This window comes from Syzygium oleosum, unplaced genomic scaffold, assembly GCF_021117445.2.
Source record: "Syzygium oleosum isolate NSW1041296 unplaced genomic scaffold, Sole_v2.1 Sole_v2.46, whole genome shotgun sequence".
In the NCBI taxonomy this organism is placed as follows: Eukaryota; Viridiplantae; Streptophyta; class Magnoliopsida; order Myrtales; family Myrtaceae; genus Syzygium; species Syzygium oleosum.
The window spans coordinates 2,071,516-2,143,604 of NW_026607530.1; the positions used below are offsets into that span (position 1 = coordinate 2,071,516).

The 72,089-nt window shown below is 40.3% G+C and overlaps 2 long non-coding RNA genes and 3 pseudogenes across 2 annotated transcripts; 4 read left to right on the forward strand and 1 right to left on the reverse strand.

Annotated features, from left to right (window-relative positions):
• The first annotated feature begins 280 nt into the window (after positions 1-280).
• Positions 281-22,184, forward strand: LOC130136579 (geranylgeranyl transferase type-2 subunit beta 1-like; annotated as a pseudogene).
• A 3,103-nt stretch (positions 22,185-25,287) lies between these two features.
• LOC115693953 (disease resistance protein L6-like) lies at positions 25,288-28,328 on the reverse strand (annotated as a pseudogene).
• Positions 28,329-30,110: 1,782 nt separating this feature from the next.
• LOC115689356 (uncharacterized) lies at positions 30,111-41,301 on the forward strand (annotated as a pseudogene).
• A 16,278-nt stretch (positions 41,302-57,579) lies between these two features.
• On the forward strand, positions 57,580-58,136 carry LOC115693955 (uncharacterized). The gene is made up of 3 exons (XR_004007324.2): positions 57,580-57,666; positions 57,794-57,871; positions 58,034-58,136. It is a non-coding gene; the product is annotated as an uncharacterized LOC115693955 (long non-coding RNA).
• Positions 58,137-70,643: 12,507 nt separating this feature from the next.
• Positions 70,644-71,139, forward strand: LOC130136589 (uncharacterized). The gene is made up of 2 exons (XR_008815414.1): positions 70,644-70,708; positions 70,829-71,139. It is a non-coding gene; the product is annotated as an uncharacterized LOC130136589 (long non-coding RNA).
• Positions 71,140-72,089: the final 950 nt, after the last annotated feature.

The window sequence follows — 72,089 nt, forward strand, 5'->3', positions numbered from 1 at the left end:
CAAGCACTATTGAGCATGAGCATGCGTGTGGCGTACGTATGACCAGTGTGTCGCGTATGTGCCGTGAATATTATTATAAAATGCCTAACCTATAGGGTCAATTGTATGCTCGATCTGGGCTCGAGGGCCTAGGTCAATTGGTTGACAAATATTGTTGTTGTGTGTTTGGTTGCCTGTCAGGAGGTGCATGTTAGCCTAATTTAGGTTTAGGGGTTTTTACTCGCTGAGATTCGTCTCATTGTTGTATAAACCCAAACGTTTCAGACCCCCGGACCTGAGGATGCCGGATGCTCCAGTGCGTTTTGGGATTCCGCGCCAGCTAAGGCGGACATCGACCCAGTACCCCTTATGGAATGGGGATGTGTATATTAGGTATCGTTCTGTATTATTGGTTGATGTGGGAGAAGGGTACCCCCAGAGCCACGAATATGTAGCCTGGTGTTTCAAGGACCAATTCGGGGAGCACGGACCCCTTCGTACTTTTGATGTCCCGGTTAATGGGCAAGGTGAGGTAGACCCACAGTGTCCCGATGGAGACGTAGTTAGCCCTGAAGCCTCATCTGATGGGAGTTCGAGTGCTGGAGCCGAACCTATAGTTTGGGAGGTAGATGATCTGGAGCCGATGGAAGCAGAGGAAGAACCAGAACCCATGGAGCAGGATATGGAGCTGGAAGACGTAGTAGCGCCAATGGACGCGGATGAGGACGCCGCGGAGGCTGAGTCCGAGTTGGACTCATTAGATTCCGAGGAGGAGCTGCCTGATAGCTCTTCATCCTCTGAGTCTTCTGGTTCTGACCCGGACTGGGTCCCCTAGGTCAGTCCCAGCTTTAGATAGATCGGGCTGTACCTTTTTTATTAGAGCCCCATCTCAGCCATAGTTAGTCGTCTAACCCCGAGCCACTGTTCCTTTTTTATTATAGTGGCCGTTGACTTGTTTTTGGTTTCTTGTTTGTATTCCTTGTAAAGGAATATTGTATATATTTTATGGTAACGCAAAAGTATGTTTTTAATCTTGTTGGTTTTCGCTGTTGTGCTATCCATGGTTGTCTTGTCTATTGTTCGGGTGTATATATCTATTTATATAGGTCGCTTCCGCTTGTGAACTGATTTCCTGAGTGCTTGGGCGTTGGGTCGGCGACGCGTCCTAGGACGTCGCAATAAATTCGACCTTTGCGTGGGATGCTCGCGCTTCGTGGGGTTCGGGGCGTGACAAATCAATCCATGGTATATCATTACCATTACTTAGCCAAGCTCAATGCCATCCCTTTTAGGGTCGGAAATTTGGGATGTTACAATTTAAGCCACTTTTCTTGCTGAGATAGGGTCTGAATCGAGGATGTTACAAAAGCAGTGAAGATAGTGTTGAATATTAAAGCAAGACAAAACCAACACCCATAAATTTCATGGGAAAAATTCAATATAGGAAAAAATCACAGGGCCACTCAAAAACTTCTATTAATCACCAAGAATAATAGGAGACACGATAGTTCATCTCTAATAACATGGCAAGAGGCTCTTCACATTAGCAAAATATCATCCTAGCAAAGGTGAATTAACACAAACAAGCAAGAAAGATTTAACCGCTGCCAGAGAAAATTATGAGACAAATTGGAGAAGATTTTAATAAACAAAACCGATCAACTTGTAGTTCATGGACTCATGAACAACATACTAAAATTTTGGCCAATTATGACAGAGTTTCACTATAGAATCTGGACTGCCTCTTCTCTTCTTCAAAGCAAAGCTCTCCGCCTCTTTTTCTCTGTAATAACGAATTGCTCTTCTCTCTTCTAAATCAAGAACATTCGGCCCTATCTTTTTCTTCCTTTTTTTTTTTTAAATTTAAGCTGACAAGATGGGCCTCACAAGAGGTGGACCTAGCTCAACAAATCTACCCATCCGCCTCACAAGGGAAGTTCCATCGTACCCGCTTTATCTATACAAGAATCAAGTTTTACCATTGGCAATGTTTTAGTCATCATGTCAGGTGCATTATCATCGATGTGGACTTTCTCAAGTAAGAAAACTTTCTTTTCTAATTTATCTCGGATCCAATGACAAGGATAAAGTATCGGTCTGGATAAAGCAACCAAATGCATTTCTAGTGAACATCACTATCTTCAGCAATATGACAAGGATAAAGCGTCCCGCACAAAGCTGTCTTGTATTTGCACCAATAGATCTGATCTCGTTGGAGGCAAGACCAACTCATCTCTAACTAGCAACTGCAGCTACCAAATAGTTGATATATCTAGAGAAGTGAACACCCTCTAGAAATGCCATGAGGGTGCCTGCAAACCATAAATGGTGGAAGTTCAGATCGATGGAGTGACCTGACATGCCTAAGTTTCAAGCCACTAAAACTAGTGCCTTAACAGTATTGTCTCTTTTATCATCTAATCTTTTGTTTTGATAGGGCATTTTTTTCGAAACATACTAAAACTGACATCAAAGGCACTTCTATAGCAATAATATTAGGTTATATTATTGTTATCTTTGTCCTAGACAATATTGGTACATAGCTTAGAGGAAATTTAACGAAATATCGACCGACTAAATTGAATTTCAACGCAACCAAATGCTAGGTTCTTAAGAAATACTGCTCGGTAGAGAGACTTGTCGATTAAGAAATTTAGCCGAAGCTCTTTTCGTTTTTCTTTTACACACTGACGGTGAGCCTAATAATAATATAAAGTTTCATTTAATCATATTATGTTAGATATTACATCCTGCCGACCAAATGCAACTGGTCAAATTTAGGCGAAGCATTCAACAATAATTATACTCCGTTTGTTTCATAAAAACTAATGATGTGAACAATATTTTACAAAAAATGATACTTCGTATCCCTTAAAATAATTAATCAATAAATAACATTTTTATTGTCGATAACAGTTTATGTTTAAACATTTTCGTGAACAATAAAAACATTTCTCGATCATTCATTTTTATAAAACATACAAGTAATAGTTTTTGAATTCCATCTCATTCATCTTTTGCAAAACAAATTAAGCATAATAAAAAAATATTCAGCCAAAGAAAACGGACAATTGGGCCCAATTTTTGTTGAACCTTGGTTCCTCAGAGTAACGAAAGAAAGTCTCATCTTTCAGTCAACTGAACAGCATTTTTGGTTCTGAATCGAGCTCAAAACTTCTTTTCGCTCTAATTCATCTTTGATTGATCGACTAGTAAGGTCTTCGAATAACTTGATATCTATTTTGCTTTTTTAAGCTAGTTTTCATTGATGTCATGACTCTCTCTTGCTGATTAGATCGTCTTTAACCTTGGGCTGGATGGTTACTAGCTCGTGTAGCAAGAAAATAATGGAGATCTCTTGTGGTGATCGAGAGCAATAGTAGTGTAAGAAGGTGAAATGAAGATTTAAGAAATGTTATGCCGTAGTTGTGTTCAAGCCATAATTGCTTATGGGTGTCCGTGGAATTACTTCTGTTGGACGTGCTTGTTTGTCTAAATGGGGGTGCTTTCTTTGGACTGGAGATTATTTTGTTCTTGAGTCATAAATTGGGAATGCGAGCAATTTGAGCATGGACCCATCTTCTCCGATTGGGAAGAAAGATGTGCTTCGTTCGCTCTTTTCCATGTTAATATGCATGTGATTTTTAAATTTATAGGATCGTTACTATCCTTGATGACCTCACGAAATTTCATAATTGTATACTTTTTGCGCTTGAACTGCTGAGTTCTTATAGGGCATGTTTAAGATTTGATTCTATGTTCATCAATATGTAGCGTCTTACTGGCAATTGAGTGAGCTCGCTAGCAATAAACATGTCAAGTACATATTGTCCATTTGAAAGGTAGGTATGAAATTTTAACAATTCTCTTATTGTTCTCTTGTCCACTTCCTACCAGTTACTGAAAATACCTTGGTTTTTCTAGATCTGCAATTCAGCATGTTGGCGTTCACTGATTTGAGTTTTTGGGTTGATCCTGCACTCAGAAAAAGGATAGTTTTGAGTTGGTAGCTATGAAGCACTTGAGATTGAATGGTGCATATTGGGAGTCGACCACTGTAGATCTTCTTAAAAAACTTGGCACTGTGGATTCAAATGAGGTTCTTTCTTGGATCCTATAATGCCAACATGAGTCTGGTTCGTATTTATTTGTCTCTTGGCTTCTTTTTCGCAATTACCCAGAAAAAACATGCGACTAACAGAACCTCCACTGCAGAAGTCCCATTTTTTCATCCTCCCAAAGGTCTGCAACCTATTCAAGATTGCTAATCAAGCTTCGAAACAGAACATTGGAGTGTTTGGATTAACCCAAATCACTTAAAGACATACAACCTTCGGCCTTCATTCTCTAACCAGGTCCCAAGCATCAACCTGGGTAAAACAACTAGATGCATTTCCAGTGAACATCACTATTATCTTCAGCAATATGACAACGATAAAGCATCCCACACGAACTAATCTGGCGTCGTGTTTGCACTATGCTATATTGGTCCATCACCAGGAGCAATGGCACCCCCGTGTGCAATCTGTGGGTAGGGTTCGATTTTGAACTCTGGAGTGAGAATAGAGGTTAGAATTGTCGCGAACTAACCTCTCACAGGAGAGAGAATAGGTTTAGGGGTATTGTCAATTTTGGGCCGATGGCCATCTATTGACTTGGACTCTCCCAATCCCATACCTCACGAGACATCCGGAGTTCAAAATTTTAATCGATTAAGCCTATGCAAATTTTAACAAAGGAGGCGCCACTAACCTTTTTGAAGTCGGCTAGAAAACCCAATAGGATACGAGAGGATATCTTACTATTCACGCAACTAGAGATTCTAAACTTGGGGACTTGATTATGTTAGCCCTAAAACTAACGTCCTTTCGGTACGTAACTTGACCACGTACTAACTAACACCATGGCAACCTTTGGAAGAATTCTAGGCTGCGTCCTAACTGTTATAAAATGAAAATAACATCCAAGGTGTTTAAAAGCGCAACCAAGTATAATCACAAAGAAAACACACACATATCCTAAAATGGTCTATTAAAAAAAAAAGACAATTCAAAATAAAAAACCCTAATGTAAAGCCCTAAAAGCTTGTCCAAATTTGGGTTTTAATTTTTTAGAAATTTTCCAATTTTTCTGAATTTTTTTGAATATTTTATGATTTTTCTGAATTTCTCAATATAATTTTTTAATTCAATTTTTAATATTTTTTAATTTTCTGGATTTTCTAATTTTTTAATGATTTTCGAAATTTCCAAATTTTTATGACTTTTCTCATAATTTTCTAATTTTTTACTGATTTTCTAAGATTTTGGAATCTTTTATTACTTTCTATTTTTTAATTTTTTTTATAAATTTTCAAAGTTTTCTCATATTTTTAATGAATTTTCTGACTTTCCAAATTTTTGCACGAATTTTCGAAATTTTTTAATATTTTTGAATTTTCTGGAATTCTTAATTTTTTCATGATCTTTATATTTTTAATAATTTATTATTATTATTATATTCGGGAACGGGCTCAGACCGGGTTTACCCGATCCGAATGACTCGACCCGTCTACCAGATCCGACTTGCGTCAAATTAAAATGATTTTTTTAACATTTTTATATATTATTCGATTTTCCTTTTTTTGTTTTTTGTTTTTACTTTTTTGTCTTTTTCCTATTTTTGTCTTTTCCCCCTTCTTCATCTTCTTCCCGAAGCCGTCTCCCTCACTGAAGCAACAACCTCCATTGAAGAAAATGTTGGGATTTGTTTCCAAAAACAACAATACGTGCATAGGTAAGATAGAATCAAAATCTAATTCGCAGTGGAAGTAAAACGCCTAAACACATATTTCCTTAACATTGATCGTGCATTTTAATAAAAGCACATAGAATTGATAAGAAGGCTAATCACATTACCCTCATACCGTGCTCAGAAATTTGGTTCAGACGTTTCTTAGATTATGACCACGAACATCTGATGACCACAAACGTCTAATGTCCTCGCAATGTTGGTTTGACGTTCTTCAAATTCTGACTATGAACATTTATCTCCTAGTAACACTGGTTAAGATGTTCTTGGAATTATGATCACGAACGTCTGATGTCTTCTGGTAATACTAGTTCTGACGTTCGTCAGATTCACGAACGTCTGATCTCTTCGTAACACAGCTTCTGATATTCTTCAGATCGAGCCCTACAAGTATCGAGCCTCTAGTTCAGACACACCACCAATCTTGCATTGAACGGAGAGAGAAATTGAGAGATCTCACACCTCAATTGTGCTAGCAATTGTTCTTGTGTGTGAATGACTTGGTCGATCACTATCAACACTCTCAAATGTGAATTCTCGATCACTCTCTGATCTGCTCTCTCAATCCCCTTTTTATAACCAACTCATATCACATTTAATTTGGCTCATTAACTCTAAAACTGTTTCAAAGAATTAATTCGGCTGTAACGTCTGAGCTCGTATTAGACGTTGAATCTGGACGTAAGTTCTGAAACCATTTCAGACACTAATTCGGACATTAATTCTGTAATCATTACAGAGCATTATTCCAGGCATTAATTTGTAACCGTTACAAGACTTTATTCTGGGCATTAACTTTGTAACCGTTACAAATATTCAATTTGACCGTTATGTTTGAAACCGTTTCAGAACATTAATTTGGGGCAAAAGAACACTACAAGTGCCATAACTTGTGTACGGCGCTCACTTTAGTGCCATAACTTTTTTTTGGATCACTTTAGTGCTAAAATTTTTGAAAAATGATCACTTAAGTGCCAACTCCGGTGCCGTACACAATTTTTCGCCGGAAATCTGACGTGGCATTTTTTTTATTAATTTCTGAAGCTGACGTGGCTCACCGGAGTCTTGCAGGAGATTGGCATTTAAGTGATTGTTTTTCAAAAATTTTAGCACTTAAATGTTCGTTTTTCAAAAATTTTAGCACTTAAGTGATCGTTTTTCAAAAATTTTAGCACTAAAGTGATCAAAAAAAAAGTTATGACACTTAAGTGATCGTTTTTCCTCCGACTTGGCACCAAAGTGATCCGAAAAAAAGTTATGGCACCAAAGTGAGCGCCGTACACAAGTTATGGCACTTATAATGTCCTTTTGCCATTAATTTGGTCATTTGAATCTGAAACCGTTTCAGATCATTAAACTGCCCATTAATTCTGAAACCGTTTCAAATCATAAATGCGACCATTAAGTCTGAAACCGTTTCAGATCTTTAATTTAGCTATTAATTCCAAACTCACTTCGGATCATTAATATGCGACCATTGATTCTGAACTCACTTCAGATATTTAATTCAGCTATTGAATCTGAGCCCGCTTCAAATCTTTGAGTCGGCCATTCAATCTGAACTCGCTTCAGACCTTCAATTCGGCTGTAAAGTTTGAAACTCCTTTTTCAGATCTTTGATATGGTCGTAAAGTCTGAAATCCCTTTTTCGGAACTTATATTTTAGCTTGACTTAATCTAATTGCCTCATGTGCAAACACATTTGCAGTATAGTCTCTCTTGTTCAAACATCATTTTGAATTGGTTATAGTATGTGACATCCCTAGGTTCATCATTGAGCTGGCAGCAGAATTTGTACTAACACATTAGCACAACCAAGAGAATTGATTATCCTGATCAATCTCCAGTTCCTACAAACCATGAGTGACATTTAGCAATATATCATGGCTATCTAGACAGTGTGAATGTTTCAAGAACATAATAAACCTATCAGCTTTGGCGACCGTGTAATCTGATCCTTCTGTCTCACTATATCCCGATTGAACAAAGGCCATGGAAATATTGGTCAAGCCACCAATTCGATCATATGCCAAAATCTAATTGACATGTATTCTTTGAAATATGAACCATTCATTCTTGGTTATAACCCCGGCTGAGGATTTTAATACATTGTCACAATCAGATTGCATAGGACATCATATATATATATATATATATATATATATATAACAAGAAGACAGATTCCATGTTGCGCTGCATGTGACTTCGTATGTGAACAAACTATGACCATCAAGTATAGAGATGGTTCGGTGAAGCGTCAATATGCGCACTTGTGAACCACAACTATCTAACATACAAGTCAGTATCGTGCCTCAGGGGTAAGGATCTTACACAAGACCAAAACATGAACGATTAGTCATTGACCCCGCTAAAAGCTTCCATGTCGCAAATCATTCTATGCATGTCATGTTGAGTGAACTTGTACAAGACAAGCATATGTGTTCTAACTCAGGTATCACAATACCCCATGACTTGTGACTCATCATCCCATGAGTATCCGATACTCAATTATGAAGCTTGAGAACATACCGATCTCAACAGGATCATCATGTTGGAGTTGGCGAACACTTCGAAGACCCTTGTTTCTCATACCGGGTATGCCCACATGAGCTTAGGGAAACCGAAGTATGAACCGACGACATGTGACCCCTGCGCAAGGAATGTCGGGGATCCTGTTGCCCAGACAGCGGGCGGGGGTTCCGCTTCCCGGTGAGCGGACGGCGGCCCCACTCACCGGGGGCAACGCCCCCGAAATAACATTGGGTCTTTTCTTTTAGGCTTGTGTTTTTAAGCTGACCCGTTTGTTGTGGGATCAAAGGGATTCGGATAGGCTTGGGCTTGGGCTTGGGCTTTGGGCCCATTTTAAGTCCTATATATTGTATTCGTATGAGAGATCATTGTAACGAGTGGTTGTGGTTGTAAACCTAAATATCATAGTGGAATCCCTTTGCAGGACGTAGCCCTATACTGGGGTGAACTTGGCTAAACTCGTGTGTCAATTTTTCTATTATCTGTGTGATTGTTCTGATTCAGTTTAGGATATAACCCATCACATCAATATCCTCTCAATGATTCATCGACCGGGAACCGTTTAAAGATTCAGCATAACTGTAAACCTGTCACACATATTCTTAACACCTTAAGAATAGGTCCAGTCGTAACTGATCTTATAGACTCATTCATAGGACGATGAATGAATATTTCTTTGCCATTAAATCCCTAACATATAACTATTATATGGTTGCTTTAGGGTATACAGCTAACAAAAAATACCATTTTCAGCCAAAGCTCAAAACCCTCCTGAGCTATCCTCATCCGATCATCTAAATGCCACCATCAACCACTAATCTGGCTATCGCCAGACCATCTCCGGCGACCACTTCCTACACTTTCTTCATTGAAGCTCCCTCCTCTGAAGCCCACTCATCCGAATAAGTTCCAAAAATGTTTGACTCTACACATATACATTGGGGAGGAATAGAAGCAGGAGCTAACCTGATGGGACTCTAACCCAAGGCCATCACCGGGTCAAGGAAATTCATTAAATTGCTCCGATTCATATATTCATGGACGTCCGGCGCCATAGTGCGCGAAAATGACATAAAATGAGCAGAAACTCGGCAGTAGCTTTGATTCAGTCAATCAACGAAGAGAGCATAAACCAAAAGCAGATCAAAACCATATCGCACAACCGATTGCACTAAGTTTCGGTATATCACTCAAACATTCTATCAAACATGTGATGTGCATTTCCAAAAGCAAGTTTCAGGTTTGTACCCATTGTGATTTGAGTCTTAATCTTGACATATCAAGGCCTGAACCAACACTATTAATCACAGATCGATCATATTTCTGTACAAGGTGCCTACAGTCTCACAAACAACAAATTCCAGATGATTGGCTCATGGAAACAGAGCTAAAACAGGGCGTTAGAGACGAACTATTACCTGGTTCGGGAATAGAGTCGTCGTTGCCGCGCGTTCGCCGACGAGGCTTTAGAAGATAGACCGGTATTCTTCTTTTTCGTCTGAGAAGCGAGTTTATTGGACGAAGACCTTCGCTCAGCTGTAGACAGAGGTGATGGCCGATGTTCGCAGAACAAGAATCACTTGTTAATCCAGGAACCACCACCACAATGGGAGTTGTACCATATTTTGAAATGGAACTTTCCCTTCTGTAGCTGAAAGATGGAGGCCTCCCAAAGAAATTAAGAAACACTGTCTGAAGCTGAAGACTCGCAAGCCATGGAGTGGGGTAAGTACACTGCAAGTGTCATAACTTTTGTACGGAGGACACTTAACTACCATAACTTTTTTTTGGCTCACTTGAGTGCCACATCGGAGTAAAAATAGAACACTTGAGTGCCACTTCCGGCCAAATGTGCTACGTGGATTTCTGACTTAATTTTTTTTCATACGTGGAAATTAGAAAAATAAACGGACGTCCAACGTGGAAAAAGGATATTCCATGTGGAGAGAAATGACGTCGTTCGTCGGATCTCTTCGAGTGAAAGAAACGTCGTCGTTTCTTTCGTTTCTTTCCTCTCCAACGCATGAGCTGCTTGTATACAACGATCGATTAGGGCAAAATTAAGGCATCTCTCTATCTCTCTCTCAAATCGATCAATCTCTGTCCCTCATTGATCGTCCTATGTAGTCGCGAATTAGGGCTTTGATCTTCGTAAACACTTCGACGAAGGAGCAAATCGAACTATCCCTCGCTCATATCTTGTTCGTCTGTCAATTTCGAAAGGAAATTGGGTCTGTCGCACGCCGAGTGTTGGTCGACAGTGAGTAAAGGTTAGCGAGTGATTTTTTTGTGTCCACTGGCCGACCAAATGAGCTTCGCTTTATCCTTTGTCGTCTTTGAATTCTGGGTGTTGTTGACAGATTGTAAAAGCACGTTGAACGGCCATTGACCGACACCCCATATTAGCATTTGTGCGAAAGTGTAAAGGTAGGTGCTTTATTTTGTTCGTCGTTATATTTTGTCGTCTTGTATCCATTAAACAATGGCCAGAATTATCGTTTATTTAGCGTGGGGACCGATCGCAAACTTGTCTTATCTCTGTCTATTGTTTACTTAAAATTGGGTTGAAAGTGGGGACCGGATCGATTGCTCAACTTGTCCTCTTGTGTCTATATATTGTTTATTGAAAGTGGGGACAAATCGTACAACTTGTCATCTGTATGAGTTGTGGTCCCGGACAATAGAATAATTTTTTTTTTGTCTTGACTGCAGTGTTAAAATGGATGATAGCACTGCGCCCATTACTGTGTGCTATGGTGGGAAGCTTGTTACTGGAGAAGTGTGCAAATATGTTGGAGGAAGTGTTGCTGTTGTTAGGGTCAGCATCAGTAATCTATCATATGAAGACCTTGAGAAAGATATATCGAAACAGTTGCGGTGCAAAGTAGGAAAATTGCACTATCAAATACCTGGTAAGAGTCTGAAAGATGGATTGAGATATCTGTATGATGATGGTGGTGTGAGAGATCTAGTTTACCATTTTCTTCATCGTCATGAGGTTTATGTGTATGTTGAACCTGTTGGTGCTGAGTATGAGGAAATAGTGTTGGAAGCTGGTATTGAATCTGAGGTTGGTGATAGATCTGTTTTAGAACAAGATCGGATATCTGAGGACACCGAGGCTTCCCTCACAGCTCGTGTGCTAGAGATATGTGAGCAACTTGAGAAAAGTGGTGGCTTAGGTGATGATGAAGAGGAGGCACTGCCTGAATCATTGAGTAGAATCAATTTGGGTTCTTGGGATGTTGCACTATCCAATGATGAAGATGAGAAAACATTACTGCATACAATTTATGCGAGTGATGTTGATGATGAAGACATTGCAGTTGCAAGGGAAGAAGTGAGGGCATATCAGCAAGGAAGGAAAGCATCAATTGGGGCAGTGGATGAGGGCACTTCAGTAAACCAAGATGGTAGAGCTCCAACGGCAGATCGTGATGATACGGAATATGAGCAAAGTAGTGACAACGGCAGTAACTCAGAGGATCGTGATAACGAAGATGTTGTAGCTCATCGTACAATGAGAAGAAGGTATCCTTCTTATAATTCAACCGATACAAGTCCTATGCTTTGCTTATCGATGAGTTTTGATGATGCCAAACAATTTAGAGATGCTATTGTGAGGGACTCAATCACTCATCAAAGGAATATCAAATTCACTAGAAATACCAAGGATTATGTTAGAGCAATATGTGCACAAGCTAATTGTCCATGGAAGGTATATGGTGCATTGAGTAAGAAGACTGGGTCATTCCAAATTCGGTCACTTCAGGAGGAGCATAACGGTGGCATTGTATTTGATAACAAAAGAGTGACTAGTGCGTGGTTGGCTAAGCAGTTCTTTAACACCGTTAAGACCATGCCAAAAATCAGGACTTCTCAATTGAAACAGCTAGTGAAAGAGCAAGTAAGTGTGAATGTGTCAAAGAATCAATGCAAGAGGGCTAAGTCTAATGTCATGAGAACATTGATGGGTACATACAAAGAAGAATACGCTCAGATTTGGGAGTATGGTAGGGAATGTAGGCTTCAGAATCCACTCAGTAGAATTCATGTAAAGATTGTGGAGAAGCCATTGCCTGATCATGGGACACAATTTGGTAGAATGTACATATGCTTTGATGCATGTAAAACAGGGTTTTTAGCTGGCTGCAGAAGAGTGATAGGGTTAGATGGTTGTTTTTTGAAGGGGTTATGCAAGGGAGAGCTATTGGCTGCCATTGGGAGAGATGGAAACAACCAAATGTTTCCATTAGCATGGGCTGTTGTGAAGATAGAAAACAAGGACACTTGGTCCTGGTTTTTGAAGAATCTAATGGCTGACCTTGGCATAAATGATGGAAGAGGTTGGGCATTCATAAGTGACCAACAGAAGGTAATGTCACTAAACTATTGTATTTTTAAGGGAAAAACCCACCAAAAACCCTAAACTTTGCCCTCTGTGACACATTTACCCCGAACTTTTTTTTGTGACACCAAAAATTCCAAACTTTGTTATTTGTGACACATTTACCCCAATATATTGTAGCCTAGGGTATTTTAGTCTTTTTTCCCTTTTTCTATTTTTTTCTGTTTTTTTTTCTTTTTTCCGGCGAGGTCTCCGGCGACCTCGCCGGCGTCGGCGAGGGTCGCCCTCGCCCGGGCGAGCGAGGCAACCCTCGCCGACGCCGGCCGTGGGGCGAGCCGGCGAGGGCTCGCTCGATCCGGCGAGGGTCGACCCTCGCGCCGTCCGGCGGGCGGCCCTCGCCCGATCCGGCGAGGGCCGCCCTCGCTGGGCGGGCGAGCGAGGGTCGCCTCGCCGATCCGGCGAGGGCCGCCCTCGCCGGGCGGGCGGTGGAAGCCCTCGCCCGCGGCGGGCGGCGACTGCACGGCGGCGAGGTCTCGCCCGGACGCCGGCGAGGCGAGGCCGCTCGCCCAACGCCGGCGAGGGCAGCTCGCGGGCGAGGCGGGGCGAGGGTCCCTTGCCCTCGCCAGGAAAAAAGAAAAAAAGAAAAAAATAGAAAAAGGGAAAAAAAGACTAAAATACCCTAGGCTACAGTATATTGGGGTAAATGTGTCACAAATAGCAAAGTTTGGGGTTTTTGGTGTCACAAAAAAAAGTTCGGGGTAAATGTGTCACGGGGGGCAAAGTTTGGGGTTTTTGGTGGTTTTTTCCCTATTTTTAATATCATTTACATATTGTTGCTTACATATGTTTGTTGGTTTTGTAGGGACTTGCCCCGGCAATTGCTGAGTTGATGCAATATGCTGAGCACAGAATGTGTGCTCAGCATATATATGCAAATTGGGCAAAGAAGTACAAAGGTGATCAACTGCAAAGGCAATTCTGATTGATTGCAAAGAGCACAAATATGACAGAATTCAGAATTCACAAAGAAGCTTTACATGCCTTATCAGCTGAAGCTTTTGATGCATTGTTCTAAACTGAAGCAAAACATTGGTGCAAAGCCTTTTTTAGTGAAGAATTCAAGTGTGATGCCGTGAACAACAATCTTTGCGAGGCATTCAATGGCAGGATCATAGGAGCTAGGTGTAAATCCATCATAAGTATGCTCGAGGACATTAGGATTTTGGTAATGACGAGACTGCAAAAACAAAGAGATGAATGTGCTAATTGGCCTACACAGTGTGGGCCTAGGATTGTGAAAATATTGGATGACAACATTGCTGCTAGTAGGTTTTGTCATCCAATTTGGAATGGAGACAATGGATACGAGATTATGCATAATGGTGACAAGTATGTTGTTCACTTGGAGAGGAAAAATTGTTCCTGTCGAGCATGGCAGTTGACTGGGATACCTTGTTATCATGCTATTTGTGCCATCCTGCTCAAGCAAGCCAATCCAAAGGATTATGTAGATGGCTGTTACAAGAAACCTAAGTATCTTGCTACATATCAATTCATGATGTAGCCTTTGAGAAGTAGCAAGTTATGGGATAAAACAAATCATCCAACCCCATAACCTCTACCACTGAAGAAGCTGCTTGGCAAGCCCAAGAAGAAAAGGAGGTTGCGGGAAATAAAGATTAGTAGTAACAGAATGAGTAGGGCTGGTGGAATCATACGGTACTCACTATGCCATCGGAAAGGGCACAATAAGGTTGGTTGTCCAAATAAGAAGTAGCAACAGCGACAAGAGCAGACAACACAGGCCAATGATACAGGGGTACCTCAGGGAGCCACACAAAGTAATGATGGGGAACCAAGTGGGCCAACTTGGTCCAACATTGTACAGCCGAGGAGCAAAATTCAAGTAAGCTCTTTGTTAAGGATATTCCATGTGCATGTAGTTGTTTGTGAATTAACCTCATTCTGTTATGTCATTTTGCGGGTTAGAAAAAGAACAAGTGGAGGTGTTTCCACGACAGTTCGCACCACAACATACACGTGGTGCACTTGGGAAAAGGCTTAGGGAATATGGCTATGGGTTGTTTACAGACATGAATACCGGCATGACCATTTTGAATGTAAGTTTTTTAGTTGTTATGCATTTAACATATGTCATATGATTGACATGATAACTAATGGTTATATGATTGCAGCCTGGGAGACCTTCAGAGGTGCTGATATCTCAAGGAAGACCAAGTCAAGAATCGGCTGCACCACCAAGAACAACAAGAAGTCAAGGGCAAGCACTGCTAAACCAATCAATGGTAACTCAAGCACAATCCAAGAGGAAGCAACCAATGGCACTACCAAATCAGAAGGTGCAAAGGCCAGTTCGAAAGCAGGCACCCAAAAATGCCACAACAGTGCTTGCGTCCAAATCAAATGATCCTAGAAATGTCACTACACATCAGTCTGAACAACCTGCTACCACAGTGGCACCAATCACAAGAAGTTCAGCAGGAGACAACACCAACAAACATCAAGGACCAAGCAAAAGAATGTCTCCTCCAAAAGCTAAGCCAGTTGAAAAAGAAACACAATCGAAGTATGTGCCTAGAGTTCCGGTTCGAAAGAGTGCGAGGATCATGAACAATATGAAGAGTTGTCTATCGAACAAAGGAAGTGACCAAGTTGTTGATATTGACTAATGGGATGATGGGAAAGGTTGTCTATTTATGTGTGTTTAGGGGGATTTTGTTAGGTGTTTAATGTCATTGTTGTATTTTGGCTGGTGATGTGTTTGGTAGCAATGTTGTGAGGTGTTTATGTTGCTGCATTTTGGCTGGTGATAACTTCATTTTAGCAGCAATGTTATTCGGATTTATGTTTTGATGTTGACGTAAGATAACACCATTTTGAGGTGTAAGGATTATGTTATCATGTTTGATGAATGAAATTGCCATTTGGTGTCAAACCAGGCTAGGTTGATGGCAACTTGTTACTTATAGTGCATGTTACAGGATAACGATGTCTAAGAATCTTTGCTTTAAGCTAACTCAAGATGTGTTTAAGAAAGTGAAACCAACAGCTTACAATTTTTTTTTGTTTATGAGCCTAAGTGCTCACTTTTAAAAAGTTGAGGAACCTAGGTTATAACTTTTTAAAAATTAGTGAACTTAAGTGTTCACTTTAAATAATTTGTGGCACTCAAATGATCATTCGTAAAATTATTTGGAACTTCTACTGTCCTTAACACCATACGCAAGATAGCCAACACCAACCACAAAATCCAGGTTCATTACAGCTTGCTACAAAAACCGCAGCAGAAATTGCAAATCATCTTACTCTTTATAAACCCACAATGATGGACAAATTGCATCCTAAAACACCATTTATCAAATCGACCAAATATGGTCATTCGACGCAATCAACAATAATGCACAAATTGCATCATAAAACACCATTTCCACCAAATCAACCATATGTAGCTATTCAGCCCAGTCAAGCAATCACAAATAGATCATTAACTCAGATACACAAAAATTACCATAACTATTCAAGCATAAACACATTCCAAAGCCTAATATTAATTGCTCCAATTATCACAATACAATTCTTCAACTATGGTAGACTCATAAGCTTCTTCTCATTACCAACGTTACATATGACCAAAAACCAAACCAAACCCGACAAGAACAACACAAGCAAAACTCGATAAATATCTCTTTGAATTTTCATCCTTGATACTTCCTTCTTTAAATGCTTCACCAAAGATTCCAGACCCTTGATTTCTGCTTGCATTGAGTCAGCATCGTCCAACTCGTCCATCAATATAGGCCGAGCTTCATGTCTTCCTTGAAGTAGTTCCAAGATCACCGACGTTGCTTGATTCGAAAATTTGACGTCAACCCACTTGAAATATCCACAATTTAAGTCTTCTCTATACTTAGCGCATCCATGGAACCTTCTCCCCGGATTCTCTCTTGTCCAAGCCGTTCTTGTTGGACTTCGCAGCCCACAATAGCAAAAATATCGACTTTCATCTTTGCTTTGTTTATCAACTCGTGAGTCGCTTCTCCTGCTTTTGCTCCCCATTGCGAATTTCATGAGATGATTTGCCTCAACTTGGACGATTGGAAATTGGGGATTCAGTTAAGGTTAAGGTTGAAGAAGACAATTGCTCATTTTGCCCCAATTTATTGAAGAAGCCGAGGGTTTTTCAATTTGTGATGGTGTACGACGTCGTTTTGAACTTTAAATGCTGACTTCAACTTTCCGACAAGCCACGTAAGATGAGTTAATATTTTTTTAAGCCACGTTGGACGTTCCGGTGACAATGGCACTTATATGAGCGTTTTTTTTTGAAAATGTGGCACTTAAGTGAGCCAAAAAAAAGTTATGGCACTTAAGTGTTCTCCGTACAAAAGTTATGACATTTGTACTGTACTTACCCCCCATGGAGTCGCCAAGTATGTTCTCTGAAGAATGCGGCACTTGGAGATGACGGTGACGTAAATGTCGGAGGAGGAGTTGAACGTGAACTTAGGAGGGACGATCGAAAGCGAGAGACGAGGTCCTCGAAGAGATGGCCCTCGAGGAAGTTGAAGAGGAAGACAACGAACCCGAGGCAAGCGCCCAGAACGTTGTGCAAGATCGCAATAAGGGAGAGCACGCTGAGCAGGAGACTGTAAGCGCATGCGCCGTCGCAGCTCTCCGCCGAGCTTGCGCAATCTATCCTTGAAGAATGAAGAACAAGAACAAGAAGAAGGTCAGTATCCGTCTCGCCCTCTCCCTCTGTTTACTCTCAGCTAGAACCCCTTTTTTTCTCCATAGGCCAGCTAGCAGTTCTAGAGGGCAGCGTGTGCGTGAAAAAAAGAAGAGGAAGGGCCGGGCTTTTCATTTTCATTTTAGTTCTGATGGGCCCAAAGAAAGGGAAGAAAAGTGGGCCCAAAGAAAGAATGGAAATGAGAAGTTGGGTCTATCATTTAAAAGGGCCGAAAATTGTTAAGCGGGCTAGACGCGCCGGCCCACACGATTTCATTCATTTTCAGTTTTTTATATTTTTACAAAATAAACGGATATTTAAAGGTCGATAAAAATTCGGGTGTTAACAAGAATCTCTTCCAATACAAGCTGGCCCAATCGGCTTCAACTTTCAAAGGGGTGGCGGCAACAGCATTGAGAAAATCGAAAGCCTTCGTTGCACCGAAGATCGAAGCCTATAACAAAAGGAAGCCGGTGGTTTGGGGGAGTAGGAAGAATATCATCTTCAGTGAAGCCGAAAAGCATTTTTGTTTTGAATTTCTGCACATTTTTTCACTTTTAATTATCACGCCGCGTCCTGTTCTTCAATTTGATTTTCTTATTTTCTGTGTAAGCTAATCTGCATTGAATTTCCTTGATGTTGTGACTGTTTTTCGCTGATTAGATCGTCTTTAACTAGAGTTGTATGGTTCCAAGCTCAGATTGTGAGAAAATGACGGAGATCTCTTGTGGTAATCAAGATAGATAGTAGTATAAAAAGGTGAAATTGAGTATCAGAAGTGTATGTGGTAGTTGTTTTTGAATCGTAATTGCCAATGGGTGTTCGTCATATTACTTGTAATGGAACTTGCTTGCTTGTCTGAATGACATGTTTTCTTTGAATATACGCTAGGATGTTGTTTTAGGCTTGGTTCGGTTTTTGGGAATATAAGCAATTTGAGCACAGGCACATCTTCTCCAATTAGAAATAGAGACGAGCTTCATTCCCTTTGTTCAATACGTATACGATTAGACGAAACAAAATCGAATCTAAGGCTCCGTTCATTTCACGGAAATTATCACGTTTCCAGAAAATATTTTTGAGGAAACCATTTTCCAGGAAAACGACGATATTTTCCGGTGTTCGGCTGAAATCTGAAAATAAAGTAAAAATATTTTCCATCATTCGGTATCTGATTTGATTTTCTAGAAAAAATTACCAAACAAATTTAATTTTAATTTTTATAAAATTGAATATTTAATTATTTTTTTATTTTAAAAAATCGAATTTTTGTTTTTTCCTTTTCTTTTCCTTCCTCCTTCCTTCTTCGTCCTGCAACTTCCTTCGCCAGCTTCCTTCTTCCTTTTTCTTCTTACTCCTTCCTCCTCCGTTGCCGATCTGGCGATGCTTGAGCCTCGCGGCCTCTGGCGATGCTCGGGCGTCGCCGATCTACGAGGCACGGGCCTCATCGCCTCTGGTGACCTCAATCTAGCGAGGCCTGAGCTCGCTCAAGGCTAGTCGAGCGAGCTTGGGCCTCCCCAAATCCGGCGACCTAAGCAGGGCTCGAGCCTCGCCCGAGGTCGCTGAGGTTCGTCGACCTCTGGCGACCTCGAGTGAGGCTCAAGGCCCGGCACAAGTTGCCAGATATGGCAAGGCTCGAGCTCGCCGGCTTCAAGCCAGCTCGGCCTCACCGGCCTGTAGCGAAGCTCTAGCTCACCAACGGCCAGTCGTCAGCTATGACACCCTGGATTTAACTCACTCGAGGTATTGTCTGATTTGGCCCATCCCATATCGAAACTCACGATTTTGTCCTTTGGCATACAGGCAGGCACTTTCCCAGGAGGTCACCCATCCTGGTAGTGCTCTAGCCTGGGCTCGCTTAACTTTGGAGTTCCAAAGCAAAGCTTGCCATTTCGTCAAAAGGCGCCTCCGTGAGTTAATTCCAGTTTTTTTTTCACACACACACACACACACACACACATATATATATATATATATATATATATATATATATATATATATATCTCAGGATCGCTCTCTCCCTGTTCGGTGCACAGTTCGGTTCATTCCCGCCTCCTTCGCCATCCTAAAAGCCTGCCAGGAGCCGCTCCTTGTCTAGGCCCTCTGGCCCCGGCGACCACTCCCCGCCCTCATCGGACCAGGTCATTACAGGCCCACCAACTTCCGCATGGTTCGTCCCCGAACCATACACCTACTAGAGGTGGTCCCGCTTTGATACCATATTGTGACACCCTGGATTTAACTCACTCGAGGTATTGTCCACTTTGGCCCGTCCCATACAGAGCCTCACGGTTTTTTCCTTTACGTACAGGCAGACACTTTCCCAAGAGGTCACCCATCCTGGTAGTGCTCTAATCTGAGCTCGCTTAACTTTAGAGTTCCAACGCAAAGCTTGCCGTTTCGTCAAAAGGGGCCTTCGTGAGTTAATTCCAGTTTTTTTTCACATATATATATCTCAGGATCGCTCTCCCCCTATTCGGTGCACAGTTCGTTTCATTCCTGCCCCTTTCGCCATCCTAGAAGCCTGCCAGAAGTCGCTCCTTGTCCAAGCCCTCTGGCCCCCCAGCAACCACTCCCCGCCCTCGTCGGACCGGGTCGTTACACCGGCTGCCGCTGTGGCTGGCGACCGGCCAAATGAAGAAGAAGATGAAAAAGAAAAAAAAAGGAAAAAAAATAAAAAGAAATATACATAATTAAAAAATTGATTTTTTAAAAAAAGAAAAAGACTAAAAGGAAAAAATGTTCGGTAAAAGAAAGTGAGGTGAAAGATGATATAGAAAATATTTTCCTCTTTCTCAAAAGTAGAAAACATTTTCCCCTATTTTAGAAGGTTTTTTTCCTTTGATGGAAAATATTTTCCCCAACCAATTCATTTTCTGGAAACAAACATCGAAAAATTTGGAAAAAGTTTTCTTGGAAGTTATTTTCCGTGAAACGGATGGATCCTAATATTTTGTTAAATTTACAGGATTGTTACGATCCTTGATGACCTCATCAAACTTTGTAACGATATGCTTTTTGCACTTGAGTTGCTGAGTTCTTAGGTGGCATGCTTAAGATTTAATTCCATGTTTATAAATATGTAGCGTCTTACGGTAGATGGTCGAGCTCATTGGCGAAAAAGATGTCAAGTAAATACTGTATGTTGAAAAGGTACGTATGAAATTTTTACAATTCTCTTGTTGTTTTCTTGTCCACTTTTTGCCAGTTACTGAAAATGACTTGGTTTATCTGGCTCTGCTACTATTCAGCATTTCGGAGTTGATTTGAGTTTCTGGGTTGATCTTGCACTAAGAAGAAGGATAGTTTTGAGCCGGTGGTTATAGAGCACTTGAGATTGAATGGAGCATATTAGGGATTGACCACTCTAGATCTTCTTGGAAAACTCGACACTGTGGATTCAAATGAAGTTGCTTCGTAAATCCTGCAATGCCAGCACAAGTCTGGTTTGTAGTTGTTTGTCTCTTGGCTTCTTTTTTTGCTAACTGAACCTCCACTGCACATTCAATCAAATATTTCTCATCTATTGCAATGATGAGCACCACGTCTTAGGAGTGATTAGTGTTGCTTTAATGTATTTATGATCTAAAACTTGACTCTATAGAACAAAATGCGAATGACACTTAGGGCTGCTTGTGCAGGCGGCTTTGGTGCAAATATTGGACATGATCCGCATCTGCTATATACACTCAGTGCCGTGCAAATTTTGACAAGTAAGAGGGGTAAGAACACTAGCAGTGCCAAAACTTTCATACGGCGCTCACTTTGGTGCCAAAACTTTTTTTCGTTCTCTTGAGAGCCACGAATTTGAAAAATCGATCACTTGAGTGCCACAACTTTGAAAAAACGTTCACTTGAGTGTCATTTCTAACGTGGCTGCCGGAAAAAGCTGACGTGGCTGCCAGTTGTCTGACGTGGCCATTGGTGCATGTCAGCTTTTCCGGCGGCCACGTCAGCTTTTCCTGCAGCCACGTCAAAAGTGGCACCCAAGTGAACGTTTTTTTCAAAGTTGTGATACTCAAGTGAACGAAAAAATGTTTTGACACTAATGTGAACGCCGTACGAAAGTTTAGATACCAACAGTATACTTACCCCCAAGTTAGATGTTCTCGACATCAATAAGGTGACAAATTGTATCCTTTGGAAAAAAGCGTCCTAGATTTGCAAATTCTTACCATTGATGCAATTTCGTTGGTGTTGTTTTATGCTATTAAGTTCTCAACATCGTGAGAGCGATAAACTTAAGTTAGGCTCTTTTGTGCGTGTAAGAGGTCAGATTATGTCATGTTATGGAATTTTGATTACAGTTACTGTATAGTGTGTATATTGCTAGCCAAACATTGATGAGGAGGGCTCTTTCTATGGAGATTGAAGTTGCTATTGTTGGATAATCTCTGGTATCAAATGTTCTACATTGTTGTGCCTGAACTGTGATCCTGACATAAGAGCAGTGCAAAACGAAGACGGAACTTCTCTGGGGATATATGGGGAGAAGTCGATACTCAGTGTCTTGTCCTCATCTTTGATAAATTATAATTTTTGTGCTTCTTGAGGATGTTTCTTAAATAATTGACATTCCTTTCACCCCTTTTTTCCCTTCGAAGGTTCTCTTCTTGTGCTATATGCTGTCTTGCGATGCTAAAACGGTTGGATTCCATAGATGTGGAGAAGGCTGTCGGATATATAGTGTGTTGCAAGACTGTCGGATATATAGTGTGTTGCAAGACTTTGGATGGCGTGTTTGGTTGCATTCCTAGTGCAGAGTCTCATGCAGGGCAAAATATGTCATAACCTAATGCCGGAGCTCTTTCGCTGGTTTCTAATTTCTGATTGGTGCTTAGTAAGTCATGTATATGCTTAAATGCATGGTGATCTTCTAATTATGTTCTTATGAACACATCCAAAGGATAAAACCGAGTCGCCACGGTTTTAAGACATTCCTTAGGACTCATCCTAGACATGAGAAAGTCGGAAGGAATTGCTGATTCCGGAGGAGAATTAGGCATAAAACAATGAAGCACTAAGCAAGTAAAATAATATGCACAAGATAAATGCAAAACGGAGAACAGGAACCTGGGAGCAATCATGGAGCGACAAGATTTGGTGTTTCCGCTTCAGTAGATAACAAAGCCGATTGTCCAGTCAGTCACGTAGTAAATTTGACCTATGGAATCCCCAACCATATGCGCAGAAGATCTCAAATTACCAATGGAAACCACAATTGCCCAAAATATGGAAGAAAAAAAAAACCTGGATATCCCATTTTAATTCTGCATGATGAACCAAGAAGAGAAGCATGGTTTGCTTCATTTTCAATCATCAAGAGCTCCTCACAGGTAATAAAGAGACCGTGGATACTCATTAAAGCGACCATTATCTAGACTTTAGAATATATTTACAGATAAACTCTTCACGAGTTCTAGCAAAAAATAAACTCTTCACGAGAAGATGCACACGATTACACTCAATCGAGCAGTCCACAAAAGCATAGCAACATAACTAGACTGGGCACTCAAAAGTCAAACACTATTAAGAAACCAGACCCTTACACAACTATTACCATATGAAGCTAGAGCTCGAGCTCATGCTTAATTACGCAAAGATAAAGCACACCATTACATTCAACTAAACACCAACTGCCACACCACTCTTACCTGTTCTTCAGCGATTAGCTAGTGATCCAGAGCTTGAGTTCGGGCCCATGACTCCCGCCACTGATGAAGTTAATGAATGCACTAAATTCCTCCAGCTGAGCGGCACTGAAGAAGGAAATGTGCACTAGAGTGAAAAGTGGCATGGAGAAGGACTCGAAGCTCATGGACATGGAACTTGAAGCTCGCGAAGGAGGACTTGAAGCTTTGCGGATAACGAACTTGAAGCTTGCGGACAAAGGAACCTGGGAAAGAAGAGATGATGGCGACCGACACAGCAAACGACGGACTGAAGCTTGCGAGAAGCGAGTGAGTAGCAAAGCGGATCAGGCGACAGCGATTTGCTTGAGCAGTGGGAGAGAGGAAGAAGAAAACGTGGGAAAGAACCCTAATCCCAATTCAATCCATCGTTCACGAATAAAAATCGAGCCTTTCCTGCAGAAGGAAACGATAAGGTGAGTTGAGGTGAGGTCTCTTGACCCTAAAAATTTCTCTTAAGAAAGGCCCTTTTGTTATAGATGGTCAGGGATGTAAATCCCTAACCTCGCCACCGAAGTGGACACTCACGGCATATGGAGATTCCCAGTAAGATGGGGAATTTTAATAAGATTGTCCTTGGTTGCACGTTTTAGAATCAGTTCACTGTCTCTTTTCACTAGAATAAAGCCAAAATAGAAAGCAAGTAACGCAGAAGAAACAGCAATGATCTATGAATAGAAAAGAAGGCGCACCTTTTCCTCTGTTTCTATTTCAGAGTCCGTTCTTTCATATGTAGATCTCAACTGCCACATTGAAACAATAGAAGTAATGCGCAGTGGAGCATCCCCTGTTTCTGTATCCATTGTTTCTGTTTCAGAGTCCGTTGTTTCAATTTCAGTTTCATTCAGAATCTTCTCTTTGTAACACCCCCAAGAGTTGTGAGTTCGACCAGAGTCAGGTAACTTCCCACTACGTGCTATGTGTATTGAGCACTCATTTGGTATTTTTGAACTCAATGGATCAAGAATCCTCTCCACTGATTCGCACCGCTCAATTGTCAACTGATGCAAAAACTTTAATTCGTCAATGCCCTCGACAACGTGTAGGCTCCAGCACCGGTTAAGAGTCAACTCCATCAAGTTCTTCAAGTTTGATAAACCACCTAACTTTTTCAATGAAGTGCACCCTCCTACAGAAAATACTAACAATGATTCCAGCGTAGAAACAAATTGAATATCCTTAACACCTGGGCACCCCCACAGAACGAATTTGCGAAGCATATTTAGGGAGCTTGCGAAATGGAAGACTCCCCTCCAATGATCAATCAAGTCGGGAGCTTGTAGTTCAATGCACCCCGGCTCCTCCCGCAGATGAATCCAACTCTCCGACCATCTATGGGCTTCGATATATTCCATTTCATTTTGCCATGACACCTTGTTTTCTCTAGGTCCTCTCGAACTTGATGCAACGATTGCAGTCTCCTTTTTCGATGGAGGAAACCGTATTTGTTTCCCTCGAGTGTCGTAGAGCTCTAGAACCATCAACTCTAATGGAAGTTGTTTGAAAGCTGGCAAGTCTAGTCCATGTAGAGTAAGTTCTTTCAGCAGAGAAAGGGAACCCAACTCCATAGTTGAAACGCAGACATTTGAAAAGCAAAATCGCAGCTTGCTTAGTTTGGATAAACTCCCAATCCATTGCAAGTCGCAAGTTTGAATTATATCTGATTTGGCCTTAGATTCAGAGCCATCGGATAGGGCCAGTTCAACTATATCAGTAAGGTATGAGAGGTTAGGGACAGTCACCAGCGAAGTAGATGTCACCTGTAGAGTGGTCAAACTTCTAGGGAGCTCCGGCAGCTCTTGTATCTGATGACAATTATTCAAATGCAGTGTTCGGAGGCAAAGAAGCTTGCTCATTGTACTGGGCAGTTTTTCAATCGATGTGAATGATGCATTGATAGATGACAGGCTTGATAGTCTATCAATGGAATCCGGTAACCTTGTAATTCTCGTGCCCCATACATCCAGCTTTGTTAACGACGTTAATTTCAAAATTGAGTCAGGGAGTTCCCTCAAGCTATCGCAACTCCTAAGAGAGAGGTGCTGCAGTTTCCGTAATTCTCCAATTTGTTCAGGCAATTTTTCAAGTTCGACACATAACTCAAAACTCAAGTCAGTTAGCTTCGCCAGTTTCCCAATAGAGCAATCAATTTCCTTCAAGGAAAAAAATTTAGAAATAGACAACTTCTTTAAACGTGGTTTCCGAGGAAAAGTTTTTTTTTTGGTAAGGAGGTTCCAAGGAAAAGTTAATGTCCCATGTATCAACGTATTACAACAAAGAGTGAGAACCTTCAATTTCTTTGCCCCCTACAAAAGCCAATGAAACATTAGGACAGACAAGAAATAAATATGGATTTAGGCTACCAATGAGAAAACTAGATCATAAATCCATTAGATTTTTACCTTCATTGAATGAGAAAATTAGACTAAGATGGAAACTAGCATACCTTGATTAGGCTCTGGAACACATCTTCTGTGATGTCAACCCTAGAAAGATTCACCACAACTTGGTTTTCTAGATGCCACGAACTAGTTGCCTCAAACCGTTGACGATGGGCAGCGGCAGGTCCAGGAGGAATAGCATAATCGTGATCCAAACTTATCCATTTCAACTCGGAAAGACAGCCTGTAAAGTCACCTTGGCAGCTTACCTCACACAACGAAAGAAACCGTATATGCGGGAACCGCTTAATTTGCTCCGAAGTGACAATTATAGGATCTGCCAACGAACCCCTCGATTTCAAACGGAGTGCTTGAACCCTGTCCTTGCTCTGCCAATGACATTGAGGAGCAGAAGTAGGAATTTGTCAATATCCCACTATTTTATTTCATAGAAGAAAAGAAAAAAGTGTAGCAGAAGAGTAGCTCCCAATTCAAAAATGTGAATCATCAATTAAGAAGAGGTTATAAGCAATTTTCTATTCAAATTTGGCCATACTTTACCTTTGGTGATCTTAAGTTGTGAATGATGTCATCTATATCCCACAATCTGGTTCCCTCTTGTTTAGCAATTGCCCTTCCAAGGTCCCTAAACTGATTGTGCATCCAGAAGCTATTATCATCTAACTCCTTTATCATGCATCTGTTAATAAGGACCTCGATGGCATCTACTGGGTAAAACTTACAAGCTTTCCACATGTACATTGGATTAGTCTTATTCTCACCAACGAAAAAGCACGCAATATCAAGGAATATCTCTTGTTCATTCTGCTCTAAGGCATCATAGCTAATCCTTAGCTTTTCCAAGACATTCGGATGAGGTTTTTCGTTTAGTTTCTCTAGCCATTCTTCCCATATTTCTGTCTTTTTCCCAGAAAGCGATGAACCTATTGCTTGAAGAGCTAGTGGTAGTCCATCTGCAGTAGAGACAATCCTTCTTGAAAGAGTGTAGTAAAGAGTGTAGTAATTGTCTGGAGGAGAGTCGTCATTGAAGGCATGCCTACTAAAGAGTTTAATTGCGTCTTTGTCGCTCAACTGCACCATTTCATATTCCTCAAATTTATACTTAGATCCCCTGATATTTAGAACACTCTTGTCCCTAGTAGTTACAAGTATTCTAGTACCAGGACCCAAAGATTTTTCTCCAATTAGTTTTTGGACCTGGTAGGCCTCATCAACATCATCCAATACAATTAACGTCTTCTTGCAAATTGTTTTTTCAATCATATTGATCCCATGATCAATGTCAAGAATCCCACAAGTTACTCCAGAATAAGAGATATCACACAATAATTTTTTTTGCAACTTCTTTAAACCCTTGCTTTGTGCCGTTTCACTCACGTCTTTTGCCGTTTTCCTCAGGTCTTTTGCCGTTTCCCTCACGTCTTCAAGAAAGCTGCAGTTTGTCCCAAATCGAGGACATAGTTGGTTGAAGATAATCTTGGCAAGTGTTGTTTTACCGATGCCGCCCATCCCATAGATTCCAATTAGCCGCACACTATTAGAGTCGATGTCTAATAAATTGTTTATGGCTGCTATTTGATCCTCCATTCCAACTAAATCTTTGGTTACTTGTCTTTCTCTTGTCTTGAGCCTGACCACAACCTCTTTAACAACTTTCCTGATAAGTTTTGTATCGCTGCCACAAAGTTGAAAGTTTCAATTGAGAAAAGATGATAAATTTGCATGTTGACCAGCCATCTACTAAGCAACCAGGTGGGAACGTGATCGAGTTTAGGATATATCAAAATTCAACGTTACCCCCAAAGCTTTGGGAACATGATGAATTACAAAATTGAACATCCATTACAAGTTTAAGGAATACAGGAAGTGAAATGTCTGATCTTTATGTCAAGTGGAAGAATCAGATTTTCTGACAGAAAAGGCAGAAGAGTCAATATATGAACATCTAATAAATTACTTTAATAAAAGATTTACTTATGTCTTTTGACGTGGAAAAAAACTTTGCAAAGGCAACAGTTCCTTAATCTCTAGCATCCAATAGGAATCTTAATACATACATGGATTAGAGCCAAATTTTTCATACGATGGAAAATTGGTGAAAAATGAAATTATAATAACCCTATTATTAGGTCAGAAAAATTTTGGAAATCTCATGTTTTAAAAAAATAAAAGAAGAATTTGAAACTTTCTGTTTAAATTTAGGGAAATTAGGGTTGGAATATAATTAATGAATTTTTATAAGAACTATAGCCCGATTGTACAAAATAATTTTCACAATCATGGTTAGATTGTTACCCTGAATCTTCCTCTAGCTCCCATCCCCTGGTGCCACCAACATTTTGGAGAGCCTCCTGCCACTTCTTTATATCCTTGGAGCTGAACTTATTCCTCTGATCCTCCTTCTTTTGCTCCAAATTCGATATGTCGTTCTTGTATAATGCGGTATCCAACTTCACATCAGCGGGTTTCACGTGGTAGAAGATGGGCAATATGACCTTCTCATCTTCTTCAAATTTAGTGTTATCCACCATCTTCGCAAGCTCGCGGAGGCACCAGTGACTTGAAGCGTAGGTTTTGGAGAAGATGGGTATGTAAAGCTTGGAATCATCGATCGCTCGCTCAAGGTTGCCACTAATTTTTTCACCCGGTCGAAGTTCTTCGTCATCGATGAAAACACGAATCCCGGCACATATCATGGCTTGGTGGAGGTTATAAGTGAATCCACGACGTGTATCGGGTCCTCTAAAATTCAGGAAGACCTGGTACTCACCTCCTAGTGTATTACTGGTGCTCGTTCCTGGCTCTGAGTTCACCATAGGATCACTTCACACTTAGCAGGGTCACCCCCCCCCCCCCCCCCTTCTCTCTCTCTCTCTCTCTCTCTCTCTCTCTCTCTGTGTCTCTCTCTCTCTCTCTCTCAAAATAGACACCATTGAAATACTTCTTCAGGGCATATTCACACAAAACCTTGCGGTTCTCGAATGTGAAAAGCTTTTTCCACTAGACCATCCTCCCTTAGAAATTTACAAAAGGAGAACCAATGCGTTACATTAGAAAAGGAGAAAAGGATGTTTACTATAAGGATTTGCATTGTGTGACTCACGGGGTTTAATTGAAAGTTAAATGTGGACAGGCAACTTCGGTGGAGCTTCCAATTTATAGTCAATAAAGTTGGTGGCTTTACAATTAATAAGGTGGAGGACCATTATGAAGGTGTGCCTTTTTCCACATGCCCATTTTCTTTCGATTTTCTACTTCATCCTTTTAAATTTTGGATTTAAAAATATTTGGTTCTCAAATATTTAAATCACTTCTATAGTCAGACATATTTAAAATCCCAATACAGTATTGTAAAGTCACAATTTATCTATATAAAGCAACAAAGTATTCTTAAGGAATCACCTCATTATAACATGTGCTATAGAGATTGGATTTGCTGCATTCTCCGCAACGAATGCTACACCTGAACACTACCTAAGCACGTACTTACTACTCACTAAAAATTATTTGATTTGATCTCTTTGCCCTAAAAACTTACCTTTAATTATAATTACGTACCTTTAACCACTCAAATATTCTCATAAATGTGCCTTCGTATTAAAAAGCAAATGATTGCGCCAATCTTTTATAATACTTATTTCCTTAACAATTATTAGAATGTGCGTATGGTGTAGTTGGTGCAGTTTGGACATCAAACCTAACCAACCTATATTAATATTAGAATCGGATGAGAATTGTGGATTATCGATCACTGTTCTAGAGTGGTGAGAGGAAATGCAATGAAGGCCTGTCAATGGCCTTGATGCCACTCCATCATGGTGTTGCTTAGAGCACGGAAAGAAAGAGAAACCGTGATGCTCTTGACCATAAGAGACGACTTTGCTTAGCTGAAGAAAGGAAAAAAGAGATTAATGATGGCCATTGCTGATATGGGCCAAAGGAGAAAGACGAAGAAAGTTGCAGGGAAGACGGCTTTTCATGTCGGCCACTCATTGTTTCCTTTCCGAAAGACGGAGAAAGTTGCAAGGGGGTGCCTTTTCATGTCCGCCACTCATTGTTTCCTTTCCGAAAAGACGGAGAAAGTTGCAAGGATCCTTTCCGAAAAGACGGAGAAAGTTGCAAGGAGGTGTCTTTTCATGTCCGCCACTCATTGTTTCCTTTCTGAAAAGACGGAGAAAGTTGCAAGGAGGTGTCTTTTCATGTGTCTTTTCATGCTTCTGCTGAATTTCCTCTTTAAATTACAAAGGGCCTAATTCCCTAAAAACCCTCAAATTTTAAGATTTGTTCCAATTTTATCTTGAATTGTTTTTTGTCTCATAGAAACCCCTCAACTTTCATTTAAGTCCCAAATTTGCCCACTATTTGACCTTCGGTCCAACTTTTTGTTAATTGTCCATCGTGGCATTTCCACGTCAGAAAAAGTCCAGGATTTCAGACACTGTTCACACGAACTGTTCATCTTCTTTGCGATTACTGTTCATTGTCTTTAACCTTCACCTGCCTATCAAAAGACACAGAACTCTACTTACCCATTCACCTTCACCTTCACCTTCACCTCCCAAAACACACGAAACTCTTAACTTACCCAGTCACCTTCACCTCAACCTCTCTCTCTCTCTGCAACCATGCTCGAAGAATCAGTGACAAGTGCACCGTCAATATGGGCGACCATGCACAGCTGGTTCACGCCAGTGTTTTCTCCGTGCTCCTCAACCTCATGATTGGCACCATTTTCACCACATCAAGCCTTAGCAGCCACAAACCCAAGGAAGAAGAAGGAGACCCACATCAACAACAAAGAAATCACGAAGATAGCCCAAAACCCCAACACCTCGCCATATCTGCATCAATGTTGCAGAGGCTCAAGTCCGTGAGTTTCTACAACTACAGATCCCAAGAACCCAACACCCATTTTGGCAAAACCCTTGAAATGGAAACCCTTCATGGGTTCTTACAGCAAGGCTCCGAGCTTGGACAAGAACAAGAGGGGGAAAGCGAAAAGGGAACTCCTTTCTTGACCAGATCTCCTTCAATGCCGGACAGGCTCAAGTCGTTCAATCTCTACAAGTGTGTGTCCCAAGAAGCTAGCTTTTCACAGACCTATCACAGTTCTGAGCTACCCTCAGGAGCCAGAATAACACGGAGCCCAAGCTGAGGAGGAAGAACAAGTTGACCCAGCTGGAGATGAGCCCAAGCTGAGGAGGAAGAACAAGTTGACCCAGCTGGAGATGAGGAACCAGAAGAACAAGATGAGCAGGAAGTAGAAGAAGTTGAAGAAGACAAGGAAGAGGATGAACAGAGTCTTAATGATGTGTACAGTCAGCTGAAAGACAATCAGGTTAAAAAATCAAAACCGGCACCAAACCAACATCAGGCGAGAGCAGCTGAACTTCCCCATTTCCAACATCTTCAAATGTGTGAAGGACGGCAATGTGATCGGGAGAGAGGTGCTGGGATTGTGTATCATGGTAAATGCCAAATGATGTATTTGTTGGATGACAAATCGAGCAATCCGGACCTTACCAAAAAAAAAAAAATCGAGCAATCCGGAGGTTGAAGATGATGAACAGTAACCGCAAGTTGAAGAAGATGAGCGGTTTGTATGAACAGGGAAGTTGACGTGGCATTTTTATGGACGTGGCGATGCCACATGGGACGAAACCCTAAAGTTTGGGGTTTTTTAGGGAATTAAGCCAATTACCAAGAGGAAGAGGAAATTCCCCTCGAGAAATTTGATTTAGAGGATCTCTTCATATTCTTGTGTTGAGGCCTATTAAATTTTATGTTAATATTTATGTTATTATTTTGTAAGAGTAAGAGATTATTTCGAAATAAATTATGAGGATTAGGAAATATCGAGAATATTTAAGAGATTCGAGTACAATTATAATTTTCATTAGATTGTTTAATCTATAATTGAATCTAGCGCTGCTCATTCCGTGAACGTAAATTATACAATCGAACCATATAAATCCGGTGTCTAATTCAATTCCTTATTCTATATATTTTATTCAATTGTTTTTTTTAACTAAACCAAAAGATATTCAACATTAGGAATTCATGAATAAATGCATAAAAAATATCTTTTATTTTCTTAAAATATTGATCGATATTTATAGCTTAAACTCGTGGTTGATGATAAAATTTGTCTCATTGCCTTCGTAACATTAACTCCAATCATAAGGACGAGATTTGAAGAAATCTACACGACCAGTTTCTTCTAAGATCCCTCTGATAATGCATGGTGATGTTCTTTTATTGCCGTTTTGTCCATTGAATCACGCCAGCCCGTGTGTACCTTTCACTTTCCTCCATTATCCATGATTTTAGGGTCACATGTATTTTATTTATTTAGGTTTGGACGCAACATATCAACAAAATCATAATTTTGCAACTACAAGACATATTAAATAAGTCGATTTCGTATGATTTGACAGATTTTCATGACATTTGTTAATTAGACATTTTTTTTATTAGCGTGGTTTAACATAAACCATTTTCGTATCGCGTTTCTTAATATATTTTCATGTGAAATTGAAAATCTCTAGGAATATTACTCTTTTGGAATTTGAATGGTTGTAGTAGCACTAATGAAGATCAGATAGAGCCTAGCCACAATTATTAATTTTTCGGCATGTGTTTATTTAAATATGTTTTTCGTGGCGTTATTCACTGTATTGACTTGTTGACTAAATTGGTGCAGTGTACAGTGTACGAAGTCTTCGAGAGGATGACTTGTCCACATTCTTTTATATCTCATTTACAACACTTAGTATCCAAATCATTTGACTCAATCAACACTGATTTATACACAAATCGGTCTATCCATGTGCATTAGATTAGCTCCATTCACAGGATGGCTAGCGAGATACTCCGGTAATGAGTAAAAGACACCATTATCAAATATGAACAAAATATTGTTTCAAGAGTAGCATTCAAAATACACATAATGCATTCACGATGGTTTATACGAACCCAACTTTGCACAAATTATGTATAAAACAATCCTTCCAAAGACATGGCAATCGTATATCATAATTATGGTCATCTTTGGCGCTACTTCATACAACTTAGAAACATCTTATGGAAACGCTATGAGGATGTACACCCTATGCTTTCAAGCCATTGCCTCAAACAATTGGAATACATAAAGTACGCACATGCTTACTTTTTAATAAATTGGAAGATCATGCAATACCATATTACAATATCCCCAAAGTGTGCCAAAATGCCATTCATCAAAATCACATTCTTACCTTTTAATTAATCATGCATGTCGCAGACAACTTTAATATATCCAAAAGGTTTTAGGCATGTGAAAATCAATGTTATCGAACGGATAGTTTTGGGACTACTTCGAGAGCTAAAGGTAGCCCATTTGCTGTAGAGACAATGCCTTCTAAAAGGGTGTCGTAATTGGCCGGAGGAGAGTTGTGGTCAAAGGTGTTAGAGATATTTAGGATATTCCCTCCGATTTTTTATACTTATTTTGATTATGGATATATGATTTGATTTCCTTAGATAATCATCTATCAAAGTCTATAAATAAGCTTTCCATCTACTCTTCTTCACATATCGTAATGTACACAAATTCCCTGTTTTCTCACTTCCATTTTTTACATTTAACTTGGTATCAGAGCCGATGTTCCTAAGAAAATCCTAAGTGCACCGGTGCACATCGCACCCAATGCACCCATGCTCCCTGTACCCTAATGCACATACAAATAAATCCTCCATTCTCGTTGCCCAACAGTCAATAGTATTCACTTCGTACGCGCAAGTCTAATCTAATTTAGACCTCCGGCAAGCCATGTTAGCTTAGGATATTAATAAAAAAAATGCCATGTCAGATTTCTGGCCAAACAAATTGGAGTTGGCATTAGAAAGATTGTTTTTAAAAAAATTTGGCACTTAATTGATCCGGCAAAAACTTTTAGTACTAAAGTGAGCGTCATACACAACTTATGGCACTTCTAGTGTCATTCTCCCCTTGTTCAAGATAACCTCGGTGAGTGTTGTTTTACTAATGCTACCCATCTCGTAGATTCCACTGAACCGCACATCACGAAAACCGATGTCTAATAAATTGTTTATGGTTGCTTTCGATCCTCCATTCCAACTAAATCTTTGGTCACTTGTCTTTGTCTTGTCTTGAGCCTGACCACAATCTCATTAACAACCGACTTGATAAGATTCCCATAGTTACCACAAAGTCAAACAGTTTCAATTGAGAAAAGGTGAAAAATTTGCATGTTGACAAACCATTTACATGTATCAGAGCCCGAATCTGCCTCAATTTTTCGAATGCGTAGCTCTTGTTTGTCAAATTCTAGCCATTCTTTTAGATTGCATTATTTGGAAAAAAATAACATCACATTCATTAATGGGAAGTGCTTTATTACATTCTTAATGTGGAAAGCTTATCCACCAGAGCATACTCCTTCAAAAATTTACAAAAGAAGAACAAGCGCGTTTCATTAGGAAAGGAGAAAAGGATGTTTATGGTAAGATATACAATGAAATTCTTGATTTGAAAGCCCGAAGTCCAATACCACTTTCATTAGTAAGAGACGTCATTTTGGACGTTTGTGTTGCGTGACTCACAGGATTTAATTGAAAGTTACTGACAGGTAACTTCACAGTAGCTGCAGCTTTCAATTTATAGTCAATAAAGTTGAGGGCTTTAGAAAAAATGAGATGGAGGACAATTATAGAGATGTACCTTTCCACACGCCCAATTTCTTTCGAGTTTCTTCTTGGTGCCTTTGAAGTTTTGAATTAAAAGAGATCCGATTTTCAAATGTTTAAAGCATTTATAATTTATTCTATAGCTATATCTAGGGTTGAACATATTTATATAGATAAAATCACAATTTATCTATATAAATGCATAATAACAAAATATTTATAAAGAATCTCTCTCATTATGATAATTGAGACTACGAATAATTAGAAAAATTTTCCTTCATACTATTGAGATTGGATTTGCTGCATTCATTACATAAAATGCTCCACCAAAGCACTACCTAAGCATATACTTATTACTCACTATGAAATATTTGTTTTGATCTCTTCACCTTAAAAACTTACCTTGTATCATAATTAATTACCTTTAATCACTCAAATATTGTCATACATGTGTCTTTATAATAAAAAGCAAATCTTTTACTACACTTATTTCCTTATTGACAACTATTAGAACGTGGACATGATGTAGTTATTGCGGTTTGGACATCAACCAAACCAAATGATATAAATGTGAAATATATCTCGAGCCACAGCCCAATCAAGCTAGACCGGATGAGAATTATAGACACTCGACCTCTATACAAGAGTGATGAGAGGAAATGCAAGATGGCATACCCATGTCAATGATGCCATCCCATCATGGTGTTGCTTTGAGTGTGGAAAGAAAGAGAGACCATGATCGTCTTGACCGTAAGAGACGACTTTGCTCAGCTGAAGAAAGGAGAAAGAGAGACTGATGATGGCCACCGCTGATATGGGACAAAAGGGGAAGGAAAACGACGAAGAAAGTTGCAATAATGGGGTCTTTCAACGATGGCCACTCATCGTTTCCTTTCTTCTTCTTTATTTGCTTCTAGTGAATTCTCTCTAAATACGAAGAGGAAGAGCTCTTATTAGAGCTCCGAGGACTGCACAGAGGCAATTGAAAATTTCCCCTTAAAGGTTTGATTCAGAAAACCAAGGTTTTCTTGGTGAAATTACACAAAATGAAGCCAATTAAATCTTGTGTTAAAGATCGGGATACTCTCGACTAGAGAATTCAACCATGGAAAGATAGCTCAACTATAAGGATTGATGTGGGATGACTTTATATCGTCATGAGTCAATTAGTGAACGGTTATGGATCGATTCGGCATAAGTATATGTAGCCGGATTGCGGGTGATTCCGCACGGTGACTATACTAATTGCGAACGACCCTAACTCGATTCCATACGATTGTATACCTTGGGGTAAGCAAATTCATCCCACAAAATTACATGATAACCGAGGGTCATCCATGAATCGAATAGGCTCAAACGTGGATTGATTTCGAATTAATCATGGAAACCCCTCAATGCATCCCACTCGTGTAGGTCGCGTCAGAGCCGCTTCCAATCGAATTTAGCCACAAATTTCAATCCGATTAAGGGTGTCGATTTTTGGATAATTAAGGAATAATCTTATTAGACGACACTTAATTAGCTCCGTAATTAGCTCCATAATTATCATTGGCCCTTAATCTTTGGACAAGTAGAAATAGCAAATTACTGGAGGCCCAAGCCACACGCCCAAGAGAGGAGAAAAGCCCATGAACAAGTTATCTTGCCCAATTCAAGCCCATTGATGGCATTTGTAATCTAGCACATTAATGCCATGTGCTCAAATAGTACCCTAAGCTCTTATGACCTAAGATGAGGCTTGTTCATCAAGATTTGCCTCATTAATGCACCCTTGAAGATAAGTTGAGAAGAAACTTGGCTTTGGTCTTGCAAGAAGGAGGAGGGGGTGCCAGCTAGGAGAAGGAAGGGGAGAGGGACTAGTTAGCTCTTTTAGTTGGCTGTCAACCAAGCCCACGTGCCCTAAATTGTAGGTTATGACAGGCTAATGTGAGACTTGGAAGAGAAGACTTACAAGAAGAGCTCTTGGCTCGACAAATGCCAAGAAGAGATCTTACAATCTTAGGCTAGCATAGGGCCTCAAGTGCTTTTGAATTATTAGCCTCTCTCATCCAAGCAAACTTAAGGGGGGAAGCATTCCCATTTCTCTCTCGTTCTCTCATTTCTCTCATCTCTCCCTCACTTTCTCTCACGCTCACTCTCTCCCTCTCATTTTTCTCTCTCTCGTTCACCCTTCGTCCACCACCGCCACTCACTGTTACCATCGCTGTCCACCTCCATTCGTCGCCATATGTTGCCGCCGCGAGTCCGCTTGCCGCCTTAAGCCATGATGTGCATCGTCCGGTTGCTTGCTCGTTTGTCGTCGTCCGTAGATCTCATCCCGGTTTAGGAAGTAGATCCCCTAATCGTTGGCTAGGACATCGTGTTTCGTAGTCGGACGTAGTGTCGGTTCTGGTTCCATAATTTTCGAAGGTGATCTTGCTTGTTCTAGGAAGAAGAAGCTCGCGTACGAATTTTATACGATTTGCTTGTGTTTTGAGGTTTGGGAATTAGTATATTATTGTCACATGCATATCTAGTCGCAAGGAAAGTCTAGTATTACCACATGATTATCGGGTCATGAGAAACCGTTGTCAATTGATTATTTTCTATCATGTGCTTGTCTATTTTTGTGAGAAATCGTCGTGGATTAGTTAGGTGTGATTAGACATGGCCACGGGCCGGTTTTGGCCCGGAACCGGCCCGAGTCAAACTCGGGATCGGCCCGTTGACCGGGCCCGTGGTTCGGAACTGGAACCGGCCCGTGGCCTACGGGCCTGGTTCCGGTTCCAAAAAAAAAAAACTGCTGCTGCAGCCCCGCGTTCCCACGCCCACCCACACCCACCTCCTCCAGTCCTCCTCCTCCAAATCCCTCCTTCCCCCTCTCCCCTGCGCCTCCTCCAGTCCTCCCCTTTTCTCCTCCGCCCGTCCCCCGTCTTCCCAGATCTGACCCCCGCCGTCGTCGCCGCCGTCGTCCTCGCCCATGGCCGCAGCCGCCGACGCCCCCTCCTCCTCCGATTTCGCTACCCTGCGCCTCCTCCCCTTTTCTCCTTCACCCGCCCCCCGTCTCCCCAGATCTGACCTCCGGCGCTGCTGCCCATGGCCGCAGCTGCCGACGCCGACGCCCCCTCCTCCTCCCCTCCTCCCGACCCCCGCCCAACCTCCGGAGGAGGATGACCCCCCCGCTCCTCCTCCCCGTCGCCATCCCCCTCCCCCTCCCGGCCCCCTCCTTCTCCCCCTCGCTGCCGCCCCCGACTCCCGCTTCATCTCCTTGCCGCCTTGAACTCCACCTCCGCCACCGTGGCCAAGGCCGTGAAGCCCGATTGACGACCGACGGAGGACCAGGCCTGCAATTTTTATTTTATAATTTATTTTATTAATTTTAAAATTACGAACCGGAACCGGCTGGAACCGGAACCGGAACCGTCCCGGAACCATCGGTTCCGAACCGGAATCCGAACCGTCCCTTGCGGTTCCGGTTCCGGCTCCGGTTCATATATGGCCACGAACCGGAACCGGCGGTTCCTGAACCGTGGCCATGTCTAGGTGTGATAAGTACGCGTAGAGGATTACTCGGAACCGTTAATTGATGAGTTTAGTGCTTTTCTTGCGGATATTGATCTATAAGGAGGCATTGTTGATTATATGTTATTGTCGCTGCTTGAAATCACGCTCTGACTTTCCGGTAAGAGACTCGCATAGTCTTGGACGTACGTGGAAGCACGCCGGGGCCGGGTTTCTCTCTTAGTACGGCGATATTGAGGCACATCGTTCCGAACCGAAATAGGCCTAAGTTGGTGCTCGAGCGTATCGGGTCAAGCTATGGGTTCTTGCTTCGAGCTCGGCACTTTCTATCGATTCGGTTCCGGTAAGTCATAACATATACTTTGTTACAAGCCTTTGAAGCTCTTGCATTGGCTTAAAGCGGAGATAAGAACCGATATGGGTGATTGTTTGCATGTGTGATCATATTAACGAACCCGTCACTGATGGATTTCAGGGCGATACCCAATGGATTTCGAATACCGCTTGCAGATGGATTTTGGAATGAAACCCAATAGATATTGGATGTCGTCATCGAGAGAGGTTGAGACGTTGCCATGCCCGACGGGGCGGGATGATACCCGGTCATGTCGAAAGTGTCGATGGATTTCGGTTGTGGCCAATTGCGATCGTAATAATCGAGAAACGTGTGAGATGTTGTAAATGCTATTGTGCATGGCTTCATGATTTGGATTCTTGGATAATGTGTGCATTGTAGGTACTTGATGCCCTTTTTCGTGTTTATAGACAAGGCAAAGCAAGGACTTTGTTATTGATCTTTCACCGACATATTAAGTTCCAGGTTTTGCATGTTTCCGACACGAGGCATCCTCTTATACGAGGATTAGGCGATTTACTTATTAAGTTTTACTCGTTTGTTGTTGTTCACCTCTTTTTAGGCTCGTAAGTATGACGAATGTCCACATTGTCCGTTTCGGGTTACTCGTAGATTCGGAAGTGGAAGTAACCGAGATCGAGATTGCAAGGAGTGATACCACCTACCAGAAGTACACTACTATGGTGTGGGTTGACGAGGGGCTAGTGTTGACACCTGATTTTTAGTCGACGCGTCGATAAAGATAGAAAAACCGAAGTAGGGGTTTCCAATTGCGACGGAGCCCATTTTTCGAACAAAAAGTGTCATCTTTCAATTATGTTTATTGGTCTAGCCTTAGAAAGCAATTTCCTATTCATTTCATTTAAAAATCCGAAAAGTTAAACGGTTGACTTTCGAGTTGACCTTTTGGTCAAACCTTTAGCCAAAAGTTAACCTCGAGTCAAATTTTGGCTTTTTACACAAAAAGATTCCTTTTAAGTTTAATTTCACTTTCGACCAAAAAAAAGTTTAATTTCACTTTAGAAGTGAAAGTTTTAGAAAAATTCAAAGATTTGACCGCAAAATCAAACTCTTAATGAAAAGTCAACTAGGGTTTGACTTTTGAACAAACCTTTGACCAAAAAATTTAAAAAAAACAAAAATCATCAAATCAACTCATTTTTGCTTTAATTTGACTTTGGCATCAAGAATTTTGCGAAAATCGATTAAGAACCTCATTTTTTGAATTTTTCGAATTTAGGTTCGAAGTCAACCAAAAATAAAATTACTTTTGCTCTAGTCATAATTAGGCTTAGTTAGCCACCGAAAGCCCACTGCTCATGGGTAAACGCTCTCCGTAGTGGAGCTCCTTCCCTATCCCAATGGTGATAGTCCTCCTTCAAACCCTAACTGGTCATTCCCCCTTTCAACACCGCTTATCTCCAAGTCACTTGAGAGTAATCCCATTCGCTCCTCTCCCCATTACTCCCGTCCGTAAAAATCTACTCTTAGTCATGCCCTAATCAAGCTCCCCCTCCCCGTTGTAAACGCTTTCCTTTGAGGCGTGGAAAGCTCGACTGGGACCCGCCTCCTTGCTTTCGGTAGGTTTCCACTCCAAGCAATAGGACCACGGTGAATTCGGGATCGGCGAGCCCCCCTTCCTGTATAGTCAACCACCCATCTTTCATTTCGCTTCCCGTAAGTTGTGTCCTCACCGATCGCGACCCCTGGGTCCCGGTCATCCCCATCCTTCCTTTCCACCTCCCATCCCTTTCTCTATTTAGGAAAGGGAAGCGTTCTCAACTCGGGGGAGGAATAGCGCTTTCTCAACATTTTCGGGTTCAAACGGAAGATGCAGGAGCCGGCGCCTAAAGCTGGTCAATCACAAGTCCAGTTAAGTTTTGGCATTCGGGGTAACCCAAAGCACTTTCGTGCCGCTACCTCTAGAAGTGTAGCTTAGTCTTGCTCAAAGGAATGGGGATCGTTCGGCGTTCGACGGCTAGTGCCTCTCTCGAACAGGTGAGGGTAGTACACCTTCTCCGGAATCTATGGAAAAGGAAGATGATAATGTAGCTCGTGTGGCTGCCTGTGTAGAGAACGGGTGATCTTTGGTCGGACGACCTTGTCTTGATAAAAGGCGACATCCCCCGTAGAAAGACAAAAAGAATGCGCATGAACTTTGTATGGGAAATTGTACTCGAAGCCAAATGTCAATTTTCAAGCTTTCCTTAACACAATGAAGAGATCATGGAAAACGGAACAAATAGAATGTGAGCTCATTGAACCGGGATTCTTCTCTTTTTCCTTTACATCTTTAGAGGAAAAACAGAGAATTTTGGATTCAGGCCCTTGGTCCTTTTCGAGTAACTTACTTGTCCTCCAACAAGGTCATCCGGATACCCCCGACCATTGCTACGAATTCACGCACTGCGCCTTTTGGGTTCAACTAGCAGGTATACCCCGAGGGAGGTTAACAGAAGACGTGGCTCGGGAAGTGGCAAGGAAAATCGGCGAAGTGTTAGAAGTGAAACTAGAAGCAAGAGGAGGAGGCCCTAATAAAAGCTGTAAAGCACGAGTTCTTTTGAATCTGGCCAACCCATTAAAGACAGGCGCCTTAGTAGATCTGGAACATAAGAAAATTTGGGTGGATTTTAGATACGAGAGACTCCCGCACTTCTGCTACTCGTGCGGGAGGATAGGGCACTATGCGTCCTCGCAAGGAAGTTCCCTTTGAAGAATCAAGGCCTCAATGAAAACAAGAGGGGTAAATTTGGGCAATGGTTGAGAGCGGAAGTACGAGAACCTAGCCCTTTTGGAAGATCTTCTACGGCAAGAATATCCCTATCCCCGAAGTAGACGAGATAGTGCCGGAAACTCAAAGGGATCTCATCCCTAGAGAGCTTGCACTATCTACATCAAAAGGCAAGGCTGTTTTTGGGCGGATTGAAGACATACCTAGGGAGGAGGGTTTGAATAAGGGAATCCGACCTGCTGGATTGTCTGAAGAAAATCAGATTGATTGCACAAACCAAGATTCCCAGTTGTTCATGTCAGAATCGACGAAGAAGGGTGGAATTTCGAAACACCCTGGAAAGGTGAAGAAAGGAATGAAATCTTTTAAGAAAGTGGCAGCTTCAAGGAAAGAGAAAAGAATCAACCCGCAAGGATTATGTCAGATCCTCTACCCCTCCATTAATGAGGAGACACTCCTCGATGCTCCAATCAAGGTGGTCGATGGAAGAAATGACTGGGCTCTGGTGGCTAGCCCTAATAAGCCACCGGGGATTATATGAAACTTTTGAGCTGGAACTGTCAGGGGCTGGGCAATCCCCTGACAGTCCAGCATTTCAGAGCTTTAGTGGCTCAAGAAAGGCCTGATTTAGTCTTCCTGATGGAAACTAAAAACAAGAGAACAGTTGTTGACAGAGTAAAGAGGAGAACCAATTTCCAAAATATAGAAATTATCGATCCCGTAGGAATTGCAGGGGGTCTGGCAGTGATGTGGAACGAAGAGGTATCGGTGATTGTGGAAGATTCATCTAGAGAAGTAATTAACTTGCTATGCAGGGATCAAGAAAGTGGAACTCTCATGCGTATCACCTTTCTGTATGCCCCCACAAGCTTCCGGGATAGGCTCAAGTCGTGGAGCCATTTGCGGATGATAAGTGCAGCCTAATCAACTCCCTTGGATATGTGGGGACTTTAATGAGATCTTGTACCATTGGGAAAAAACTGGGGTAATGGAGCGGAGCACTACGGACTAGTAGCATTTCAAGATTGCTTAAACGAGATGTTCACTCATGGATATTGAAAGCAAGGGATGTGCATTCACTTGGGCCAACAACGGGGAAGGAAGTGCAACGTGCGGGAAAGGTTAGATAGGGCCCTTTGTAATATAAGCTGGAGAGTGTGCTTCCCAAATGCGGAAGCCTTTGCATTGCCTGCAATAGGGTCCGATCATAGTCCAATTCTGTTGTCCCTCCAACCAAACAGGATTAAAAGGAAAAAAGAATTCAAGTTCGAGGCGTTTTGGCTGGCCGATACAGAGTGTAAGGAGCTGGTGAAAGAAGCTTGGGGTGAACTGGAAGATAACCCAATACCGTTTGCTAGAAAATTAGAAAAGACCACTGAAGCCTTGAAATTATGGAGTAAGCAGAAATTCTCCAATGCCCACAACCAGATCGAGATCCTAAAAAGAAGACTTACGATCCTTACAAATTCAGGAAATGGAGGTACAAGCAGAAAAGAAATGCAGCATATCAAAATGCAAATACAAAAGTTATGGCAACAAGAAGAGCAATATTGGAGTATGCGATCTCGCATTAATTGGATTAAGTGGGGAGATAAAAACACGAAATATTTCCATGCAGCTATCATGTCCAAAGAAGACAAAGGAACAAAATTTCAATGCTGAAAATTGATGATAATTGGTGTAGAGACCCCAAAGTTATTAGCCAGCACATTGCCAGTTATTATGACTCCTTGTTTAAGACAGTGGGTACCAGGAACTTCAATCCAATTCTAAACCAATGTTCCTTTCCTAGCCAAGAAGAAATGAATGAGGCTTTGATGGCACCGGTCACCTTAGAAGAAGTAAAACAAGCTACATTTCAGCAAGGAGCTACAAAGGCCCGGGACTGACGGGATGAATGGCCTATTTTACCAAAGATCATTGGGAGGAATTACAAGACGATTTACACGGACTAGTCGGCTCCTTCTTCCAATCAGACACCTTGACCCAAAGCTTAACAAAACACACATCGTGATTATCCCTAAAGTTACATCCCCGTAAAGCATCACACAATTCAGACCTCATCGCCTATGCAATTTCAGCTACAAGATCATCTCTAAGGTGATGGCCAATCGCCTTAAGCCCGGCTCCCAAAACTCATAGCAATAGAACAGAGCGCCTTTGTGAGCGGGAGACAAATTCAAGATAATATTTTTATAGTCCGGAGATCCTTCATCAGCTAAGAGTTCGGGAGAGAAAAAAGAAGTTCCAGGCGATCCTAAAGTTGGACATGCAAAAAGCTTACGATAGAGTTGAGTGGGACTTCCTTTCTGCTAGCATGAAGAAAATGGGCTTCTGTGAAGAGTGGGTGTCGTTGGTGATAGAGTGTATCTCCTCGGTCACATTCAGTGTAAAAGTGAACGGAGAACCCTTAAAGTACTTCCAACCTTCTCGGGGAATTAGACAAGGAGACCCACTATCTCCTTACTTGTTTATAATTATGGCGAACATGCTGTCGTCCCTACTAAGAAAGGCAGTAGATGATGGGAGTTTGAAAGGCATCAAACTAAACAGGAACTGCCCTACTCTGTCACACTTGTTATTCGCTGACGATGCTATCTTCTTCCTGGATGGGAATATAGGTGAATGTCAAAATCTGGCCAATATCTTAAACCAATACTGTTTCGCATCGGGACAAGCAATCAATCTAAACAAATCCGGGATTTTCTGTAGCGCGGGCTACCCTCAAAACCTTAAAAGCAACTTGGCATCTCAACTAAGAGTACCAATCATGGAGAAAACTGGGAAATATCTTGGCATTCCATCAGATTGGGGTCAAACAAAAAAACAGATGTTCGCGTGGATATTAGCAAGGGTTAACATGAAGTTGGAAGGCTGGAAGGAAAAGTCGCTCTCTAAAGCGGTGCAAGGAGATCTTAATCAAAACAAAGGGTACAAGCTCTTCCCCAATATGCAATGTCTGTATTCAAAATCCCCATTTCGGTGTGCAAGGCAATTGAGCAGAAAATAGCCTCCTTTTGGTGGAAACAGAACTCATCTAAATCGGGCATCCACTGGAAAAAATGGAAAATACTCAAAGAAAGGAAAATAGATGGTGGATTGGGTTTTAAGGATCTAGTTACTTATAACAAAGCTATGCTAGGAAAGCAAGCATGGAGACTTGCTCAAGACCCGACAGCATTGTGGAGCCAGCTTCTCAAAGGGATTTACTTCCCCAACGGAAATCTATGGAAAGCTACAAAGGGATCCCGGCCCTCATGGGGGTGGCAAAGTTTACTAATGGGTAGAGATGCCTTAAGCCCAGACGTGAAATGGCTGGTCGGGAATGGAGAATGCATTAACATCGAGAGATATATATTTGGAAAGGGGATTGATAGGCGGCCCAAAGAAACCGAGATGACCCACAAAAAGTCGCAGAACTAATCAACCAGGAGACAAAAACATGGGATGTTAATCAGTTACAAAGGATGTTTCAAGGGGAAATTGAGAGTGAAATTATGGCCATGCGGCTAAAGCCAATCCCGGACAATGATAGACAAATTTGGACAGGAAACTCATCAGGGGAATATTCGGTAAAACAGGGTTATTCCAAGCTACGAGCTGTGTCAACCAAACTAAATACAAATCTAGCGTCCTCCTCTTATCAGCAACCCCGCTCACTATGGACAAAGATATGGAAACTACAAAAACGAGCCAAAAATCCGGTTCTTCCCGTGGTGTATGTGTCACAACGCTCTGCCTACTTCGCAGAATTTATACAAAAGAAAGGCCTTACCCGACCCTTTATGCCCAATTTGTCGGGAAAACCCAGAAACAACATAACACATATTCGCCCATTGTAGCTAGACAATCAACATTTGGTCAGATCCGAGGCTTCGAGTGGACGTATCACCAGCAAATTTATCAAGAATGGATAAATGGTTTGATGAATCCCTTACCAACATCACAGAACAATCTGGCCGTGAGGTGCTTGTAGGAATTCTCTGGCAAAACTGAAGGCAAGGAACGCCTGGGTTTTCCATCATATTAGCCCACGATAGGGAGCAATAGTTGATGAAGCAATTAGTCTAAACGGTAACTACGGGAGCAAAACTTACCTCGTGTCGTGGAGTGGCGGGCGAAAACCAAGACAAAGGCGCGATGGACATGCCTGGAAACATGAGGAAGTCTGGAAATTTAACGTAGATGGGTCGTGGATCGAAGGGGAAATAGAGGGATCGGTGGTGGGGTATGCGGGGATCACGGAGGTGTGTGTTACGTGGGGTTTGCTAGAGCTGCGTCTGCTTCCTCCCCGCTGGAAATTGAAGCTGCAGCGAGTGAAGGAAGCTCTGCTACTGTTTGTTTGGGAGAAGAGGCGGCGACGAAGAACAATCCTACACCGGAATTCCTGCGTGAAGTCAGACAACGCAATGCAGTAAAATACACCTTGACCCTGCCTTTGAGCCCATGGGCTTTGAGGGAGTCTGTTTGAGGAATGCAACAAGTTACTCTCCCAATTAAAGGGGTTTCTCTAGTCCACTGTCCGCGCGAGTCCAATCAAGCAGCGCATGGATCGCCAAAAATCATCGAAAAGCGGAAGCTTCCTGGCCAACCGGATGTCTAGACCGCCCCAATCTCTTTGGGATTTATTTTGTATTGACGCTAGTCATCTTCACTCTTGTAATCCGTTGTTTAATGAATGAATGGAAATCTGCATTTCGACCAAAAAAAAAAAAATTAGGCTTAGTTCATTTTACAACATTTGATCTAGAGACAATTACCCATTCATATATTCAATCAATTTCAAGATCGGGTAAGCCGGAATGTGAATTGAAATTTTTGCCCCTAATTAGGGGTCCGAACCCATTCAACATGATTTGCGAATGAACACTTCCATTTTACTCGATTTTGTGAGTTAAGTCCAAATTTGGGGTCAATTTTGGGAATTCATTTGCTAGCTTGTCGATTTGGGGAATTTAATTCACTTGACTTTAAGAAAGTGGGGCAGTTGAGCTTCAATTCATGAAATTCAGGTTGACCCATTCATAACTAAGGTTTAATTTGATAAATTGAGGTTCAATTTCGACATTGGCCCTCAATTTGATTTCAACGTAAAGGTCGTGCCATCCATTTAAGGTCAATTTGAATACAATAGGTCCCTCTAGGCATGAGCAACTAGGTTAATAAGTGTCTTACAATTTTAATTGAATCCAATTTCGATTAATTTGTAAATTTAGTTAGACAATTGGATTAAATTACCCAATTTAGCCCAGGAAAGTCCAATTTGGTGCACCCATGGCATGGTCCAATAATTTCAGCAAAAATTAGACAATTGGGCCAATAAAAAAATCATGAAATTGTTTCATGATTTAATCAGCCTAATTAGATCAAAATTGGACCATTTCTTTCATAATTGGACCACGAATAGCAAGATTTCTTTACAATTTATTCCCCTAAGGACTAAATTGAAAAAAATTGAGAGAAAATAGGACCGAACTGCCCCATGGGGGTTCGAATCGATCGAATTGGTCAAAACCGGTCCGACCGGCCACTAGCGGGAGAGACCGGTCGGCCTTCCTCCGGCTGGTTCTCCGACGCCAATGACCACCATGAGGTGGCCCACCTCATGGTCAAGCTTCCCATGCCCTAAGTTTTCGAAAATTGCAAATTTGTCCCAAAGTTTTGGAATTTTTGCAAAATTACCCCTAAAGTTCAAGAAAATTGCAAAAAGGCCCTAATCTCACAATTAAATCTCATCCATTCATTAGGATTTCATCTTAGCCCTTAAAAATATTCAGCATGTGATTAATTCAATGGATGAGATTGGATCTAAGAGTGAGATTAGCTAGGATTTAATTTCATAAGGGGGTATATAAGGATTTTTCCCGCCAAATTTTGGAGGGGATCATTTTACAGCCCATTCTCTCTCTCTTCTCTGCTTTTCTCTCTAATCTCTCTCTAATTTCCCTCTCTTTTCCCGCTGTCCCACTGTCTCTCTAAAACCACCCACGTGGTTTCCTTCAACCGCTAAAACCGCCACCGGCAGGCCTCTGCTGGCGACGCCGCCGCCGACGCCGCCACCTTCTCCGATGCCCGTCCACTCCTTCCTGAGCTGCTGGTGGTTGGCGTTTCCTCCGGATCTCCTCCGATCAGGTCGTTTTCCCAAATCTCCTCGCGGACCGGTTCTGTGCAGGAACTGAACGGTGCCATTCCGGCTCCAATCCGATCCCCTCCAATGACCAAAACCTCCTTCGGTGTCCCCCCTACGGTTCTGGTTGCTGCTGCACTTCGGTTCTGCCTTGTTTGAGCTTGGTTCATCAAGAAACTTCAACAAAGGTAGGATTCTCGAACTTGAGCTCGATGAAGCAAGATTGCATTAGGCAATCGGGGCTAGAGCACGCATCTAGGTTTGATTTGATGAATTTCATAGTTGCCATGATGTGTTTAAGATGCTTAGGGATGGATTTGGCTGGTTGTTCATGGCTTGATCTTGATTGATTTGGTGATTATCCTTGTTCTGCAATTTTCGTGATCGGAATAAGTGATCTTAAATATGACTTCGTATGAGCTTGAAAACGCACTTGTTTGTGTTCGGTGTCTTCATGACATTCGAAGCCGACTCAATGACCTTTCCGATGAGCTATAGAACGTCCTGATCGGACTTCGATTACTACCTGAAAACCTCTATGGAAGTCGATGTTCTGTTCTGTCATACTGAGTTTGATCCCTGATAATCTGTGATATCTCGACCTCTGCGGTTTGATAATTTTGCCTGATTTTTGTGGTTCGATTTTTAAGTCGGTTCCTTCACGAAAATCAATTACAACACATCCATCTAGATCATATATTTTTCATGAAATTTTCTGAGATCATTGATTTAGGTTGAGCACCCTCTAAATCACCGTGCTCATCTCTGAAATTTGTAGTTGCTAAACGCCTGACACAGTTTCTCGAATTTTTTCTGAATTTCGTGTTTGGATTCGGACTTCGAGTTCTCATGAAATTCCACGTATAGATGTTGGTCATGACATACTTTTTTTTCATAATTTTTGGAAGAGTATATCTAGGCCAAATCCACCAAAAATCGTCCTTTTGTCATGCTGGTCAGTGCATTCCCGGGTCAGGTTTTTCAGTTTGTCGATTTTATTGTGATTTTTCCAGAGCTCATTTCAAGATGATTCCTCCAGACATTTGTTCGTATGGATGTTGGTCATGACATATATTTTTTTCAGAATTTTTGAACTACATTCACTAGGTGAAAATCTCATAAAATCGTCCCTAGGTCACTTCTGCCCTGTATAAGCCCGAATGTGCATTGGTGTGTAATTGGACATGTAATTGTGTTTTTCTGTCTATAGATGTTCATGAAAGTCATTCCATACCTCAATTTCATTCTAGGGGAGCTTAAATCATTGCGAATGAATGTTATTAGTGTTGATGTTTAGAGTCAGAGAGAAAACAACGACAAAGTGTTTATGGTGGCTCAACCCCAATTAGGGTTATATGATATGTATTTATAGGAGTGACTAATTACAGAAAGGGTACAGATACAAGCATAATTACATAAATACCCCATAATACATATAAATTACACATTAATACTCCCCCTCAATCCGAAGTAGGTGTAACAACTGAGAAATTGGATCTCAATAACGCGTGACGCGGACTAGGGAGTCCCTTGGTGAAGATATCTGCCAATTGATATGTTGTAGGCACGTAGCGAACATGTAGATCTCCAGAAGCAACCCGTTCTCAAACAAAGTGGTAATCCAACTCAATGTGTTTGGTGCGAGCATGAAACACAGGATTGATAGCAAGATAGGTGGCAGAGATGTTGTCACAATAAACGGTGAGAGGATTATATAGGGGGACCCCAAGCTCACGAAGTAAATGACGAATCCAAATACTTTCAACAACACATTGAGTGACAGCACGATACTCAGCCTCTGTACTAGAACGGGCCACGGTGGGTTGCTTCTTGGCACTCCACGAAACACGATTGGTGCCTAGAAAAACACAAAACCCGGAGGTGGACCGTCTAGTATCGGAGCATCCAGCCCAATCTGCATCCGCATAAGCAGTCAAAGAAGTGGGAGAACACCGCTCAATGAGCAATCCATGGGTGGAGGTGCCAGCTAAATATCGGTATATACGTTTGACGGCCTGGAGATGAGGTAAGCGTGGTTGATGCATGAACTGACTAACCAAATTCACAGCAAACTAATATCTAGTCTTGTCATATATACATACTGTAAAGCACCAACCATTTGTCGATACAACGTCGGAGAAGCGAGAACCTCACCATCATTAGCAGACAATAGAGTCTTCGAAGCTAGAGAAGTAGATACAGGCTTGACCTTAACAAGGTCAAATTTGCGCAAAAGGCTATCAACATACTTGGCTTGAGATAAAAGTGTACCGTCAGAGCGGTGATGAGCCTCAATGCCAAGGAAATAGTGAAGGGGTCCAAGATCTTTCATAGCAAATTCCTGTGAGAGTCGAGTAATCAAAGCTCGTAATAACTCAGGAGTATCACTGGTGACAAGGATATCATCAACATACAACAGAAGATACACACGGCCCCGAGAAGAAGCATAGACGAATAATGAAGGATCGGCCTTACTCGCCATGAAGCCCAAAGATAACAAAAAGCTACTGAAGCGTTGAAACCATGCACGTGGAGCTTGTTTTAAACCGTAGATGGCTTTCTGGAGACGGCACACATGATTCGGAAATTCAGGATGAGAGAAACCGGGAGGTTGGCGCATGTAAACTTCCTCACAAAGAATACCGTGCAAGAAGGCATTCTTGACATCAAGTTGACGTATGGCCCATCCTGAACAAATCGCAATAGAGAGAACAACCCAAATTGTAGTAGGTTTAACGACTGGGCTAAAAGTCTCGTCATAGTCCAGTTCGGCCTGCTGCTTAAATCCCTGTGCAGCGAGGCGAGCTTTGAAGCGTTTCACAGTTTCATCGGATTTTTCCTTAATATTAAAAACCCATTTACAACCGACTAAATTCTTAGAAGAATCAGGTGGTACAAGATCCCACGTGTGATTGGTGACCAAGGCATTCAATTCGTCTGCCATGGCCGCTTTCCAACGTGGGTCAAGAATGGCCTTAGAATAGCAAGTCGGTGTCTCTTCATTAAAAGAATGAGAGAGATTAAAAATTTTCCTTGATTTAGAAATTCCAGATTTTGCACGAGTCTGCATAGGATGAGTCGGAAGAGAGGAAATGGAAGCGGTGGAGCTGGATAGAGATGTAGAGGGGATTTGTGGGTTTGTTATGGGAGGAATTTGGTCGGGAGAGGAGTGAGGTTGAGACATAGTGACTGAGTTAGGAGAGAGGGGAGGTGGAGATGAAAAAGAATTGGAAGCAGATTGAGTAGTACAAGAGGAGGAGAGAGGCAAATTAGGAGGTTGGGTGTGAGAAGAAGAAAGAGGCGGATGAGAAGCTTGAGGGCAAAAGGAAGTAGAAGGAAGAATAGATTGATTGGAGTAAACAAAAAGTGAATAAGGTGATCTAGAACAGTGGGGTACGGAACTATGATTTGAAGGTTTTGTTGAAAAGGGAAAATTCTCCTCATCAAACCGAACATGACAACTGATAAAAACACGACCACTCGACCGATCAAGGCAACGATAGCCTTTGTGATTTGACGCGTACCCAATAAATACACATGGCACAGAATGAGGTGCCAGCTTATGAGAGACACGAGACGGAAGAAAAGGATAACAAACACACCCAAAAACTCGAAAGAAAGAGTAATCAAACTTGAACCCAAATAAACAGTGGAAAGGAGAAATATTAGATAAGACAGGAGTGGGAAGTTGATTAATGGTGTAAACAGCAATGAGAAGAGCATCGACCCAATATGAAGAAGGCATATGAGCATGGATTAATAAGGTTCGAGACATTTCAACTAAGTGTCTATTTTTGCATTCGGATACACCATTTTGAGATGGGGTTTGTGGACAAGAAAAACGTTAAATAATACCATTTTCATGTAAGTATTTTTGGAACGCATTACTGGTATATTCACCTCCCCCATCAGTTTGTAAAAATTTAATTTAGCATTGCATAGATTTTCGATAAAACAACGAAAGCGATGAAAGTGTGTAGGCACTTCAAATTTATTTTTCATGGGAAATACCCAAGTGAACCGAGAATAATCATCAACGAATAACACAAAATATTTGAAACCAGAATTAGATAAAATTGGACTCGTCCATACATCAGAATGAATTACAACTAAAGGAAAGATGCACGATGACTAACAGACTCAAAAGGCAATCGATGAGATTTGCCTACAAGACATGACTCACATGATATCGACTTAGAACTAAAATTGCAAACACGACTCAAAACTTGTTTATTTGGATGGCGAAGACGAGCATGCCAGCGAGTGAGTGAAGCAGAGGAAGCCACGATAGGATGAGAATGAGATGACACCATTGAGTTGGAAATCGGATAAAGACCATGAGAAGAATCAGCTTTGAGAAGAACTTTCCCGGTTTGTTTGTCCTTCAAAGAAAAGGATGAACCATTAAAATCAATGGCACATGAATTTTTATGGCAAAGTTGAGCAACTGGGATAAGATTGCGAGAAAGATTAGGAACATGATAGACGGGAGATAATAGTAAAGATCGAGAACCAATATGTAAAAAGGCTTTACCGACTTGCTTAACAGGCAATAAACGACCATCACCAACCGAGACTTTTGTCAAATCGTAAAAAGGTCTAGGATTTAGGATGTTACCAATATCACTAGTCATGTGTGCCGATGCTCCACTGTCAAGATACCAAGATGAATCAGAGATCTCACCAACCGAGAGAGCTGAGAACGAGTCTGACAGATCAGTAGTGGTAAAAGCATGGTTGAATCGTTGTCGACATTGTAGTGCGGTATGCCCGACTCCGTTACATATTTGACAAGTAAGATGAGGCCTAGATCCGAGAATACCTCCCTGTGTGAAAGGGGGAACATAGGGCTTCGAACCACCACGAGACCGACCAAAGGAGGTGGATGAGGCATAGGGAGCCGATAATGATTGCGAAACGAACCGATCATAGGAAGATTGCCAATTCGATTTATCACGCAAGAATCGTCCACCTTGTCCCCGACCAGATCTATGACCTCTAGAATTACGTCCACCTCGAGATCCTCGAAACGGTGGACTGGGTGAAGTGGTGTGACCAATCAAAGCATGATGAATATCAGATGAAGATGATTCATTGGATTTTAGGAGAAATCGTTCTTCTTGGATGAGGAGACGTGACCGCAGATCACCAAAGGAGAGAATTGTAGGGCCGTTTGTGACCATAGTGACAAAAAGATCATACTCAGATGGGAGCCCATTGAGGGCTTGAATCACCAAGTCCTTGTCAGAGACGGAGCAATTGATTGCGGTGAGAGAGTCCGCAATTGACTTCAGATGCTGGAGATAATCAGACATTGACTAATTGGGTTTCTTCATAGTATTCTGAAAATCCAATTTTAGTCCAATTTCCTTGGCCGCGCAGCGATCAGTAAAACGTTGTCTTAGAGCAAGCCAAATCTCCCGAGATGTTTGAAGGTCGTGAACTTCACGGAAAATTCGACCGTGAGGGTCGAATTGATCAAACTACGAACACATTGATCTGTCTTCACCCAGGTGGAATAGGAAGTATTGACCACTACAGTGCCAGTCTGATCATTAATAAGCTTCGACGGACATGGAAAAGAACCATCCACATAGCCCAGCAGATCGTTACAGATTAAAATAGATTCAAACTGAGATTTCCACATAAGATAATTGTTTGCATCGAGTTTGATGGGGACGAGACTTGTGATGTTGGGAAGAACAAGCGACGGCGAGGATGATTGCACAGCCATAATTTGAGTAGCAGCAGAGATTGGAGCAGCAGTGAAGAGTGAAGAAGAGGGGAAAGTGGGCGCAATATTATCGGGAGGCAATGGGAAATTGGGATTAACAGAAAAAGAAGATGGTGGGTAAAGAGATGAAAGAGAAGAAGAAAAATTAAAAGATGTATTGAATATTGTTGAGATAGTAATTGCAGCAAAGGAAGTGTTGATTTGGGGTAGAGATGTTGAAGAATTCGATTTGTTTTCCTACTCTAATACCATGTTGATGTTTAGAGTTAGAGAGAAAATAATGACAAAGTGTTTATGGTGGCTCAACCTCAATTAGGGTTGTATGATATGTATTTATAGGAGTGACTAATTACAGAAAGGGTACAGATAGAAGCATAATTACATAAATACCCCATAATACATATAAATTACACATTAATAATTAGTTCATATAATTGCAAGCATTAATGAAATTTTGTTCTATTACTATGCATGTGTTTCAAGTTTGCCTTGTCTTGGCCATTTTTGTACCATGCATTGTGATTGCATTCAGGTTTAGGTCCCCCAATGAAAAATATTTATGGGTCTATGCTCAACTTATATGATTTTCCCCTCATTTTTATCATGTGATATAGGAGCTATAGACCATGCATCTTCTTAATGTGATCGTTGCCCTGAATGTTGTCATCTCGCATGTTCACATAAATGCTACGAATTGGACACGTAGTTGTCGCGCCGTGCTTTCGTACGCTTTAGAGGTACTTTTGTATAAAGGTCTCTCTCAGACCGTCCCTCACGAGACAGCGGGGGTTTATTATCTTATTTAGCCTGAATTTTGATTTGGAGTTGCCACTAGTCATTATTGATAGGTCGACTAGAAACCTAATCGGGGTATGGAAGAAATACCACGATTCTGCAAACCAGATATTCTGAGTAAGAGACTTGGTTACGTTAACAATCCCAACTTGAGATCATTAACGCTTTTTCAGTTCCTAGAACGTTACTATGTGTCTATCGTGTCACGCAAGTTTCCGAGGCCTATCCACTAATCCTAACCATTCTAATCGTGAAAAATCAATTAATCATGAATTAAAGGCGCAATCAATTGCAATCAAGCAAAACAATCCTAATTTGGTTTCTACAAATGAAATTCAATCAAAGCACCCAAATCCTAGTGAAGCCTTAGAGGATTGTTCATTTTATGGTTTGTGTCATTTTAGAGTTTTAGGGTATTTTTAGGGATAAAAACCCCTAAACTTAGGATTTTCTGAAAATGCCATTTAGGCACTTCCAAAAATTCAAATTTCACTTGCAATGGTTGGCTACAGTGTTTTTGAAGCATTCTGTGAATTTTTGGAATTTTTGATTTTTTTTCGGAAAATGTTTTATTTGAGAATTTTCATTTACCGAGAAATCATTTTTTTGGGTTTTCTGAAATTTTTCTTGAAATTTTTGAAATTTGAAATTTTTTTTGTGGATTTTTGAAATTTTCAAATTTTTATGAGGATTTTCTGAATTTTTCTGATTTTTATTAAATTTCGGAAAATTTTTTTTAGTTCTGTGAATTTCTCAAATTTTCTGAATTTTTGATTTTTTATGGATTTTTCTCGATTTTTTATTTTTTATTTGATTTTCTGGATTTTTTTAAAAAATATTTTCTGATTTTTATGATTTTTTAAAAATTTTCCCGCCGAAGGAATCGGACCGGGTCGAACCTTCTACGACAGCCAGAGATTCTCCAGCTGTCCGTCGAGTTTAACACGTGCTATATTGATCGGGGGAGATCGTTCAAGTCATGGGCGCGAAAATATTTTTGTTGGGTTCATTGTGCATTCTGCAAACTGGGTGAAGGGGATGATTGACCCGGGTCAGGTCGACCCGGCAGACCCGGGTTGGTCTAAAATTTCAAATTAAGCTCGATCTTGACTAAAATTTTCAAACTAAACATAAAAATTGAATTCCCCATAACATTTTACACCCAAATGTGTGATTTTTCTTAATTTTTGTCATGATCATATCCAAGATTTTCAAATTTTTGTATTAGGGTTTGTTGACACCTGAATTTTCGTCGACTATCCAAGCATCCATTTCTTTTGCAAAATTATAAAAATAGAAATTTTCAAAAAAACAAATAAAAGATCGTCGATTTAATTCAGCCCATTTGGGCCTAATTCATTCGTTGGCCCATTCTTTTTTTCAATTTTGCTTTACAGCCCAGCCTTTCTTTCACTTTATTTCTTTTCCGCCCATTTAGCTTACGGAAGTCCGGCCCATTGGCTCTTTTCCCACCTCCACCTTGCGCTCTCTTTTGTGAGCAAAGGAACAAGAAGGTGACGAAGAGGGACAGTGACGAACGCCCATCGTCCGTGAGCGAACTGGAGGTGACCAAAGCAAATCCGATGGAGCTTCTAGAAGAAGAGATGAGCTGGCATGTCTGTTAGAAATAACAACCCGAGAGGATGGGGGGCGCAGGATAAGAAAGTGGTGAAAAACAGATACAGAGGGGAAGAATCAGAAGAACATTCGCCGGAGAAGGGTTTTTGGAGGAGGGAGCGTTCGGTTCTTCTACTCGCATAGAGGAATCCGGCAAACCTCTTCCCCTTCTCCCGTCGTTTATTCACCGTCGCCGGAAAAGGATCTCAGTTAATCGGCATTTCGGATTCGCGAGGTACCACTGTTCGTCGCTTCAGACGTACGAGCCATCCTTCTTCCATCGTCTGTTCACCATCGCCGGAGAACAATTGCCGTGAATCACGGTTTCGGATACATGAGATACCGTAGTTCGTTACTTGGGAAGTGCGAGTCGGTATTGTTCGTCACTGTTTAGCCGCACCAGAGGAATCCCAGACCTGTCGCGTTCCTGTTCGAAGACGATCGTGAAGACTTCACGCTGCTTTCAAACCAGGTAAGACTTCTCTCTCGTATATGTACTGTTTTGGCCGAGAGAACTTGATTCGATTGTCGAGTTTGTGTGAAAATCTGATGGAATAAGGCATATTTGTTGTAGAATAACATGATTTAGGCATCTGCACATCACTTCTTGATTGAGAATCATATCGGAATCGAATCAGAATCTCGTTTTCCAGATAGCATGTTAACTGTTCGACTAAATGTCTAGGAGAGGCACCAAATCTGTTAACTTGTAAAATCATTACTTTGGAAGCTCGATTCGTTCTAGTATTGATCTTGACATCAAGTTATCTTTGTTTTTCTTTGATTTTGATGGCATATGCACCATTTGTTCGAGTCGGCCATTAATGGAACCTTCAACGGAGATTCATTCCCCTTTCGCCGGAGTGTTGCCAGCGGTTAGAGGCCGCTCTAGTCAGTTCATTTCTCATTCTTTGATGTGTATATACGTGTTCTGTGTGCTAGAATTGATAAAGTTTTAGTATATACGATTTTTGAGTTTGAGAATCTCTCGCCGGAGTTGGTCCAATTGATAAATTATACGATTTTAGCGTCATAGAATAGATTGGTGGTGGTCGAAGTGTTGGTATGATGTTCTTTTTTGTGAAGCTCAGTGAAGGTATGAGAAAGATGAACTTTCAAAGAAGACGTCGAGGAAGAAGACGATGCAGAGGGGAAGACCAAAAGGAAATAAAAATAATAAAGAAAAAGAAATAGAAAATAATAAAAGGTGAGGGCGTGAAGAAAAGGAGAAAATATTGGGTAGGACTGTCTCGCCACGTCATCGGTGAGACAGTCCACCCAGATCGCGACACGTGGACTTTGGGACCCACTCGTCAGAAATATTCAAAAACCCCGTTCCCCGCTCTCTCCGTTTGCTTGTCCATTACTGCCTCGAAAACACGAACAGCTTGGTTTCTCTCTCGATCTCGATCTCTCCCTCCGTCCCTATTGACGACCGAAAAGGCACCGCGCTCTGCTCTCTCCCTTCCTCCTTCGCTCTGCTTTGTCTCTCTGTCCCTCTTGGCGACCTCGCCTCCTTTGCTCGAAGGTCGACCCCTTTTTGTCGTCTGTGTCCGACTCAGGTTAGGGTTTTTTCCCCTCTTTCTCGAAGCAAACCATCTCCTCTCTCGCTCCGTCTCTCTTCACGTCCCCTCTTTCTCAGGAATTTCAAGGAACCAAAAGTGCCGGTGTCTTTCTTCGCGACCAAATAAGCAGCGGCCTCCACCGTCGCCTCGAGGAGCCCATCGGCTACTCCGGCGCGTTGTCTCCGTCTGACAGAGCGAAGATCTGCTCTGGAGGTTAGAGTTTTCCTCCTCTTTCGCGCTTATATTTGTTGGGGTTTGGGGGAATCAACCTATATTTGTTTGATTATATGATGTCTGCAGTTCTCTGGATAGTTGATTTGACTGTCCATTCAATTCTCGAGGAAAAATCGCATTCCTTCATTTTCTGGTGACCTTTCGGGAACAAGCGACGGCGAAGATGTCTTTAAATGGATGTTTTGTTAGTGGGTGATGATTTGTGTGATTGTCTACTCGTATGAGGATGGATAGAAAAAATGCACTCTACGTGTTTGTGTAAATTCAGCTTCTAGTTCACAATCAGCGTCCTCTAATTTGACTTGAGGCTTACGGGTCTCGTCATTTTTATTTGCTTGAGTTGATTTTGTACTGTTTTGTGTCGTAAAACCAGGTTAATGAGAAGGATGTACTCTATTAAAGTAATTTGCCATTTCTTTACTGTAGCTAATATTTGTTCTTTCCATGCAGGTGGTTGCTTTTGCTACATTTTTGAACCATCAATCAGCAATAGCAGCATGGCATGCCTTGAATGTGAGTGCCATTTTCATTTGTTGTGTATTTTTGTACTTGCCAACTTCCAATGGATGGTATTTTTTGCCGACTTCACGTTAGATAACGCAATTCCCAAATACCACTTGTCTTTTGTTAGTACGTAGGAATGATGATTAACTTGTATTGGATTGCCTTGCTGAAAATTGTTGTCTGTTTAGTAATCAGATTGTTTTATGCCTTGTGTTTTATACCGCAATTCATCTGGATGATGCATATAGGGCGTCAAATTCGATCCGCAAACTGGATCCACTTTGCATATAGAGCTAGCCAGATCAAATTCAAGGCGCAAACGTAAACCGGGTGAGCTTTTGTGTGTCGCATATTTTTTCTTGAGTATGGTTTGCTGTTTTTGCTACTTTTCATGGTGATATTCCTTTCTTCATTAGAGGGTCATCTATCGTTTTTTTATTTCTTTTCGTCGGCACAGGTAGTGGACCTTATGTTGTTATAGATAACAAAAGTAACGAGGCATCAAATGCACGAGAACCTTCAAGCAATGATGATGGTAAATGCCCCTTTAGTTTCTCGTTACTATGTCTCTTTTGCATTAGGCTGTCCATTTTGTCCTTAAAATGTAACCTTGTGTCCTAATGGGAGGTGGAGGTTCTACTGCTGGAGCTTGATTCTATTGCTCACTAGATTATCCTGTATATGCTTGTCCATTCAGGAGACTCTGAATCAGCAGATCCATCTGAGGAAGATAATCATGAATCCGGCAACGAGGATGATTCAGAGACTGCAAAAAGGTTGGAAGCGCTCAAGCATCGCAGTGTTTGCCTTTAACATGTCGATCTTTTAATATTTAGTTAAAGGATCTGGCTAGCACCAGACATGTTCATTTTGTTGCCTTTAACATGTTCATTTTTGGTGGTTTAGTTCGATGGCAGGTTGAGTTTTACATGAGCAGCCAGCTTCGAAAGGATTGAAGAAGTGAATGAACTAATAGAAGTTCTTGGCTGTGAGCCCATCAGAGTCAGAAAGATCAAAGGAGACAGAGTTAGAAAGATCAAAGGAGACAGAAAGCCAATAGTTTCTGGTAAGTACCTATTAATTGCTAGCTTTCATTTGTTTCTTTTTCAGGCGCATTGGTACCTTCATATTGTGGAGGAAACTTCAACCATAAACTGAAAAAAAAAAAGGAACCGAATTAGTCTTCAAATGTGGTGTGAAGTGTGAACTGCAGCTTTCAGAGCAAAGCTTTGTGGTTTGATCTGTATAGTTCTAATTTTAGACTGAAGCGCTTGATGGTCACACTGATTATTCCAGTATTCTGTCAAGTATGGGAAAATGTCGTGAAATATGCTGGATTAGTTCGGTGGGCTTTTCTTTCTATAGAAAGTGGTTTTGTTTATGTGGATTGAGGATCTCGCCATATGGACAACTGTTGAGAAAACTCCTATTGATTTTGAAGTTGACAAAACCTTCCAATTTATTGTAAATCTGATACTTATTCTGAACTAATTTATTCCAGGTATGTATATTCTGGAAGCTCAGAAGGAAGTTATTCAGACTTTACAAGCTGTCAAATACCTTATTGAAGACCCACATAATCTTAGTTCTCAGATTCATACGCAAATTTAGTCAGATGCAGACGAAGAAATTATTCAGACGCAGACGCAGAAGTTTTTCAGATGCAGACGCAGAATTTCTTCAAACGCAGACGCAGAATTCAAAACCAAACATAACAGTTAGTGATTCGGTATGGATTTCACAGTAGGAAAGTTTTGATTGTTTCAATCTAAGGCAATAATTGATTGACAATCAAATACTTCGACAAGTATGCATTACAACAAATAAAACTCTACTTATGGAAACTAAGATTCTGATTGTATGGGCGACCAGAATCAGCGGGATTCAGAATCTGTCATCCAACGGCTACTCAATCCTTATTATACAAATCTGTCCAAGGTGAAGATTGGAAGATGATCCTCTAATAGCTGTCTAACGGCTAGTTTGGAAGTAGAGGAGTATTTAAGGAGATCAACGAGCAGCAAAAGGAAGAACAGAATCAAGAGTCAACAAGTCCAAAGTCTGAGTATACTCCGATCATTCTTTACTTGTCTTGCTGAGCCAAAAATTAAGATCTTGAGGGATACTTTGTAAGGGTGATTATGTGAGATAGAGAGTCCTATCATACACAAGAGTGCTATCACTCTAAAGCTGTAATTCTTCATTGATTACATAGTGAAATCTAGCCGGTAGGCTGTCAACGTGGGAGAGTGGACGTAGGCTTACCATAAGCCGAATCACTATAAACTTGTGTGCAGATTTTCTATCCCTTATATTTTATTTTACATTCTGCACATCAAGAGCACCGTCTATACAATCTGTCTTGAATCTGAATTTTATTCAGATTCATCTGTGATTTTTCATTTCCGCATAAAAATATAAAAATTGTTTAAGATCACCTATTCAACCCCCCTCTAGGTGATCCTTGCTAGCTACATCAATTGGTATCAGAGCGGGTTGCTCATTCATTAAAGTGTTTTACTTCTGAGCTAACGATCTAAATGGTTAGCTTGAGTGCTCCAGGTCTTATTGAAGGTCAAAGCAACAACAGACCACCATATTTCGATGGCAAGGAATATAGTGTCTGGAAGAATAAGATGAAAGCATTCATAAAGTCAATTGATCACATGCAATGGGATGTCATCATCAGATGAGTCAATCCAAAATCTTCTGATTCAAAAGAAAAGGCAGATGCTAGCAAAGCAGCAGATCCTCCATTATCTCAAATTGAGATATCCAAAAGAGAAACCTTATATTCCAAAGCAATTTATTCTTTATATTGTGCCTTATCTCCTATTGAATATAAAAAAATTGCTGCTTGTGAATCAGCTAAGGAAATCTGGGATACGCTCTACATTACTAATGAAGGAACAGATCGAGCCAAGGAAACTCAAATCAATCTTCTGCTTGGTCAATATGAATCCTTCAAAATGAAACCTGAAGAATCAATTGCTGATATGTATGACAGGTTTACTGACATAGTAAACGGTCTTGCATATCAAGGACAACCGATCCCAGATGCAATGAAAGTCAACAAACTTCTGAGAGGACTGACAATGAAGTGGGATAATATCAAAACATCTCTTCGAGAGACACAGAGGATCAAGCCTCTATCAGTAAATGAGTTGATTGGAACTCTTCAATCATATGAGATTGAGCATCGGAATGAGGAGAATGAATCCAGAGGTAATAAGTCAATTGCATTAAAAATTAACATTGATTCTGATGCAGATTCTGAAGATGAAGATGTTGACGATGAAGAACTAGCTCTCTTCGTAAAGAAGTATAAGAAGATGAAGATCAAACGAAGAAACCTCAAAGGGAAGAAGCCTTTTGAGAAAAAGAAGTCTATTGATGAAACAGAGAGATCAAAGGACGTAATATGCTTTCAATGTAGGAAACGTGGACATATTAAGCCTAATTGTCCACTTCTGAAAAAGAAGACCAAATTTGATAAAGCAAATAAGGCCTTAAAGGCAGAAACCTGTAGTGATACAGAGTGCGAAGACAGTGATGAAAATATCTCAAATTTCTGTCTAATGGCTAAGTCAGACTCAGACTCAGACTCGGATTCAAACTCTGTTCCTAAAGTGAAAATTGAGGTAAAGCACTCTGATATGCCTATTGAAGTATCAAATTATATTGATGAATTATGTTTTGAATTTAAAACTGCTCTTAGAAGAATCTCTTCTTTGAAAAAGGAAAATTCATCACTGAGGCAACAGGATGTTTCTCAAAAAGAAAAAATCGATTTCCTTAAAAAGGAATTTCATCAAATCAAGGAAAGTCGAGATTTTCTTTCCAAAGAAAATGCTATTTTGAGAAAGGAAGTTTCAGAAATTACTTTCAAGTTTTCAAAAGGTTCAGAAACCTTGAAGCATATCATTTCTATCCAAATTCCTTACTGTAATAAATCTGGTCTCGGGTTTGTGAAGGAAAGTGACAGCTTGATTGATTTTCCAAAGGTCAAGGAGAGATTAAAACAAAGACCTCCTCGATAAGCTTACAAAAATCATTTCAAAAGGAATTTTGTAAAACCTGTTAGCCGAAGTGCACTCAGGTGCTCAAAATGTGAAGATCAACAACATTTTGAGAATGAATGTCCTAAGGTCTGGAGACCTATTCGAAGAGACTTTGTTAAGACAGCCTATACTAATCCTCAAGGACCCAAAAAAATTTGGGTATCAAAGAAAACTTGAGATGTGATTTTTGCAGGTTACCACGAAGAGAAAAAGGAAGTGGTACCTAGACAGTGGATGCTCTAGACACATGACAGGAGATCCAAGCATATTCGTTGATCTACAAAGTCTGAATGGTGGAAAAGTTTCCTTTGGAGGAAATAACAAAGGAAAAATAGTTGGCAAAGGAACGGTTGAAATTGGAGGACTCACAATCAATGATGTTTCATTGGTAAAAGGACTCAACTACAACTTAATAAGCATAAGCCAACTATGTGATACAGGATTCAGAATCAACTCTCAAGAAGATACATGCTCAGGAACAAGCAAAGGTTCTTCTCAAACATTCACAGGGAGAAGACATGGCAACATTTATCTTCTAGATGTCAATCCAAATTCCACTCATTGCTTGATCTCAATCAAAGAGGATGAAGATCTATGGCACAGAAGATTGGGGCATATCAATATGAAACAAATCTCAAAGATCTAAACAAGAAACTGGTTCGAGGTCTGCCAGATTTGAAATACAAGAAAACGGAGTTATGCAATGCCTGCACTTTAGGAAAATAAGTAAGAAGTTCTTTTAAATCTATACATCATGTTTCCACTGATCGTGCCTTGCAGCTTCTTCATATGGATCTATTTGGACCAACCAGAACACAAAGTATTGGTGGTAAGAAATATTGTTTAGTTATCGTTGATGACTTCACAAGATTTACATGGGTGTTCTTTCTTACTCATAAAAATGAAGCATTTTTATATTTTTCAAAATTTGCAAAAAGAGTTCAGAATGAAAAGGGCTATACCATTTCCTGCATTAAAACTGATCATGGGGCAGAATTTGAAAATCAAAGCTTTTCAGATTTTTGTGAGGAAAATGGCTTTCAACACAATTTTTCTACTCCATATACACCAGAACAAAATGGTGTTGTGGAAAGGAAAAATCGTTTTTTGCAAGAAATTGCAAGAACTCTGTTGATTGAAAGCAAGATTCATTTTCATTTCTGGGCAGATGCAATTTTTACAGCATGTTATATCATTAACAGAGTTTTTCTCAGACCCATTCTTGAGAAAACCTCCTATGAGCTTTACAAAGGTAGAAAGCCCAGTATCTCATATTTTTGTGTGTTTGGTTGTAAATGCTTTATTCTCAAAAATCCAAATAACCGCACTGGCAAGTTTGATGAGAAAGCAGATGAAGGACTCTTCCTTGGATATTCTACTACAAGTAAAGCATACAGAGTCTTCAATAAGAAGTCTCAGACCGTGGAAGAAACAATGAATGTAAAGTTTGAAGAAAATATTCAGACTCACAAAGATGAATCTGAACTATCTTCCAACATTCAAGAATCATCAGATGCTCAACAAGAATTTTCAGAGATTGTCGAATTCACAGAAGAAGGAAAAGAAGATACAATCGAGACTCAATCAGAACCTTCAGAGTCTGATAATGTTCAGAAGAAAAAATTTGACAGAAACTGGAAACATAAATCCAGTCATTCGAAGAACCTCATCATTGGAGAAATAGAATATGGTATCAAGACTCGATCCAAACACAAGGAGAACATCAGCAACTTGGCCTTGATATCAGAAATAGAACCAAAAGAAGTTGGTGAAGCATTATCAAATGAAAGCTAGATCGAAGCTATGTAGGAGGAACTTCAGCAGTTTAGAATCAATAAAGTATGGGAGCTTGTGCCAAGACCCAAAAATCATCCGGTCATTGGAACAAAGTGGGTATTCAGAAACAAACTGGATGACAAAGGAAAAGTTACAAAAAACAAAGCAAGATTGGTAGCAAAAGGCTATTCACAAGAAGAAGGCATAGATTATGATGAAACATATACACCAGTTGCCAGGTTAGAAGCCATTAGGCTACTATTAGCTTATGCTTGTTTCCATAACTTTAAACTGTTTCAGATGGACGTGAAAAGTGCCTTCCTAAATGGATTTATTAAAGAAGAAGTATATGTGGAACAACCACCAGGCTTTGAATAACCAAGAAAGACTGATTATGTCTATAAACTCAAAAAGGTTATCTGTGGTCTGAAACAAGCACCTCGTGCTTGGTATGAGAGGTTAAGTACCTTCCTTCTGCAAAATGACTTCACAAAAGGTAAGGTTGATACAACTTTATTCATCAAAAGAAAAGGTAATGCTTGTTCAAATTTATGTTGATGATATCATCTTTGGATCCTCTAACGAACTACTGTGCAAAGAATTTTCAAAGAATATGCAGAATGAGTTCGAGATGAGTATGATGGGCGAGCTAACATTCTTTCTTGGTCTACAAGTGAAACAAACCAAAGATGGTACATTCATTTGCTAAGAGAAGTATGCAAAGGAGATTGTCAAGAAGTTTGGATTGCAGAATTGTAAGAAAACAGACATTCCCATGTCTCATTCATCCAAACTGGACAAAGATGAAAATGGTAAAAAGGTTGATCAGAAGGTATATAGAAGCATGATAGGTTCATTACTGTATCTTACTCCATCTAAACCTGACATACTTTTTAGTATGTATGTGTGCAAGATTTCAATCAGACCCAAGAGAATCACATTATTCTGCAGTTAAGAAGATAATCAAATACATTGGAACTTATCCAATGTTAGGTCTTTGGTATTCCAAAGATTCAGATTTTACTCTTACTGGTTATTCTGATGCTGATTTAGCTGGATGTAAAGTGGACAAGAAAAGTACTACAGGTACATGTCAACTGCTTGGAAATATGTTGGTATCGTGGTACTCAAAGAAGCAAAATACAGTCGCACTTTCAACAGCAGAAGCAGAATATGTAGCCTTGGAAAGTTGCTGTGCACAGATTCTGTGGATAAAGCAGCAGTTGCGAGACTTTGCCATTGAAAATTCAAGTGTTGCAATCAAATGTGACAACACAAGTACTATTAATTTGACCAAAAATCCAATTCTTCACTCTCGTGCAAAGCATATTGAAATCAACCATCATTTCATTCGAGATCATGTTCAAAATGGTAATGTGAATTTTCAATTCATTGATTCTAAGAATCAATTAGCTGATATATTCACAAAACCTCTTGATAAGTCATCATTTGAATATATTAGAAATAAACTATGCATTTCTTATCCATTTTAGTAAAGTATCTGTTAGACAGGAATTTTTCAGACTCAAGTATTCTCAGTCTGAATGTCTTTCTCAGACTCATAAAGAAAGGTACGTTCATATTTCAAATTTTGGCGGGTATATTTTTGGCATTTTTGATAGGATATTTTCATATTTGTCAGTTTTGGAAGCAAATCAGGTACGTATCCTAATTTTTCTGATAAATTGTGCTTAAAATATTATTTTGACTTTGTCGTGTTCATTTATGCTTCAAAAAGCATATTACCTTCCTACATGTTCGGGTTTACTTTTTATATTGTCTAAAAATGATTTCTCTTTCCAAAACCTATCTTTTTCGTTTATAAACCTCTTCATGTCTTTTCAAAACCCTATCAGTACGATCTTTCCTCTCAAAACCCTTCCGATATTCAGAGACTCTCCTCTTTTTCCTTCTCTAAAGATCGAACATTTCTGCTAAAAAAGCAATCAAAATGCCTTTCAAGAGAAGATCTTCACGCATTCTCAACCAAGACTCCAAATCTACTGCACCGGCGGAGTATATGGAGATTTCAGATATAGAGTCGGACCATCATGAAGACCCTTCTGAAGCGACACCACCTCAGCGATCGTCGCCACCAAAATCGTCCGGTAAAACTGATTTTCGGTACCGAAGCATCAAACTTGTATGGGAAGTTTATCAAAGGTTGAAAAGGAATAATGCTTCAGCGTCGATCCTTCATGAGTGTCTGAAAGACAATGATTTTCATTTTGAAGAACATCTTGTGGAAAGTTATTCTCTTTTTTGCTCTAAAACTGAACAAGATCAAGCCAGCTCTACCCCAAAAGAGCCTTCTTCCAGAAAAGGCAAGGAGAAAGTCGGAGAAACTTCCACTCCTTCTGAAAAAAAATCTGTTCATATAACCCCTAAGTCCACTAGTGCCTCAAAATTTGTTGTTCCTGATGATGATGCTCGATTTTTTGATATTGTTGAGATGAAGGTGGGAATAACATCTGGTTTGCCTGGTACAGGAGGATTGTTCCGAAGCACTGAGCATAATGTGTGTTACAAGTTGTTACTTGATCGAGGGGTCATGAATCATAGGACTGTGGATTTTGACTATCTAGAGAAGGCTGGCATTTCAGTAAAGCACTTGTTTGAGAAGTTAGGGATTTATGAATTTTGCCTTCAGTCTGCCAATGTTTATGCTGAATTAACTGCCTATTTCTATTCCAATCTTTCAATTCTGTCACCCAATTGGATTCAATTCACTGTTGGTGACAAGAAGTTTGACTTAAAAGCGGATGAGTTGGCAAGAATAATTGGAGCAAAACACTCTAAGTTTACTCCATTGGCAGTGAATCTTGAAGAAGCTTCAAAGGTGGCTTCTGAAAATCCAAACTTTGCTCACGGATCTAAGCGACATCTTTCCTACTCTGACTTGTCCAGACGATCAGTGATCTTGCATAAGATCATAATCAATTGCTTGAAGCCCAAAGCAGCCTCAAGAACTGACCTATCGAAATCAGAAATCAAGCTCATTTGGGCTATCTTAAAAGGTCAATCCTTCTCTCTCCCTCACATCATCATCTTCCATATGTACAGAGCATTGCAGAAGGACAAGGGACAATTGCCATATGGTGCCTTAATCTCTCGCATCTTCATGTTCTTAAAAATATCTATTCCTGATGATATGCGCCAGAACCCTGTTCCCTATATGTATGTTGGAGAAAGAATGCTCTCCAAGATGAAACAGTTTGATGATGTAAAGGAAAAAGTAAGAGGAAAAGAGGCTCAACAGTCGGAGGCAAAATCTGTTGGAAAGAAAATTGAGAAAGAGCAAAGGAAAAGAACTAGTTCAGCCAGCAAGCAGCCTGATTCTCCTACCCCAATCAAAGTGTACAGCAAGAAACGAAGAATTCTTTTGCACGATGAAAATGATGAAGCAGAAGCATAGCACTTTGAAATAGGAGGCCCAGAACATGATCTTGAACCAGCTTCTAAGGTTTCAGAAACAATTCATGAAGATCATGTTTTTGAAGATTAAGCACCTGTTCAGGGGGAGATTCCATCAGAATCAGCCACAGGGTACGATCAGTCTGAGGAAGCTAATGTCCAAGATCAGCCATCTGATAATCAGAACATCCTCTCTATTCTGCTCGAGATTAAAGAAAAGCAAGTTGCACTAGAACAAGACATGAAGAATCTACAAAGAATTGTTGAGGAAAACTACAAGACTCAACAACTTCAGGCAGCAGCAGACAAAGCAGAACTAGAGGAAGCCATTGCTATGTGTTCATCCAACATGAATAAGGCCATAGGTCAATGCAGTTCGAAGATTGAGGAGACTGTCTCAATATTGGAAAATTTTCAACTGATTCGTACTCCTTCTAAAAAATAGCCTGTTTTTAACATTTCTCTCCAACTCATCTTATTTTCATTTGGTCTGTAATATTTCTAACCATTGTTGTTAGACTGGTTGATTGCTTAATATCAATGATTTCTTCTCTTTATTATTTTTTGCTGATGACAAAAAGGGGGAGAATCATATGCAGATTTGCTATACTAATATGCAGGATCAAATGCAGGTTATATGCAAAGGAAAAGAAAGACACAGATATCAGAGTTTGCTCTTTCAATTTCAATCTGTGCCTCAATGCGCTTAATATGCTTATTTACTTACAAATCAACTTCAAATTAATTCAATCTGCAGGAAAGTTTTGTCACCATCAAAAAGGGGAAGATTGTTGAGGAAAATTCCTATTGATTTTGAAGTTGACAAAACCTTCCAATTTATTGTAAATCTGATACTTATTCTGAACTAATTTATTCCAGGTATGTATATTCTGGAAGCTCAGAAGGAAGTTATTCAGACTTTACAAGCTGTCAAATACCTTATTGAAGACCCACATAATCTTAGTTCTGAGATTCAGACGCAAATTTAGTCAGATGCAGACGAAGAAATTATTCAGATGCAGACGCAGAAGTTTTTCAGATGCAGACGCAGAATTTCTTCAGACGCAGACGTAGAATTCAGAACCAAACATAATAGCTAGTGATCCGGTATGGATTTCACAGAAGGAAAGTTTTGATTGTTTCAATCTAAGGCAATAATTGATTGACAATCAAATACTTCGACAAGTATGCATTACAACGGATAAAACTCTACTTATGGAAACCAAGATTCTGATTGTATGGGCGACCAGAATCAGCGGGATTCAGAATCTGTCATCCAACGGCTACTCAATCCTTATTATACAAATCTGTCCAAGGTGAAGATTGGAAGATGATCCTCTAATAGCTGTCCAACAGCTAGTTTGGAAGTAGAAGAGTATTTAAGGAGATCAACGAGCAACAGAAGGAAGAACAGAATAAAAAATTAACAAGTCCAAAGTCTGAGTATACTCCAATCATTCTTTACTTGTCTTGCTGAGCCAAAAATTAAGATCTTGAGGGATACTTTGTAAGGGTGATTATGTGAGATAGAGAGTCCTATCATACACAAGAGTGCTATCACTCTAAAGCTATAATTCCTCATTGATTACATAGTGAAATCCAGCCGGTAGGCTATCAGCGTGGGAGAGTGGACGTAGGCTTACTATAAGCTGAACCACTATAAACTTGTGTGCAGATTTTCTATCCCTTATCTCTTATTTTACATTCTGCACATCAAGAGCACCGTCTATACAATCTGTCTTGAATCTGAATTTTATTCAGACTCATCTGTGATTTTTCATTTCCGCATAAAAATATAAAAATTGTTTAAGATCACCTATTCACCCCCTCTAGGTGATCCTTGCTAGCTACATCAATCGAGATGCTTCAGTAGGTTAGCATGTGAAGTATGCAGGTTTCGATGTTCTACTCTGTTTTCGAGTCATTGTACACTACTGACCTGTAATGGAAAGGATATTTAGCCCCTCTCTCTCTCTCTCTCTTGCTGATTTTGACTGGGTGGCCTTAGAGCACTAAAAGTTTATCGATATCATGCCGCGTGCAGCTTGACTTGTGGTTTCAGGATTGTGACAGTTTTATTTTGCCTTGATCGGGCTCCTTTACATGGCAAGAATTAACCTATTGACCCTTTAAATTGTTGTCTGAAGTTTCTTTCATCATTGGCACAAGTTGTCTGTGAAGTTCTTCTCACTCGATTTTTACTTGAGAATATCAATAGGAGATTTTGCGATGATATTTGGGAAGCTGTGTCGAGCAAATTGAATTTGGTAGCGGAAAGGTTCAGAGGTTTCAACTTGTGTGCTTGGAGGAAAAAGGGATTTAGTAAACTGGAAGAGTTTGCAATCCCTTTATCTTTAGGATGAAAGGAAGCATATCCCCATTCTTTTGTAGTATTTTTCCTCTTTTGAAATTGGGTTTTGCACATACGAGAGAGTTGCACAATTTATGTATAAAGCCCGGGACAAAAACGCGGCGCGCATTAAAGTTGACATAGCATGATTTTCTGCTTTCTCCATTTACTCACCATAGTCTATAGGCAATCAAAATCAGTTTCGCAGGACCATGCACTTCCGAGATGTACTGAAAGCAGTGCATGATCTAGGGTTAAATTATGAATTTGTATCCAGTTTTTTATACCAAGTTCCCATCGATTAAGGAGCATCACTTTGACTAATTCTCATATATGAAATTTCCTTTCCACCGCTCTTCTTAATCCTGGAATGTGTTATTCTTAGTAAATGCGTTATATCTTCAAAAGCAAGCTGCAAAATTCGTTCTTTTGTTGCTTGAGCAGGAACTGTCAATGGAGAAGACCAATTTGAGACAATCAAGACAAAACATGTCGACACCTTTGTTGCTCGGGTGTCAATAATGTGCCTGTCGAAATCGCGTCTTGATGTGCTACTTGCTGCTTCTTAGGCTACGCATGACAACTTGTCAAACAGTATTTGATTCTGTTCTTTTGTTCTCAGAATCAGTTTAGGAACAGAAATGCGTTTGTTTAATTTTTTGATTCTGGGCACAATTTTGTCAAAAATTGGTCCTAGAATCAGTTTTCAAGAATAAAAAAAAAAGTAGCTTCTTGATTCTGGGAACAATTTTGAGAATCAATTTTTTTTCTTCTTCCTTTTCTTGGTTTTTAATGTAGCTTCTATTGTCTAGCCCGAGGACCGCCCTCGCCGGATTTGACGAGAATAAAATATTTTAATAAAAAATATTATTAAAAAAAATATTTTACCGGCCGTGGCCGGCGATCAAGTCATGGCCAAAAAAAAGAAAAAATATATTTTTAATAAAAAATATTATTAATAAAAAAATATCTTACCGGCCATGGCCAGCGACCAGGCCATGGCAAAAAAAATAAAAATGTATATTTTTTTAAAAAAATATTATTAATAAAACAAAATTTACAGGTCATGGCCGGCGATCAGGACATGGCAAAAAAAGAAAAAAAATATATTTTTAATAAAAAAATATTTTACCGGTCATGACCGGCGACTAGGCCATGGCCCAAAAAAATAAAAATGTATATTTTTAATAAAAATATTTTAATATAAAATATTATTAATAAAAAAATATTTTACCGGTCATGGCCAAAAAAATAAAAATATATATTTTTAATAAAAATATTTTAATAAAAAATATTATTAATAAAAAAATATTTTAATAAAAAATATTATTAATAAAAAAATATTTTACCGGTCATGGCCAGCGACCAGGCCATGGCAAAAAAAAAGAAAAAATACTTTTAATAAAAATATTATTAATAAAAAATATATTACCGGTAATGACAGGCGAGTAGGCCATGGCCAAGGAGGAAAAGAAAAAAAAAGAAAAAAAAGAAAGAAATATTAAAATATTTAAAAATATTATTAATAAAAAAAAATTTTATGGCGTTACCAAACGCATTTATATTCTTTTTCTATTCCAGGGATGGAATTTTGGGCCGTTAACAAACGCCTTAAAATGCTCAGAATCAATTCCGGGCACAGAATAAAAAAGAATCATTTCTGAGTAGAATTTATTCCCGTGCACAGAATCGTTGTCATGCGCAGCCTTATTATGAATGTGGTACTTAGTATAAAAGATGGGGGTGTAAGTCACTGTTTGAAGGCTTAAAAGTGAGAGCCTTTAGCTTTTGTAGAGCAGTTTAGCTTTGAGTTGTTCTGCAATCGCTGGACCTATCAAGCTCACTAATTACAACATGTCTGTTGGTTTTCTTCACTTCACTATCTACCAAGGCTGCCAAGCAATTAGATTTGCAAGTCAAAATAGCATTAAGCATTAAGAAGACGTCAAAGGATATGTTAAGCTATCATTAAGCTCATCACGGATTCAAAGTGGTGTTAATAGTTTGCTGCTGTCACATGAAAGTTGACCTCCCATGAGGTATGCCCAACTTGGCGAAGTTGGTCATTCGAGACAGAACTTCTTTAGTTTTTCTATTTGTGGAGTCGCTCTTTACAGGGTGAAGAGCAGAGTTTCTTGATTCACCCTCTTTTATTCCTCTTCCCCTTTCGACATTTTGATTCCAGATTGAGATTTTCATGGACTTTGATGTGCTCGAATTAGCGAGCTTAACCTGCAGTCATCAATTTCATCACTAGAAGAAAAACCAGTCCGCAATGTCTATTTTGCCATTCGACTATGCCTGAAGAAGCTGATACTTTGAAACTCAATTGGCAAAAAATGTTTGGTGGGCCATTCAAGGACAGTCATAAATTTAAAATTATAATACTCCAACCATGAGGATAGTGAATAGGTGATTAAGGCTACGCATGACAACTTGCCAAACAGTGTTTGATTCTGTTCTTTTGTTCCCAGAATCAGTTTGGGAACAGAAATGCGTTTGTTTAATTTTTTGATTCTGGGCACAATTTTGTCAAAAATTGTTCCCATAATCAGTTTTCAAGAATAAAAAAAAAGTAACTTCTTGATTCTGGGAACAATTTTGAGAATCAATTTTTTTTTCTTCTTTCTTTTCTTGGTTTTTAATGTAGCTTCTAATGTCCGGCCCGAGGACCAACCTCGCCGGATTTAACGAGAATAAAATATTTTAATAAAAAATATTATTAAAATAAAAAATATTTTACCGGCCATGGCCGGCGACCAGGCCATGGCCAAAAAAAAGAAAAATATATATTTTTAATAAAAATATTATTAATAAAAAAAATATTTTACCTGCCATAGCCGGTGACCAGGCCATGGCAAAAAAAGAAAAAATATATATTTTTAATAAAAAATATTATTAATAAAAAAATATTTTACTGGCTATGGCCAGCGACCAGGCCATGGAAAAAAAAAATAAAAATGTATATTTTTAATAAAAATATTTAAATAAAAAATATTATTAATAAAAAAAATATTTTACAGGCCATGGCAAAAAAAAAGAAAAAAATATATTTTTAATAAAAAAATATTTTACCAGCCATGACCGGCGACTAGACCATGGCCAAAAATAATAATAATATATATTTTTAATAAAAATATTTTAATAAAAAA